This window comes from Vigna unguiculata, chromosome 10, assembly GCF_037176805.1.
Source record: "Vigna unguiculata cultivar grain cowpea cultivar isolate G323 ecotype 2 chromosome 10, ASM3717680v1, whole genome shotgun sequence".
Classification (NCBI taxonomy): domain Eukaryota; kingdom Viridiplantae; phylum Streptophyta; class Magnoliopsida; order Fabales; family Fabaceae; genus Vigna; species Vigna unguiculata.
The window spans coordinates 12,974,496-13,046,584 of record NC_140801.1 but is presented as its reverse complement, the minus strand read 5'-3'; the positions used below and the strand labels follow the sequence as shown (position 1 = coordinate 13,046,584).

The 72,089-nt window shown below is 36.0% G+C and overlaps 1 protein-coding gene across 1 annotated transcript; it reads right to left on the bottom strand.

Moving 5' to 3' along the window:
- Positions 1-35,202: 35,202 nt before the first annotated feature.
- Positions 35,203-50,759, bottom strand: LOC114165677 (disease resistance protein RPV1-like). Its single transcript, XM_085667222.1, has 7 exons — positions 50,061-50,759; positions 44,792-44,868; positions 43,780-44,457; positions 41,143-41,569; positions 40,764-41,039; positions 37,832-38,653; positions 35,203-35,725 (listed from the first exon to the last, which is right to left on the bottom strand). Exons 1-7 carry the CDS (start codon positions 50,757-50,759, stop codon positions 35,324-35,326), a joined length of 3,381 nt encoding a protein of 1,126 aa, XP_085523348.1. The 3' UTR covers positions 35,203-35,323.
- Between the last annotated feature and the right edge of the window lie 21,330 nt (positions 50,760-72,089).

Sequence of the window (72,089 nt, the reverse complement as noted above, 5' to 3'; positions counted from 1 at the left end):
TTTAAGGAGTGGGATCATGTATTCCTCAGGGTTACTCTGACCACGAGCATTGGGGGCGATCATATCTAGAAGGTTGACACCGAAGTTCATAGGGCCATATCAGATTAAAAGGAGGATTAGACATTTAGTATTTTTATTTATTTATTTTGAGGGCTGAAAATTGAGAGGGAGAAGAGGGTGAGGGAGAAAGCATAGAGTCATAAAGTGTGGCAGCAAGGAAAGGCATAGGGAGACGAAATTTACAATTGAGGGAGAGAAAAGGGAGTGTTGGAAAGGAGTTTTTAGAGTGGGAACAAAGGTTGAAGCGTTGGGGACGAGAATGGATTAGTGAGAGTACACTAGGAGTAAGGAAACTAGGTAAGGGGAGCTAACTAGATCTCCTTCTTTTATCTGAGTATGCGTTGTTTAGTGATGTTGATAATATTTGAATATGAATGAATATACAACTAAGAATTTGTATGTAATTTAAGCAATTGAATGATTGTTGTTTTGCTTGTTTATCCCAAAGGTAGTGTTGTGTTTGAATTATAATTTGTAAGGCTGTTAAAGTGTGGGAATTTAGTGTTTAGTGATGCGAAAGTGAAGTAAAGTATTTAGGGTCTCATAAATAATTTTTTTCCTTGAGGCTAGATGCATTTTTCATAGATTGGCATCTACGGAGGTGTTGGTTAGAGAGAAATTGGGTGGGCATGAATTAAAAGTGTCGTGGGTTAAAATTAGGAAATTAGGAAATTATTTGGGAGAATTGGATGCACTGGAAGATAATTAAAAGGATTCGAGAGGTGAAATGAAATTTAGATTTCACAAAACCAAGGATATATTACAAGAATTAAAATAAGATGTAAGTAGTGTGCAATATTACCATTAGTGTATATTTGTTTTATTTAGGAACGTAGAATTTAGATTTATGGTTGAATTGGTTATAGTAATATTGTATTTTCTTTATTTGAATTTATAAAATTCTAAAGATAATTGGATGTGGTTCCTTATTTCACGAAATTCAAATGATTTCTAATAATTTATAAGTCATTAGTTTTTATTTTAGGAAGAAAGGATTATAATATATCATAATAATAAGTGTTCATTTTAGGTAAAATAAAAGTGAAAAATAGTTTAACTTGTCATTGGGAGGAGTGATGAATCTGGCATATGATTATATTGTTAACCGAAATAATTGTGGTTAGATATTTATATAACCAATATGATTGTATAAGCACGTGGTAATCACAATTTTGATTATTGCATTTGGTTGAAACTTTAGTATTATTATAATATAATATAAGAAGTAACTGTGATGTTCATTTTTTTTGGTATTTTATTTTGTAGTATTAATAATTTTATGCATATAAATGGAGTTGTGGGCACTGCAAAAGAATTATTTGAATTGGGGAAATTGTAGCAATGCTTTAAAGTTTACGTGCTTAGTGGTGGCAATGGTGTTTATTTTTTTTATAGGTATATAATGGCAATAGGATGCTTGCAGGTTCGTTTTAAGTCTTGAACAGTCTATAAGTTAAATTATGGAATGTGCGAAAATATTTTTTTTTTTATAAAAGTAAAGTCAGTACAATGTGGTTGCAAAGGAAAAGATTTGGTACTGTTTTGGAGGTATGTTGAATTGTGAAATACACACTTGGTATTCTAGCTGTGTAGAAATGATTGCTTAATGTGTTAGGATCAATTCTACAGTGCCTAAACCAGTAGAATTCATTTTTACTGGTGTGGCGCCTGGCGACGGATATGCTTTCGCCAGGCGATAAGTCACAAATAGAGGGGCCACTAGCTTGTGGCACCTGGTGGCATGGGATTACCACCATGTGGGCTAGAGCAAAATTTCGCTTCGCAACTGTACCACACCTAACCAAACTCAATCAAATAAGTAAACAATGCATCAAGGCAGCCAAGTATTCAACCTAGGCCGAGTCAGCCTAACTTGTACCGGACCTGGTCAACTTAACCATATAAATGATAACCCTCACGTACATGCCAGAGACAACCCAAGTACACGACTTGGGCTGCCATGGACTCAAACTTAACTGAATAAAGGCTAAAGTAACAACAAAGTGGCCAACACGGCCAGTATGCGGCCAAGGATGACATCTGATAAGTTAAGAAGCAAACGAATCAGACCGCTCTTGAAGACTTGGTAAAATGGAAGCCCCCGCGTTCAATAGACCTTAAGGGCCTGGATTAGGACCCAGGCCCACTCACAGCCCAAGCTAGGGCCCAAGCCAAGGCCTGGCCCACTGGATAACCAGACATCATTAATGCTCTATAAATACGCATGGACCCCAGTAATTAAAGGTACGCATTCATTAATCACTGATTTGACTTTCTGAGAGCTTTGACTTACTTGAGCTTCGGAGACTCTTCTGCAGGTAACCCCTCCTGGGTTTAAGCTGACATGTATCAACTGGGGAGAGACCAACTGAGGAGATAACGGACTACATGGTAAGGTGATACTAGTGCCTAACTCATCTTATTTGTTCTCTGCAGGAACAACAACGATTAGGCAATGCCAGGCGATAGTGCAGAGGCAATGATCCATTGCAGATGGATTTGCATGGATGGGTTTGATGGCTTGCGCGAAGGTTAAATCTATTATTTATTTATTTTGTTATTTTCTTTCTCTACTCATCCTTTCTCTTTGTGTTTGGCGATGATCATGTGACTTGTCACGCGGTAGCAGATGTGAACCTAGGTGAGCATGTTGATGCATAGAGATGAAGCGGGGCAGACTATGGGGGATTTTTCACTATGTTTTAGTTCAGGCATTTTCTAATAAATTTTTTATGATGTTTTCTCCACTATGAACTTGTCATAAAGATGGAGTAGTGTAATTGAACTCCAACAAGATAAGTTTTAAATTTTCCCGCACTTGGTCCGCACTTGGGAACTTTATATATTATTTTAAATTCCAAAAGAAATTATATGATACATGCTTTATATAGTAATATCCATCTAGGATGTTACATTTGGTATCAAAGCATATGATTTCAAAATTATTTTTGGGCCTTGGGGATGAGCTTATCGCGATTGTGAAATTAGGATAAATTTATTGAATTATAGAGTTCTTGAAATTTGTGTTATTGTGTGGTGTGTATTTATAATGAATTTTCTGAGATAAATTGTAATGGTGTATGATACCCTATGTTCCAAAACTAGAAAATGGCTAGCGGAAGAGGTAGAAGAATTGGTGCCAATAACTTAGTTGATGAAATTGTCCATGCAATTCACCGATTGGTTGAGGCTATGCAACCACAACAGGTGGTGCTACCACAGTCTACACCACGACCGGTCACCATGGATGATTTCATGAGGCACAAACCAGCCAAGTTCAATGGCAAGGCCACTCCTGATGACACAGATGCGTGGATTAGGGATTGCGAGAAGATATTTCGTGTACTAGTTTGCTCGGATTAGCAGAAACTGGCATATGCTACTTTTCTCTTGGTGAGTGATGCGAAATATTGGTGGGTTGGAATGCAACAACAGATGCAGACCAGGGAAGAAGAGGTGAGCTAGAAAAACTTCAAGAAAAGATTCCTAGAAAAGTATTTTTTGGATAGCATATGAAAAACACCATATTCAAGATAATCGAAGCTCTAGATACCAAATGATGAAAGATTATCTTGTTTCCTTTTAAGATTATGGAATATGGTGAATAATTGTTTAGGAAAACTCAAGGAAATCCCCATTGGACATTAAGATAGCAAGTTATCTAGATGTGAAGGTTCCTTTACAAGAGTTCAATAGAAAAAAGAGATGGACTGTAGTTCTTAACAATTAAAATAAGGATGGAAACACAAAATGAAACTGCAACGAAAGAAGAAGAACAAAGTAAAATGGAAGAGACGAAAGTAATGGTTATGGAAGTGGAGCACGCCACTCATAGAGGGGGCAAAGCCAAACCAAGCTCTAGAGATGAGTGATATGGTGTCGCCACTTGCATAAGCAAGATAAGGCAAGAGTTCTTCCACTTCTAGAAGGAGGGCTTAGCTCACGAAAAAATGGTTGAAACAAGAGTGTTTTGATTCAAAATGTTCAACCCTTTTACACTTGGTAGAGCTCCCTTTAAACAGATAGTCTTAGGGGTCTCTAAGAAAAATACAAAAGTTGTAAAGGGCTAACTAGAAAAGTAAGAGAAACCCAAATTCTAGAAGCATCTTCAAGCTGTTGGTATTGCGTAGCAGAATGTTTGGCGTTTGGACAAAAATCAAGAGGGGGTGAATTGGTTTTAAATAATAAAATTAATACTTTAAATTTTTTCTAAAATTTTACCGATTAATTTAAATATCAATTCCTTCAAAAGAAATAATAGATAAAATAAAGATATAGAGAAAAGGAAATGACACATTTATTTATACCGGTTCAGATCAAAAGATCCTACGTCCAGTTGTTAATTTCTTCAAATAAAAAGATTAACTCAATCACTAACTAGTATCAGATTACAATCATATAACAAAAGAATAAGGAAAGAAAACACCTCTCTTGAAGACACAAGAGATGAACACCTTTCTCTGAATGACATAGAGAACCTTGACCTTAGCTTTCCTAGCAACAACAGAATCACTCAATCTCCAAGAAAACCTCTTAGGAAAAGTTATCGCTCTACCCACACTATGTTTTTCAAAGCTTCTTTTGAGAACACTCAAAGAACTCTCTTTGCAGTCACAACACCAACACTCTAGCTTCTAAAAAAGGTAAGTTTGAAGTAACTCTGATGTTCCTTAAATAGTGGTTCCAAAAATTAGGTCAAAAACTGAACAGTCATGTTCAAACTGACAGGGATAAACGATTATCACTAGTGATAATCGATTATTGCAGTGTATTTTCTGAAAACAAAACTTTGAGCAGATAATCGATTATCAGAGGTGATAATCGATTATTCCAGTGCTTTTCTGAAAAATTGGACTCAACTCAGGATAATTGATTATCCTAAGTGATAATCGATTATCACATTGGTTTTTCGAGAAATACTAGAATTTTAATCTTGTTGTTGATTCTAAACTATTCTAAGTACAATTTACATAATAACTTTAAACATAAAAACACATATTCTTCATATTGACTTCCAGATGGCTTTTAGGCTTTTTTTATCATCATCAAAATCTTGCTTCAGCATTTGACTTGTCTTTTGCTTTTGCCAACAATCTCCCCCTTTTTGATGATGATCAAAACAATATGTTTAAAGTATCTGCAATAAAAAATCTAACAAGTAGATTTGTGAGTAGCACTATTTATTTAAAATTTTTCTCCCCCTGTTTTGATCATTTGAAAAAAAGTTTAACAGATAAGCTCCCCCTCAATTAGACAATGGTAAATAAAATGCACTTTTATTAAAAAATCAAACATTTTACAATAGCAATAAAAAAAATAACAATGATACAAACACCTAAATTATGGACTCATGTCATCATCTTCATCATATTTGTCAAATTTATTTTCTAGATTAGAAATCCTAGAATCTAGTCCTCTAAGTAAGCCAGTGACCTCTTCATGTCGGGTAGTGGGGATGAGAAAGAATTCTTCAAGTCTCTGGTTTAAGTTTAAAATGTGATCCTATAGAGAAGAGGATGAGCCACCAACCCCACTCGATGAGCCAATATTGGTGTCAACAGGATGGATAGAAGTAGTAAGAGGATTTTCTTCTTCTTCATTTTCAGAGGGAGGCAGGTCATCCTTGTGAATATAAGTATTCTCAAAAGGAATAAATTTCATTTGTTTCAAGGAATTTTCTACAATTTTGTTTGCATCAGTGGTTTGATGAGATTGTTCATCAGATACGTTGACGCCTTTGTACTCACAAATGCGAGAGATAAGCAGAGAATATGTGAGTGGATATTAAGGCAGTCGCTTGACTTTGAGCATTATGTTAAGAATAATGCTTAGCCAATGGATAAGAATGTGATTGACCATAGCCTAAATAATCATGAGATCAGCTTCACTGCACTGTGCATGATTTGTACCTCGTGGACATAAAATCCAGACAATGAGATAGTGAAGAAGACGCTCATCAACTTTGAGAGGGCCTACTAGCAATTGTGTGCCTATTTCTTGATCAGGTCTTCTCAAGAATGATCTATAGGCAAATATTATGTTAAATCCTTCAATGTCAGTAGTGAGGATTGGAGAGGTGCCATCATGAATGGGAAATTGAGCAACATTTTCCCAGATATCATCATCCAGAATGATATCTACTCCTTTCACTTTTGTAAAGCCCACTCTGTCTATGAATTTGTAGCTGTAGTAGAAGGCTCGTACCAGATCAGGATAATAGGTACCCTACATTTTTGTGAAGAATTTTACCGTTTGTTTAGCAAGCAATACACAGATTGTAAAACGGCGATTGACAAACCATTGAGATTTGATGAATTTTGAAGTAATAAGAGGCTTGTCTTTCTATAAAGTGATGAATTCAAATATCCTTTCTTCATCTGAAATCCAGCCTTCAATGGATGCAGTCCGAGATGTAGTTGATGGTTGAGTGGCACAAGATGCAGTTCTTCTGCGGGTAGGAATCTTTCTCCGAGATGCTTCAGCCATTGTTCAAGCGGGGGAGAAGAGAAGCTTGAAGGTCTTTGAGAAAATGGGGGGTTCTTAAGTTCTGGATGGGTGAAAAAAGTGTAATAGTGACCAAAATGATTTGTATTTTTAGGGAAGAGTCTCCAACGGCCAAATGCACGTAGTTTAATGCAAATTTAGCCGTTACAATGGCTAGGTTTGGAAATATTTTGGTCCAACGACGTAGAATAATCGATTATCTGAATGTGATAATCGATTATTGTTTCAAAAACTGAGTAACACATGAATCTTGACGATTCGATAATCGATTATCTTAAGTGATAATCGATTATTCCAGAATGATTTTAACACTTTGGTTCAGAAGTAATGATAACCGATTATTACACCCAATAATCTATTGTTCCAGAATGTTTTGGAATTTTTAAGGGAGGCTGATAATCGATTATTGGAAACGATAATCGACGCGCTGATTTTCGGATTTTGGAGGAATTTGAGTTTTGGAAAATTTAAGAGATCTCTAATATGCCTAAGTTTATTAGCTAATTGATGCTTTGTATCTACATATTCTATCTCACAATTGCCCTTACTTATTTGATCCCTTAAGAAATAATGTCGTATTTCAATGTGCTTTGTCCTAAACTGCATGATGGGATTTTTGGTTAAATTAATAGCACTGGTATTATCACATTTCACAGGTATATGATTTAGAAAAGTATTATAATCTTTTAACTGTTGTTTCATCCAAAGAATTTGAGCAAAACAGTTTCCAGTTGCTATGTATTCAGCCTCTGTAGTTGACAGAGTCACACAAGCTTGTTTCTTGGAGTGCCAAGAAACTAATGAACTTCCTAAGAGGTTCCCATAGGAGTACTTGCTTCTTTAGTAGTATCCATTCCAAATTTCTTAAGTACTTCTTTACAGTACTTAGATTGAGAAATGAAGGTTCTATTTTTCATTTGCTTAATTTGTAGACCCAAAAAGAATGTCAATTCTATCATTGAAATTTCAAATTCTTCCTGCATTATACTTGCAAAGCCCTTACATAGAGAATTTTCAGTAGATCCAAATATGATATCATCTACATAAATTTGAACTAGTAAAATATGTTCACCTACTCTTTTAATAAACAGGGTTAAATCAAATTTTCCTCTTTCAAAATTATTTTCTAACAAAAATGTGCTTAATCGTTCATACCAAGATCTAGGTGCTTATTTTAATCCATACAATGTTTTATTCAATTTATAAATGTGATTAGGAAACTTATAATCTTCAAAACCAGGTGGTTGTTCAATATACACATTTTCTTTAATAAATCCATTTAAGAAGCAATTTTAACATCCATCTAATACAGTTTAAATGTCATGAGAGAAGCATAACCAAGAGGTAAACGTATAACTTCTAACCTGGCAACTGGAGCATATGTCTCATCATAATTTATACCTTTTTCTTGTCTATATCCCTTTGCTACAAGTCTGGCTTTGTTCTTAGTGATGTTTCCATCTTCATCCAACTTGTTTCTTAACACCCACTTTGTTCCTATGACTTGGTGTGAATCATCCTTAGGAATGAGTTCCCAAACTTCATTCCTTTCATATTGATTCAGCTCTTCTTGCATTGTAATACACCATTGATCATCTAAAGAGCTTCTTCTACATTTTTGGGTTCTATCTGTGAAATAAAAGCAACAGTCATATAGAAATTTGACATATTTCTAGTTACTACTCCCTTTGATATATCTCCAATTACATTTTCCACAGACAATCCTCTAGGTGATTTCCAACTTTTGGCAAGATCTTCAGATTCAGCCGGTGGATTCTCATTTAAGTACATCTCATCAAGAGCTTCTTTAAGATATTCTTCATCACCTGCATTTGTTTTATTTGACTCAAGAGGATTCTCCTCAAGGTCCACAATTTCATCAAAAACAACATGCATGGATTCTTCTACATTTAAGGTTCTTCTATTAAAAAATCTATAGGCTTTACTTGTCAATGAATATTCTAAGAAAATAGCTTCATCTGCTTTAGAATCTAATTTACCCAAATTTTCTTTTCCATTGTTTAAGACAAAACATTTGCATCCAAATATTTTTAAATGTGCTACATTAGGCTTTCTTCCTTTAAACAATTCATAGGGGGTAATTTTCAAGATAGGTCTAATGAGCATCCTATTTAGTACATAACAAGCCGTGCTAAAAGCATCAGCCCAAAAATATTTAGGCATTTCATATTCATTCAACATTGTGTGAGCTAGTTCCTCTAACAATCTATTTTTCCATTTTGTTGAGGAGTTCTAGGTGCAGAAAAATTATGCATAATTTCGTTTTCTTTAAAAAAAATTTCAAACAATTCATTTTGAATTACTTTTGCAAATTTCTTAAAATCTTTAAAAGCCTCACTTTTTAATGTGAGAAAGAAAGTCCAAGTATATCTTGAGTAATCATCAACAATAACAAGAGCATAGTAATTTCCACCAAAGCTTTTTATCCTTGAAGGACCAAACAAATCCATGTGCAAAAGTTCTAATGGCTTTGATGTAGAAATCACATTTTTTGAATAAAATGATGATTTTACTTGTTTTCCTTTTTGACATGTAGCACATAGTTTATCTTTTTCAAACTTTATTTTTGGCAATCCAATTACTAATTCTATAGAAATCAGTTTGTTTAACTGTTGCATATGAATATGAGCAGCTCGTTTATGCCACAACCATGGATTTTCTTCTTTAACAACCAAACAAGTTATATCACTAGATGATGCATTATCAAGATCAATCAAGTAGATGTTATTATGTCTCATACCTTTCAAGGCTACTTCCTTAGAGTCCTTTTGATGAATGGTGCAGTAGTCACTCTAAAAAATAACTTTGAGGCCTTTATCACACAATTGACTTATGTTGAGAAGGTTGTGCTTTAGTCCTTCCACAAATAGCACATCCTTGATCTCCAATGTATTTCCTCCACCAACATCACCCGTTCCAAGTATTTTTCCTTTGTTGTTATCCCTATATGTAACAAATCCTTGTTCCTTTCTTTTAAAATTCTTAAACTTCGTTTTATCTCCAGTCATGTGCCTTGAACAACCACTGTCAAGATACCACATTGATTTCCTGGATTTAGAAGTCATCAGCAAAATAAGGAAACAATTTATTTAGGTTCCCAACAACTTGTTTGGGTCTTTGGGGTTAGAAGAAAAACATTTATCTATTAACAGGCACCCAATGATATTTCCCTTTGGAACACCAAAATGTTTAATATTGCATTTATTTGAAGTATGACCGTTTTTCATGCAATAAAAACAAGTAGCAGTACATGCATATCCATTCATAGTATAAAAAGTTCCTTTTTCTACCCAGACCCTACGAGTTCTTTTAGTTTTATTTTTCTTATTATGATTAAGAGCATGCTTGGTCTTATTTGGATTTTTCTTAAGATCAAATTTTTTAGAATTTTTATTTTCCAAAGCATATATCAAACGTGTAACTTTTATAGGAAGCATATTCAACATTTTCTTTTTCTTTGTTTTCTAATATAGAAATTTTATTTTTCAAAATTTTTTCTTCTTCAAGAGATTTTTCAAATTTACTTTGCAAATCTTTAAAATCAGATTTTAATTTTCTATGAGCAGTATCTAATTTACTAGATTTAACAAGTAATTGTTGAAATGCATCATAAAGATCATCATAGTCATTTTCATTGCAAGTAGAACTTACCTCACTGTTAGAATCATCATGATTAGCCATCAAATAGAGATTTGCTTCTTCATTATCAGAATCACTAGAATTTGATGTGCTTGAGGCATTATCTTCCCATGCTATGTATGCCTTCTTCTTGAAAAATTTCATGCCCTTCTTTTCTTCACTTTTATTTGAATTTGGGTAATCAACTTTAACATGTCCTGTTTCTCCACATCCATAGCATTTGAAGTTTGAGGATGATCCTTGATTCTCCTTCTTATTGCTCTTAAATTGATTTTTACCTTTGGCCTTCATGAATTTTGTAAACTTCTTGATCATCAGACTCAGATTCTCATCATCATCAGAGTCTTCTTCTTCTTTTTGCTTTTTGCCTTTTATAACTTCAGATTTAAATGCAATATTTTTCTTTTTTCTAAGATCTTCTTCATCATTTAATCTACCCAGTTCTAACTAGTGCTCTCTTAGCTTTCCGAATAAAGCCGGCATAGTCATCGTTACAAGATTTTGTGACTTCGTGATGGCTATCACCTTTGGCTGCCAAGTTCTGTTCAAGGATTTAAGAATTTTTATATTTAATTCACAGTGTCAAAAGTTTTACCTAGACCTGTGAGATGATTGGCGATGTGTGTGAATCGTTTATGCACATCGTAGATAGTTTCTCTCTATTGCATCTGAAACATTTTGTATTCTTGGATTAAGGAGTTCTTTCGTACCTTTTTTACGTCATTTGTTCCTTCATGAGTCACACGCAAAATTTCCCACATATCTCGTGCACTGGTACAGACTGAGATACTTTACATCATACTAAGCACGTATATTTTCGTCTGCAGTCCATTATGAGAATGGCTTTGGTTCCTACACATCATTTACAACATTAACAAGCACAAATGGTCCATTTAACACTGCATGCCAAATACCTCTATCAATAGATTCAAGAAAAATTTGCATCCTGACTTTCCAGAAAGGATAATTTTCACTAGTAAAAAGAGGAGGTCTGTTGATAGACGCACCTATAGCAAAAGTTTGATTTTGTCTAACCATTTTTGAAAAATTTGAATAACTACCAACTGTTGGTATTGCGCAGCCGAATGTTTGGCGTTTGGACAAAAAACCAAGAGGGGGTGAATTGGTTTTAAGTAACAAAATTAATACTTTAAAATTTTTCCAAAATTTTACCGATTAATTTAAATATCAATTCTTTTAAAAGCAATAGTAGATAAAATAAAGAGATAGAGAAGAGGAAATGACACAGTCATTTATACTAGTTCAGATCAAAAGATCCTACGTCCAGTTGTTAATCTCTTCAAATAAATAAATTAACTCAATCACTAACAAGTATCAGATTACAATCAGATAACAAAAGAATAAGGAATGAAAACACCTCTCTTGAAGACACAAGAGATGAACACCTTTCTCTGAATCACACATTGAACCTTGACCTTAGCTTTCCTAGCAACAACAACAACACTCAATCTCCTAGAAAACCTCTCAGGAAAAGATATCGCTCTACCCACACTATGTTTTTCAAAGCTTCTTTTGAGAACACTCAGTGAACTCTCTTTGCAGTCACAACACCGACACTCTAGCTTCTAAAAAAGGTAAGTTCAAAGTAACTCTGATGTTCCTTAAATAGTGGTTCCAAAAATTAGGTCAAAAACTGAACAGTCACGTTCAAATTGACAGGGATAATTGATTATCACTAGTGATAATCGATTATTGCAGTGTATTTTCTGAAAACAAAACTTTGAGCAGATAATCGAAACACTTTGAGAGATTTGCTTCTAGATGGCTTTTTGGCTTCTTTTATCATCATCAAAATCTTGCTTCAACATTTTACTTGTCTTTTGCTTTTGCCAACACAAGCTAGGCACAAAATGACTTGGTGGTATGTCTCCCCATGTGGATTCTCGGCCATGGGAGGAGAAAGGAACAAAAGTAGCCTCCAAATCAAGCAAAAGAGCATAAAGTACAAAAGAGGCAAAAGGTACAATGTCTACTTTTGCTTTATGCTTTTGCTTTACTCTTCCACATCATCCATGCCCTCCAATCATCATGTGCCACCTCTCATGCTTTTCTCTACAAAATTAGCCTACAAAACAACTTAAACAAGGATTACCATGTTGGCTTGAGTTTAATTAATTTTGGTCAATGAGTCAACCCTAGTCAAAGGTCAACAAGTCAACCCAAATTAAGTCAACTAAGTTAACTTAGGGAAATCATAATATTAAGATGGAAAATAAAGAAAGAGACATAGAAGACGGATTCTCCCTTTCAGTTATGCTTCTATTAATTCTCCTTGGAGGAGTCTCCATGGTTCCTTGAGTGGTCAATCCTTCACCAGTGGTCGAGGCTTGTTAACTTTATTTGATTCCTCATATAAGGGCTTTAAAGGTATCTTCATCAAGATACAGGCGCCTGAGCACAATCCTTCTCTCTTGGAAGGATTTCCTCTATATTGGTGCCAATTTCGCAATCTGTAAAGTCTTTCGCAGTTGGAGGACTTGGACCCTTCTGAAAAACGAGACTGCTTATTTTTGGAAAAGTTGGATATCATTTTTTACTCTCTCTCGTAAACTTCTATAGTTGGAATTTCGAGTGGTAGACCTTAAGTTTCACATTGGTACACTCCCTTTCTTTTCCTTCCTTTATATAAAACTTTTGTTCCAATTTTACTAACAAAACACTTTTCCCATGGTCAAAAACACAACTTCTTTCGCCACGATGTTTCCCTATTGCAGAACCGACTAGTCGATATCATCCATGAAGGTTTGGTAGAAGGTCTCCACAGGGCCGAAGCCTCTACTTTCGCCTTGCTACACCATTTTAAAAATCTTTCCCAGAAAGAGGCTCAACAAAAGAAAGAATTAGAGTCTTATGTTGTTGAGATCACTCGTCTTAAGTCCGAGAATGCTTAACTAAATGGCCTCCGAGATCAATTGAAATAAAACGACGAAGAACTACTTTCCTCAGCTGAAAAATTGAAAGACTTGGCGAGTAACCATCTTCTCAACAAGAAAGCTTGGACCACTAAAGAAGAAGAATTGATCTCCAACACTGAGCTTTTAAAAGACCAAATCGATTATTACTTAAATATGGGATTCCAATTGCCTTGGGACCTGGTTCATGTGCTCCATCCTGAGGTCGATCTTTCTCAAGCTGATGTTTCCAAATCTGTGGTGGATAGCCAATTAGTTGATGTCGACATCATTAGAAACTTTAGGCTTTATATGTCATGATCATACTTCTCTTTTGTATCTATGATTTGAAGATCTTCTGTTTTTCCTTTTCGCACTTATAATCATGTAATGGACCTTTTCGCACTTATAATCATGTAATGGACCTTTTCATGTTAAGTTAACTCCATTCGCCTGACTTCAACGATGTTTATTGCCTAAACGCCACCGTTTCTAACATGTTAACTAAAAAACAAACATTCAATTCTTGCAAGTTAATCACAATAGAAAAGTCATCTAAAAATCGAGACCTTTGTTGGCACAAGCAAGCTCGAAGCAAAGAATTGATAAAGTCATTTGCATGAAGATCTTAAATGTTTAATCAAGATTGAGGAAGATTTTTGAAGATTATGCTTTTAGTGTGTTAAATCTAAAAATAAATTGTTAAATGTAATGTCTTAGTGTTATACATTGTTGATAGATTATATGACATAGGTTAGATGTCTTGTGTGCCTTGTGTGTCTCTTTTAATCTGTTAAAATTGGTTTTAACAGGTTAAAAGGCTTACTGTATATAGTTTCTGGTATGAAGGCATTCAGTCAGTTGAATTATTTTTCAATCGACTGATTTCACTTAAGTCAGGTGAAATCAGCTGACTGTATGAAAAATTCAATCGACTGTTTTCACTTAAACCAAACTATATAAGTTGTGTTTTCGCGAGCAGAGGTACTAATATGAGTTTTTCTGAACGAAACCTTGTCATTCATCTCTAGGAAACGTTCTCTCTCTGTAATACACAGCTGAAACTCGTATTTTGAAGATCTTGGTTGATCTTGGAGGCATTTTGGCTTGTGAGTAGCTTGAAGAACATATGTATGGTTGGCTAGGGATAGCCATCATCAGGTTTGGATGTTCTTGTGCCTCTGGATGATTTGCCTGATGTGATTTCAGGTCTACAAGTTTGATTCTTGTAAGTTGTGTGTCTAGATTTTTGTGTGAGTCAAAAATCTTATGCGTTTTGTTGTTCAAAAGTGTAATCTTGGTGTTTGGTTTGTAAAACTTTTGAATATAGTGGAAGCAGGCTCAAGTTGTCCTAGTAAACTGGATGTAGCTCTGTGATTGAGTGAACCAATATAAAAATAGTTGTGCATTTCTCTTTCTCTCATCTCACTCTCTTTAAAACTTTTTAAAAACTCAAGAAAACCAAGCAATTTGATCTTTGATGTGATTTAATGTGTTCTTGTGTAATCTGAGGCTTTATACTTGTTATAAATACTGATTGGAACAAGTCTTGTATGTAAAAGATTGTTGTTTGAGTTGAATTCGCAAATTCGCAAATTCTGCATAATTCTCCAATATTTTAGCTGACTGATTTATCTTTTTAATTGATTATTTCATAGCATCAAGAACAATTTAGTCTGCTATTTTATATTTTAATGAACTGAAATTGTACTGGTCTGCTGTATTTACATCCAAACTTTCCAGTCCATTAGATATTGAAAAGAGGTTTAAGCTTTCAAAAAAGTTTTATAAAGCCAATTCAACCCCCCCCCCCTTTCTTGGCTAAACTCACCATTTCAAAACTAACAATTGGTATCTAGAGCAAGGTTCTTGAAAGGTATTCAAGTTTGATCAAAAATCTTTTGAAATGGCTGAAAGTAAACTCCCTTTTGCTGAAGGTGCCTCTGTTCATAGACCACCTATGTTTTATAGCCTAAACTATCAGTTTTGGAAAATAAGGATGCAAATTTTCATTGAATCTATAGACAAAGAAATTTGGGATGTAATAGTTAATGGACCATATATTCCTAAATGTGTTGTTGAAATTAAATAGGTGGACAAGCCTTGGAGTGAATGGACTGATGAAGAAAGGAGAAGATCTCAATATGATTGTAATGCCAAAAACATCATCACTTCACTTTTGAGTATGGATGAATTTTTTAGGGTCACCAAATGTAAGAATGCAAAGGAAATGTGGGATGTCCAAGAGGTTACACATGAAGAAATAAGTGAAGTGAACAGAGCAAGGAAGCATGCCTTGATTCAAGAGTTTGAGCTTTTCAAGATGGAAAAAGGAGAGTCCATAGCTTAAGTGCAAAATAGGTTCACTCACATAGTCAACAATCTCATGGGTCTAGGCAAAGAATTTGACGAAGAGGAGCTAAACATCAAAGTGCTTAAGTGTCTTGATAGAAATTGGCAACCAAAGGTGCCTACCATATCTGAATCTAAGGATTTATCCATCATCACTACAACTGGACTGTTTGGCAAGCTTAGAAAGCATGAGATTGAAATGCAAAGGCTAAGTGAGCTTGAAACAAGTGAGAAAAAGGTAAGATCCATAGCCTTGAAGGCTAGCTCTAAGAAGAGTGATGAAATTGAGGAAGAGGTTGTTGAATCTAGTGATAATGAGAACTTGAATCTACTAGTCAAGAAGTTTGGGAAGTATCTTAAGAGGGAAGGCAACAAAGGTAATCAAAGGAGGTACAATTCTAAACAAAATGATTTAAGTAATTCTTCTAAATTCTCATGTTATAATTGTGGAAAGCAAGGACATATCAAGATTGAATGTCCTAATGTTAACCAAGAGAAGGAGAAGGTTGATGATAGGAAAAAGGAGAAAAAGGGAAAGGAAAGACGTGCCTACATAGCTTGGGAGGACAATGATGATTCAACAAGCACTTCATCTCAAGAAGGAAGTGAGGAAGCAAACATATGCCTTTTGGCCATATATGAATCATCCCCATCAAGCCAAGTAAGTTCCTTGTCATCCAAAGATATGAATGGCGATTACCAATTGTTGCATGACTTTGAAGAGTTGCATAGTGAGGCAAACAAAATTGTTGTCATGAACAATCGGCTAAAACGATTAAATAACTAGCTAGAAAATAGAGTTAGCCAACTAGAATCAAAAACAGTTGACTTTAAAAATGATTTCGAACATTTGGAAACGATTTACAGTAATTCAGTCGATTGTTCTGAAAAACAACTGCCTATAAAACCTTGTGAAAATTGCACTACTTTGAAACATCAAGTGAAATATCTTTTGAAAACATGTGCAAGGTTCACAAGAGGAAAATCAAACTTGGAAGTTGTTCTTTGCTCTCAAAACTGTGTTTTTGGAAAGGCTGTACTTGGTTATACACCTATCCATGAAAAGAAAGCCAAGAAGTTCTCTAGTTTCTTTTCAAGGAGTGAGCCAAATGTTATGCCCTTCATTTCTTGCAACTACTGTATGAAGAAAGGTCATATTCTTAAGAATTGTCATGTTAGAAAGTATGATGTACCTAATGGAATTATGAAATGGATCCCAAAAGGATCTAGAAAGGCATAACCATGTTGGACCCAAACTATCAAAGGGTACCATGTAATACTATGTTGTTTTGCAGGTCATAAAACAGGAAAAGAAGGATCTATGGTACCTAGATAGTAGCTGCTCAAGGCATATGACATGTGATAAGACCAAATTTGCAAAGTTGGAATTGAAAGGAGAAGGATTTGTAACCTATGGAGACAACAACAAAAGAAGAATCCTTGGAAATGGAGTCATGGGCAATGAATCCTCTTTCAACATCAAGAATGTGTTGCTAGTAGAAGCGCTCAAACATAATTTGATAAGTATAAGTCAATTATGTGACAAAGGCTTTAAAGTGATGTTTGAACCAAATAATTGTTTGATATATGATGTACATGGTAGAATTGTCTTGATAGGAAAAAGAGTCAACAATATATATCTACTTGATCTGTATCATGCATCGTTTAGCATCCATTGTTTGCTTACAAAAGAGGATGACACTTGGTTATGACATAGGAGACTTTGTCACATACACATGCAGCATTTTAATCGGCTAAACAGAAAACATTTGGTTGAAGGACTACCAAAACTCAAGTTTGAGAATGATAGAGTGTGTGAAGCATGTCAAAAAGGAAAACAGACCAAGGTCTCTTTCAAACCCAAAAATGTTGTTTCAACTGAAAGACCTTTAGAGATGCTTCACGTGGATCTATTTGGTCCATCTCGAACCATGCGCCTTGGTGGCAATCTTTATGAATTTGTTATAGTTGATGACTTCTCTAGGTACACATGGAGTTTGTTCTTAGCTGCCAAAAATGACATTTTTCATGCTTTTAAAAGACTTGCCAAGGTGCTAGAAAATGAAAAGAGTTCCAAGATAGTGTCTATTCGAAGTGACCATGGTGGGGAATTTCAAAATGAAAGGTTTGAACACTTTTGTGAAAAGCATGACATTAAACATAACTTTTCTGCACCAAGAACCCCACAACAAAATGGTGTTGTTGAAAGGAAAAACATGTCACTTGATGAACTAGCTAGAACTATGTTAAATGAAAATTCACTACCTAAGTGCTTTTGGGTTGATGCAGTCAACACAACTTGTTATGTTTTAAATAGAGTGTTGATTAGGCCAATTTTGAAGAAAACACCCTATGAACTTTTCAAAGGAAGAATGCCTATTTTAAGTCACCTAAAAGTATTTGGATGTAAGTGTTTCATTTTAAACAATATCAAAGAAAGTCTTGGCAAATTTGATGCAAAAGCGGATGAAGGTCTTTTTCTAGGCTATGCTATACAAAGTCATGCATATAGAGTCTATAATAAGAGATTGATGATTGTTGAAGAGTCTATGCATGTTGTATTTGATGAAACTAACCCAAAATTGCAAGATCATGTGCCTAAGATTGCAGATGAAGAAGAAACAGCACTGGAAAAGAAATCTGCTACAGGAAATCAGTTAGCTGAAAAGGAAGTTCAGTCGACTAAAAAAGCTGTAGAAAGCAACTTACCCAAGGAGTGGATTCAACCCATATGATTATTAAAGGACAACATAATTGGTGACATAGAACAGGGAGTATCCACTAGACGCAAGCTTGCATTCTTTCAACATGTAGCATTTGTTTCTTAAATTGAACCTAAGAATGTGAATGATGCATTATGTGATAGTAATTGGGTTATTGCAATGCAAGATGAACTTAATCAATTCACTAGGAATGATGTGTGGTTTCTTGTTCCTAAAACTGATACAATGAATGTGATCGATACAAAATGGGTGTTTAAGAATAAAATGGATGAAAATTGTAATATAATTAGGAATAAGGCTAGGCTAGTTGCTAAAGGTTATAATCAAGAGGAAGGTATTAATTTTGATGAAACATATGCACCAGTGGCTAGGCTAGAAGCTGTGAGGTTATTGTTAGCATATGCATGCAGGTGTAATTTCAAACTTTCTCAAATGGATGTGAAAAGTGCATTCTTGAATGGTTTCTTAAATGAAGAAGTGTATGTATCACAACCTCCTGGCTTTGAAGATCACCTCTATCCTAATCATGTTTTCAAATTGAAAAAGGCTTTATATGGTTTGAAACAAGTACCACGACAATGGTATAAGAGGTTAAGCAACTTTCTTTTATCTAAAGGATATGCTAGAGGTGTTGTTGATAAAACACTTTTCATTAGAAAGCATGCAAGTGATGTAATACTTGTTCAAGTGTATGTAGATGATATAATCTTTGGATCAAATAATAACTTCATGTGTGAAGAGTTTGTTGCAGCTATGCAGGGAGAATTTGAGATGCCTATGATGGGTGAGCTAACCTACTTCCTAGGACTGCAAGTGAAGCAACTCAGGCATGCATCACTTTTCATTAGAAAGCATGCAAGTGATGTAATACTTGTTCAAGTGTATGTAGATGATATAATCTTTGGATCAAATAATAACTTCATGTGTGAAGAGTTTGTTGCAGCTATGCAGGGAGAATTTGAGATGTCTATGATGGGTGAGCTAACCTACTTCCTAGGACTGCAAGTGAAGCAACTCAGGCATGGGACATTTTTAAGCCAGTCAAAATACTGTTTTGATCTACTGAAAAAGTTCAAAATAGAGGATTGCAAAGAGGCTGCCACTCCAATTGCTCCAAACTGCCTTATGGATGCAGATGAAGCTAGAAACCAAGTTGATTCAACTAAATATAGAGGGTTAATTGGTTCCTTGCTATATCTCACTGCTTGTAAACCGAATATACAGTTTGGTGTTTGCTTGTGTGCACGGTTTCAATCCAATCCAAAGGAATCACACTTCAAAGCTGCAAAACGGATTCTCAAGTATCTGAAAGGGAAAACTAATGTTGGATTATGGTATCCTAATGTATCTAACATTGTTCTTAGTGGTTTTTTCAGATTCTGACTATACAGGGTGCAAATTGGATAGGAAAAGCACAAGTGGCACATGCCATCTACTTGGATCAAGCCTAATCTCATGGAATAACAAGAAGCAAGCATGTGTAGCGCTCTCTACAGTTGAGGCTGAGTACATAGCAGCTGGACATGCATCTGCTCAAAGCATATGGTTGAAGCATCAACTTATGCATTATGGTGTAAAGCTAGAGAAGGTACCTCTTTATTGTGATAATACAAGTGCAATCAACCTAACTAAGAATCCAATTCAGTATTCTAAAACAAAACACATTGAAATCACGCATCATTTCATAAGAGATCATATTCAAAAAGGTGATATTGAAATCATGTTTGTGAAAACTGAAAATCAATTGGCAGATTTATTCAATAAACCACTTACATGTGATAGATTCAATAAGCTTAGAACTGAATTAGGTATTCTTGACATGAAGAATGTATGTTGATATCTGTTTGGCTTGTTAATCTTATTAGATCATGTGTGTGATGCATTTAAAGTGGTGAAATCTGCATAATTTGAAAACTGCCAGTATTTCAGTTAGCTAAATTTGCAATTTCAACACATAGATTTCATTTAAAATGTCACAGTCTGCATAATCTGTGTTCTGGAACTGTTTCAATCTTCTAAATCTCACAAAACAACACATATATTTGATTTAAATTGGTCTGGTGTGAATTTTGTGAAATCTGAAATTTTTAGTCAGCTAAAACTGCAAATTTAACACAAAGATTTCACTTAAAACTGTCATTGCACCAAAAATCAGTTTTCTGGCACAATTTTAGTCGACTAACTCTGTATTTTTATGTGTTAAAATCACTTATGCTGATGTGGAATTGCTTGAATTGATTTTAATTGATTGACCCAGTCAAAGCATGCATCACATGACTATTTTTGGACTGTAGCAGCAGTTGTAACAGCTATTACATCAGCTAAAATCAACTTTTCAGATTGCATTGACCATAAAGTGCTTTAATTACATGAACTGTTTGTGAGTGGATTATTCATAAAACGCATGGGAAACACATCACTGCATCTCTGATACAGATTCCCTCACATTTAATTGTTGTGATTTCTTGTACTGCATTGAAACCAAAAAATATGCACAATTTAATTGACTGATTTTGAAAATCAACATGTTGATTCTATAAATACTTGCATAAGCATCATGCATTGGCATTCTCATTTACTAGTAAGAGCCAAACCTACATTTCACCATGCCTAGAAGATCACAAATTGCCCCTCAGATGATGAAAGTTCTACCCCACCTACTTCATCTTCTCCAAATGCCATGAATCAAGGAAGGCTTGAGATATGGTTTGAAGACCATGAAGACAGAATTCAAACTTTCTTGATTGAGATCAATAGGAAGCAAATCATCCTTCCTAAGGTGATTCACATGTCATGGCTAAGGGCATAAAACTTTAGCAACCTCGAGCAACATCTCAAAGCTCAAAAAGTGAAGACTTTCCTTGAGCTTTCGGGCAAGGTGTATCCGGATTTGGTGAAGGAGTTTCATGCCAACCTCAATTTCAGCAATGGCATTCTCAAATCAAGTGTCAAAGGTGTGGAGATGGAAATCACTAGGCAAACATGGAAGGATGTGGCTGGCCTAAGGCAAAAAGGTGTGCAAGTCCGCAAAGGTGAAACTAGTGCAGTGGATGAATTCAACAAAGTGTAATACTTCAACCAATGTGTGAGAAATCAAGGTTAGCAAACTAGAAATTTCCATGTGGGAAGGTTTCGTGTGGAGGAAAGGGTTCTAGTTATGGTGGTGACCAAAATCATCATGCCTAGGGGAGTAATCATGCAACCTTGAATGAAGGTGATCTAGTGGTGATGTACTGCATTCAAAATGGTGTGATGGTGGATTGGACATACATAATTCGTGACCACATGATGAGGGCAAAGAGGCTCACAGATTTCAAGCTTCCATATATGGTGCTCATCTCCAAGTTCATTGAGCATTTTGGTTTGGATGTGGAAGGAGAGCTTGAGGAGTCAACTAGACTTCTAAATCATGTTTCTACACTGAATATGCACAAGATGGGATTGACCACGGTAGGCAACACTTGGCTAGTTGAAGGAGATCAAGGTGCAAACATTGAAGTTGGAGCAAATGATCATGAAGCGGGGACTAGTGGAGGAAACCAAGAGGAAGATGAACCACAACCTATGGCAATTGAGCTATACAACCCTCCTGAGAATACTGGACTTGCATACTCCCAATTTGAGAGAATGATTCTCAACCAGCTTCAAGACCTCAACATGGCTCAAAATGCACATCATGCATACTACACAACAAGGTTCCAAGACTTAGATGACCAACTCCATAACTTTCATGACCTCCTCTCCAATGTCTACAACAGAGACAACCCTAGGAATGAGTGAAGGGGATGGCTCAAAGGTCATGCATTGCATTTTCATGCTGCATTTTGTGTGTCTGCTGTATGTTCCAATATTTTAATTGGCTATTTTCTCATTTCAGTCGACTGATTATATCAATTTTCATCTTCATGATGTATCTGTCATTTCTATTTCTGTTCTGGTGTGTGTAATTGTGTCAGGTGCCCTGATACACCTCTATGTTACTGGTTTAATGAAAATTTTCATCTTTCTAAAATGATCTATGCATTTACTTTCATTTGATGAATCCAAAGGGAGAGAAAAATATGAAAAATAATGAGTAAAAATGTGTTAGATTTGAAAAACCTGAAATAAATCTGCTGGAATCATATAATACTGCCAACTTAATCTAAAATCTGAAGTTAATTCATGTTATTAATGATACGGGGAGCATATGCATATGTGATATTTATATATGCTTGTGTGCTTTTGCTTGGTCGTATATTTGGAATATTTGTATCTTCTATGCAAAAGCTTTTTCAGGTTTCTCTATGGATTTTAGCTCATCAATTCAACTCGAGGATGTTGGGTTCATCAATTTAGGGGGAGATTGTTGGCACAAGCAAGCTCGAAGCAAAGAATTGATAAAGCCATATGCATGAAGATCTTAAGTATTTAATGAAGATTGATGAAGATCCATTTGAAGATTATGTTTTTAGTGTGTTAAATATGAAAATAACATGTTAAATGTAATGTCTTAGTGTTATACATTGTTGATAGGCTATATGACATAGGTTAGATGTCTTGTGTGCCTTGTGTGTCTCTTTTAATCTGTTAAAATGGGTTTTAAAAGGTTAAATGACTTACTGTATATAGTTTCTGGTATGAATACATTCAGTTACTTGAATTATTTTTCAATCGACTGATTTCCCTTAAATCAGGTGAAATCAGCTAATTGTACGGAAAATTAAATCGACTATTTTCACTTAAACCAGACTATATAAGCTGTATTTTCGCAAGCAGAAGTGCTAATCTGAGTTTTTCTGAATGAAACCTTGTCATTAATCTTTGGGAAGCGTTCTCTCTTTGTAATACACAGTTGGAACTCATATTTTAAAGATCTTGGTTGTTCTTGGAGGCATTTTGGCTTGTGAGTAGCTTGAATAACACATGTATGGTTGGCTAGGGACAACCACCATCAGGTTTGGATGTTGTTGTGCCTTTGGATGGTTTGCCTGATGTGATTTTAGGTCTACAAGTGTGATTCTTGTAGGTTGTGTGTTTAGATTTTTGTGTGAGTCAAAAATCTTGTGTGTTTTATTGTTCAAAAGTGTAATCTTGGTGTTTGGTTTGTAAAACTTTTGAATATAGTGGAAACCAGGCTCAGGTTGTCCTGGTAAACTAGATGTAGCTTTGTGATTGAGTGAACCAGTATAAAAACAATTGTGCATTTCTTTTTCCCTCATCTCACTCTCCTTTAAACTCTTTAAAGACTCAAGAAAACCAAGCAATTTGATCTTTGGTGTGATTTAATGCGTTCTTGTGTAATCTGAGGCTTTATACTTGTTATAAATACTGATTGGAACAAGTCTTGTATGTAAAAGATTGCTATTTGAATTGAATTCGCAAATTCTGCATTCTGCATAATTCTCCAGTATTTTAGCCGATTGATTAGTCTGTTGTTTTATAATCGACTAAAAGTGTACTGGTCTGCTGCATTTACATCCAAACTTTCCAGTCCATTAGATTCAATTGAAAAGAGGTTTAAGCTTTCAAAAATTTTTATAAAGCCAATTCAACCCCTCTTCTTGGCTAAACTCACCATTTCAAAACTAACAACCTTCAACCTGCACACTGAGAATATAATTAAACAACTAAGAATTCTCCGTTTTCACCAATCAACTAAATCATAAGGTGAACTGGAGCTCTCAGTCCTTGTAAATTAATCAAAATAGGGGCGTCGACCAAAATCCGAGATCCTCAACCTGTACACTAACAATATAATTAATCAACTAAGAATTCTCAATTTTCACTAATCAACTGAATCATAAGGTGAACTTGAGCTCTCAGTCGCAAATAAATCACAATAGGGGCGTCAGCTAAAAACCGGGATATTTAACTTCTACACTAACAATATAATTAATCAACTAAGAATTCTTAGTTTTCACCAATCAACTTAATCATAAGTTGAACTCGAGCTCTCAATCCCTGCAAATTAATCACAACTGGGGAGTCGGCTGAAAACTAAGATACTCTACCTGTACGCTAACAATATAATTAATCAACTAAGAATTCTCAGTAGTGCTTACACATCACTCATATATCATTCGGCAGGAAACCGATTTCATAGCACTGTTTACATATTACACATCAATCGGCAGGAAACCAATTTCACAATACTAGCAATGCATCTAGTTCTTATGGTTTTAAGTAGACCATCGAGCATCGGGGCCTGGCATTAAGCATCAGGGCCCGACATCGAGCATCGAGGCCCGTCATCAATCATCGGGGCCTGACATCGAGCATCGAGACATAGCATCGAGCATTGGGGCTCGATTTTATAAATAAAATTCCCATCTTAACCAAATTTATTCAAATTAAATGATAGTTTATGACAAAAAATAACCTGAAACAAATAACCTTTGTCCTTGATCAAAACAAAAACACAACTAAATAACTTTTGACTTACCTGAAAAAATTGCAATCATCTAACTTCTACCTTAATTGAAGTAAAAACGTAAATTCGATGTGTTCCATGTTCGTGGTATCTCCTTACCATCTAGCGTCTCTAGCTTATATATTCTTCCCCCCACTAGTTCTTTAACGCGATAAGGTCCAGTCCATTTGGGTGCCAGCTTATCCATCTGAACTAGCTGCACCTTTATTAGCACCAAGTTCGTTACCTGAAAAATTCTTAGGCTTACTTTGGATTTATACCTTCTTTCTATCCTTCTTTTAACTGCCTCCCCTGAAATTCTAGCTAACTCTCGTACTTCTTCTAGAGTTTCCAAATTAGCGCAAAGCCCCTCCTCAGATGGCGTAGTGGCAAATGACCTTACGCTTTCCACGTTCTCAACAATCTCCACGGGTATAACTACATTCGTTTCGTACACCAGGCTTAATGGAGTCTCATGTGTGGTCGACTAACGTGTGGTATGATACGACCATAATACCCCATGTACTTCATCTGGCCACTCCCCTTTTGTCGTCATCAACCTCAATTTTAGACCTCGAAGTATAACTTTTTTTGCTACCTCAGCTTGCCCATTTGTCTGAGGGTGCTCCACGAAAGAAAAAACCTACCAAGTTCCTACACGACATAGTTGTAGTACTTGTGAACATACAAATTGGGTTCCATTGTCTGAGATGATATACCAGGGAACTCCAAACCTGCATATTATATTTTTCCAAATAAACTCCCTAACCTACTCCCAATAATTATAGCCACAAGCTCCGCCTTAATCCATTTTGTGAAGTACTCCACAACCACTATTAAAAATTTATGTTGCCTGACCACTCTAAAAAATGGCCCTAGTATATCTATCCCTAACGTGTGAAACAACCATGGTGCATTGATTGACTGTAAAATTTCTGGTGGGGCCTTGGCCCAATCCGCATGCTTTTGAAATTGCTCGCACTCTTTCACATACTCTACACAATCATTCCTCATAGTTGGCCAGGAAAATCCCACTCTCATAACCCGCAGCATCAATGATTTTCCACTAACATGACTCCCAAGTATGCCTTTGTGCAACTCAACCATAATTTGTGTTGCTTCTCCCTTATCCACACAAATCAATAAAGGACGAGAATACTCGTATCGATACAAGTTGCCATCAATCAACATGTATCTACTAGAACTCTTCTTGATTCGACTTGTTTCCCCGATGTCTTCAGGCAATTGTCCATCATCCATATACTTCTTTATTGGAGTCATCCAAGTTTCCTCCTCGTGTGCTTGTATTTCCATGACCTGATGACTTCCTCCAATCTCCACTTGAGGAGATACTAGTGTCTCCCTGATCACGAATTTATGTTGTCCCAGCTTCGTACAACAAGCCAATTTTCATAACAGATTTGTCTGACAATTGTGTTCCCTAGGGACGTGTATAAACTCAAAAACAACAAAATTCTTAACAATAGTCTGAACGAATTCCAGGTACCTGACCAACTGTGGATCTCGGGCCTAAAACTCCCCTTTCAACTGTGGAGGTTTGCTCAAATACTCCTTCAATTTCCGAAAAGCTTCTTCACACTCACCGGTCCACTGAAATTTATTATTCTTCCATAAACACTAAATAAGGCAATCCTTTGTCTCCACTCTTTGCAAGAAACCTAGAGAGGGTTGTCATCCTCCTCGTTAATCGCTGCACCTCTTTAATGTTGACCGAACTTCTTATATTTATAATAGCTTAACATTTGATAGCCACGTAGGATATTGAATCTCCTTGATATGTGATGCCTTCAAAAGCTTTTGTACTTCTTCTACAGCGGCTTGAGCTCGCTCTCCAACCAACCGTCTTCGTCTTTGAACCTTCGCCTTGACCTCAGGGTTCACATTGACCCTGTGACATAAAAAGTTGGGATCTATCCTCACCATAGTTGTCATTGTCCAAGCGAATGAAGAAAGGTTCACTTGCAATACCTATAGGATTTGCGCCTCCAGATTTGGACTCAGACCTCCTCCTATCTTGAGCTTTCGCCCATTGAGAACCAATTTTTTCACTTCGCCAACAGGTTGGGGTCTTCTCTCCGAATGTACTACCCGTGGATCCAACTCGGTGTCAATAGATGCTTTAACCGTTGCCATACAGTATGTGATCTTCTATCGAGTTTTAAGGCTATCTTCGTAACATTTTCGGGCCATCTCCTGATTCACCCTCATTATGAATAATCTTCCTTCATTAGTAGGAATCTTCATTTTCAAATGAATGGCTAATATCACAACCCTAACTTATTTATGGATGGCCTACCCAAAAGCAAGTTTATACGAAGATAGAGCATTAACAACTATATATCGTACCATAATACTTTTTGCAGCATCTATGTAACCTCTCACTTCTACCTACACTCCAGAAAATCCCACCAATAGCCCATCAAAAAGGTTGCAAGCGATCAACTGGAATCTGTAATCCCACGAAGGTGTCCCAAAATATAATATCTATTGAACTGCCTTGATCTATCAACACTCTATGCACGTTCCTGTCCATAGTGATGATTGACAGCATTATCAGATCGTCTTCATGCGGCACTACTCCTTTTAAGTCCTCATTGTAAAAGACAATGTTTGGGATCTCCTTAGGTCATTCTATCTTTGCGGCTGTCATGACGCTTCTCACATATCTCTTTCTGGATGAATGCATTAGACCATCTCTTGAAAAACCTCCTACAATTGTGTTAAAATCTCCTAAAAATGAGGTTCGACTACCGATGGTGGCTCTATTTCCTCTTCTTCCTTGGCAATTCCCACATATCTCTTCAACAATCCATTGATCGACAGTGCAACTAGCAGATTTGCCAATTTATGGCAATTGTCTGTATGTCCTGAGGCTTGATGAATTTTACACCAAGCATTCAGCCGCAAATTGAGCACCTTGTTGGTGATGTTGGGATGACGTAGGTGCTTAGATACTTCCTCATCCTCTATTATTTTTGACTGAGCAGTGTTAAAGCTCGCATCATGTGCACCTTCTCTCCTCTGTGGCCTTCTCTTCTCTTTTACGCCACATAGGGAATAAACTTTCGATCTGACCTACCCCTTGCAGGTGTTCTTTTTCGCCTGAATGGTTTGATCTCTCTATCACTCCTTGTACTAGTCATCAATCTTTTGTGTTCAGCTCTCTTATGTCGCAAAGCTTCCTCAATCTCTATTTTTACTACTTCCCTTTCCCTTATCTCCGTTAGAGCTTTAAGAGGTAATCGATGGTGGAGCTCCAAAGGTGCGTGAAGAACTCCATGGCAACGGAAGTTGGATGAAGGAATGGATGCAAGTTTTGAAGGCTCTTGCAAGCTATTGGTGTCATGCGACCGAGCGGCCAGACCAACAATGAAAATAAATTCTTTTTATTTAATTTTTGATTTTTTTTTATCTTTTTAAAAAAAACTACGTAACCCTGATTCTCCATTATAATTGAAGATACGTAGGAGCAAGGATTAATCCTTGTCGGGCCCAAAAAAACTAAAAAATTATTTTTGTTTATTTTATACATCCTTTTGTTGTTACTTTTGGGGAAAATTAAATCTTTTGAAAACCACATCCTTTTTGCACGTTTAATTAAAGGTACCGTCTTAGGATGGGCGTTGTGGGGTGCTAATACCTTCCCCACGCGTAACCGGCTCTCGGACCCAAAATCTGGTTTTTTGGAGACCTTGTCTTATCTTTTATGATTTTCCATAGTTTCCTATAATAACTATGGTGGCGACTCCAAACTCTGTATTTTACAAATTTTATTTTTGGTTCGTCGTCCCGTCACGATTTCGGTTGCGACAGATGGCGACTCCACTAGGGACCCTAGAGAGTCAGACCATTTATTTAGATGTGCAAAATTGATGTGGTTTTTCTTCATATTTTTTCTTTCTCATTTTTGTTTTTGTTTTTAGGTATGTGTATTTTTATCTCTTTTTACATGTAGAATAATTGTATGTGTATATTCTTCTTTATTTTGGTATTTGGAATAATTTTCAGGTGTGAGTTTGGGTATACATTGTATTCTCCCTTCACACACACACATTTTGTTCATTACATGAGTGGGGCCCTATACCCGGGTCTGAGTTGCTTAGAATTAAAGGGGATTGTGTAGCGGTGCCACTGTGGATGTACTTCTCAAGTGGTCATTGTGAGAACCCCAACTAGAGTTTGTTTGCTTCATTGGTACTCTCATTTCTTGTTGTTTACCAATTGTCGTGGGAAATGCCATGAAGTAGGCCACAACTCTAGTGACCTTGATATTTAGGTATTAAGGAACTATCCTTGTGAGCACATATACTTTCCCTTAGAACTTTAAGCGGCAAACCTATATTAAATTAAGGCACTAAAGGAAGAGGTTTGCGTCCTTTACCCTCACCTTTCCTTCTATATAATAATAAATTCATCACAATCACACATTATTAACCATAAACATAGATTTCAAAAAAAAATTGCACTACATTAAGTTCAAATTGTTTCCCACTTTCTTTATCACCAAATTCTTGAAATCTTTCTTATGAAAAATGAGAAAATGATAAAATTTTCTTTGGTCAAATCAGTGGATTGAGTAAAGAAATAAAATTTTGTTTGTTTTCATTTTCTTTGAAATACCCATCTAATCTTGCATGCATGAAATTGCTCAAATCTATCTTCCTTTCCATCTCTCTTCCACCATAAACCTTGTTTTCTTTTCCACGGAGAATTATCATAAAGGGGACACATACCTTAAAAATGATTACAAGAAACTTTCTGAACACAAAAAAAATGAATAATAATTAGCTAGGCTGAAAACTCTGATGGACAGTCAAGGCAAAAATAAGACAAAAAAAAGTGAAAAAAAAAGAACAAAACAAGGGACATCTTATCATATGAACTAAATTATTTTCCTCTAAATTAAAGTTTTTGTTAAGAAAAAATAACCATGATTTAAAATGATGTGTGGCCATGTTTCTTTATCCAAAAACAAAAAAAAAAAAACAAAAGTAATATCCTTTACTACCCATTTTGAGCCTTCCAAAAAAATTTCTTTCCAATTACCCTAAACAAGGGTCAACCTCACACTAAGGGTTGACATAATGTTTGCTTTTAATAGAAAAAAAATGGTTATATCAAGAAAAGAAAAGAAAAAGCGAAGCAAAAGGTGAACAAGAAGAAGTCAAACAAATTCTGAATAAAACATTATTCAAAGATACTTGTTTAAAACAACCCACACATCACTTTTTGGGCCTTTACTATCATTTACATCTATACCCCTAGCCTTGGCCACGATACAAGCCTAATAAAGTCCACACAAATGAAAGATTGGTTGTTATCTTTCGAAGGTTTTAATTTAAGAGGAAAATTTTTATTTGCTAACAGGTTTGTTCTAAAAAAAATAAAAAAAAAAGGATTGAAAAAATGTGTTCAAAGATTTTCTTTTAAACACTGGGGCAATTTATGTTTGGTTGACATGTTTTCAAAACTCCAAAATCAGCACGGGCAATCAAGCAATCTGGTTAATTTTGGGTTGTCAACTTTCAATTTATTCTTCATGAAATTCCATTTTTCCCATCATTCATTATGAATTGGGCATTTATTTATATCGAAGACTCTTATCACATTATGGGAAATTTGTGAAGACTCTAGTTTTTTAATCTCCTCAATTGGGGAAAGTCGAACACGTTTTTGCACCATAAGACCATCCTAAGCTTTCATACTAGGGGTAAATTATTGAAGTCCCCATCATTTTCTTCATACCATCAATAACTTGGGAAAGCTCAAACACATTTTGTGCCCCAAGACTAATTCAAATTGGGGCAACTCCCTAGTTAATCTTCATCACCTCATCCAAACCTTTTCAAACCCTTGGCAATTTCATGCATGTCATTCAAATAGTATTTCAAAAGAAATGATTAAAAAAATGATTCGTTAGTAGCAGATTAAATCAAAGAAATGATTTGGAAAAGTAAAAAACAAAATCAAAGTAGAATGATTCCATGAATTAGAAATAACAATGAAATGAGAATCAATTCGAATTTGTTTTCAAAAAATGCAAAAGAAAAATTCATACATCATACCAAGTCATGCATACATGATAATTCATCTTTTGGAATAAAGCAAATTCCACTCATGGATCCACGCATCCATGCATGCATCATCGTCTAGGTTTAAAAAGAAAATCATAGCATGTCATACATCATCAATGATTCATAATGTGTGCAAATGCATAACTCCTCCAACATTTCTTAGATTTATGAAAAAAGGAAAAATGAAAAAAAAGCAAATAAGAGTCTCATGAGTCCCACCCATGCATCCACACATTCATGCATGCATCATCAACTAGGTTTAAAAAGAAAATCATAGCATGTCATACATCATCAATGATTCATAACGTGTGCATATGCATAACTCTTCCAACATTTCTTAGATTTATGAAAAAAGGAAAAAAATTAAAGATACAAAAAGAGTCTTCTCAATCTGTTTCATCATACCATACAATGTACACACATTCAGATCATGTCATCCATCATACTCCACAAAATCATTGAAAATCATTTCCAAAAAAAATAAAATACAGAAATTTGAAAAAAAGTCAGCAATGACATTTTTTTTAAGTCGCACAAATGTTAGGCATTCATGCGGTGTTTGTCCATACTTCAAGGAAACATTCAGGTTCTCCTTTTATACATCAGGACCCTTTGTGAGGCAATGGTCATTGATTCCCTTATGTTTACATCATGACCCTTTGTAAGACAATGGTCATTGATTTCCTTATGTTTACATCAAGACCCTCTGCGAAACAATAGTTATTGATTTCTTTATGTTTACATGAAGACCCTCTATGAGGCAATGGTCATTGGTTTCTTATGTCACGTTGAGGCCCTCTACGAGGCAATGGTCATCGATTTCTTATGTCACATCGAGGCCCTCTGAGAGGCAATGGTCATCGATCTCTTTACATCAAGACCCTCTACGAGCCAATGGTCATTGTTTTCTTATGTCACATCGAGGCCCTTTGCGACGCAATGGTCATCGATCTCTTTACATCAAGACCCTCTGCGAGGCAATGGTCATTGATTTCTTATGTCACATCGAGGCCCTAGGCGAGGCAATGGTCATCAATCTCTTTACATCAAGACCTTATGCACGACAATGGTCATTGATTTCTTTGTCAGATTGGGACTCTCTACGTGGTAATGGTCACCGAATCTTTAGATATAGACCCTCTCTTCAGGATTGGTCTAATCTCTTTTTCAAAAAGTCAAAGTTATAAATAGATTTTTTTTTTCGAATCGAGACCCTCTATATAGTAATGGTCATCGAATCCTTTAGATATAGACCATCTCCTCGGGATTGGTCTAATCTTTTTTTTTTCAAAACGTTAAAGTACAACAAGAATATGTTTCTAGGATTGGGGCCCTCTACATGGTAATGGTCGTCGAATTCTTTGGATCTAGACCCTCTCCTCGGGATTAGTCTAATTTGGTTTTTTCAAAAAACAAAAAAAAAAAAAAAAGAATCGAGACTCTCTACTTGGTATGGTCAAGTTTGTCTTCAATTTTGTCTTTTTTTGAAACCGGAACGAAATTAGTGTTTTTATCTTTACTTATCTTTTATTACGATAATATGAAAAAGTCAAATTTTCATATTATCTAGTAAAATCTAAGTAAAGATGAGCAGTTGTCAACACCTAATTTTGTTCAGGTGAATAAATCTATTTCAAAAAAAAAAGTTGTTTAGTTAATGGAAAATAAAAATAAATGTGAAACAAAATTTTCTTCAAAGATTTTCAAACTTTAATTATAGAAGAAAAAAAAGAAAAAAAGAGAGATGAAAAAAAGAAAAAAAGAAAAAAAAAGAATAGCCTAATTTATTATCACACTCCTCTTCATGAGTCCAACAACTCAACATATCTTCTACCTATGTTCTGATAGAGAAATTAGTCATATGATTCTAATAATTAAAAGCAATATCTCTTCATATAATTAGAATCAATATTATTGATCTTGATTGATGTGCTCTGATTTGCTATGATTTGATCTCCATAATGTGCTGCTATCATGACCAATTCCTTCCTTACACTGTTCATTACAATTAAGGTTGAGATTGCATTGATATTGTAAAATGTGAGTATAAATACGCACTTTTTCATGACCGAAAAAGTATATTCTCTACACTTCTCTAATTCTTTCCCATCACCACTCCCACATTTTAATATACGTCATTGTTAGTTTCTTTTTCTTTTGATTTGTTTTTTTTAATTTTCAATATTTTGTTTAAATCATAAAAAAAAAATTCCTATTCCTTTGGTGTCTGCTTGATCGCTCGTGTTGCATAACACCCATTGTAGACTTTCATTCTTCTTTTTTTATAAAAAATATATACCAATCTAAGAATAAAAAGATAGATTTCTTTGTTTACTTTTTAATATCTACCTGGTTGCTCACGTCACAGTGACATCCACATCCACTTTTAAATAACTTTAAAAAAATATGATAATTATAAAAGATTAAAAAGATTAAAAAATCAAAGATTAAAAAAAAAAGAATTTATTTTCATTGTCGATCCGGCCGCTCGCGTCGCATGACACCAATAATAAAATAATACTAAAAATTTGAATGAAAAAGTTTTCAAAATTATTAAAAAAAATTAAATCATTTTTCAAATATTTTTCCAAACACAAGGGCGGAGTGGCACAAAATTACTTAGTACGACTCTAGTCAGGTCTCGAAGCAACTGAGCTAAACAAGAAGGTGTGGGATGAGATGCAACTTACATGGAACGAAACTGGCTCGAACAAGAGTGACAGAGCTTCAAGACTGAACCCTAGCGGAGTGACGGGTGTGGCTTTAAGCACCAAGGGAGTAGGTTCTGAAAGTGCACAATGAAACAATTAGGGCAGACTTAGGGTGGCTTTATCCTTTGGGCCAGCCCCTAGGCCCAACAACTTAAAGGCAACCCTTAAAACTTTAGGGCAGAAAATTGGGCTTTACATCATTTCTTATTTAGTTATCAAATCAAGATTGAATCCATTTCTAATTTGAATTATAATTTCAGAAACACAAATTTATATCGTAAAAATCAAAACCAAAACTGAAGAGAACAAAAACTCAAGCAAAAAATAATCGATTTAAAAACTTAAATAGTCTTGTTTGATCTTGATCTTGGAGATTTAGTTTTTATTATTTAATACAAAAAACATAGCATAAGAATAATAAAGACTATAAAAGATGAAAACTAAAATAAAGTGAGCAGAGAGAAAGTGAACAAAACTAAAGCAATTCTATGCCTAATCATGGCACAAGGTTTATAAACCCAATTACCAAACTTTAAGCTAATAAAGTATAACCTAATCCACAACGTTCCTTTACAAAATTTCATTAAATCTACCTTAAATTCAAAAGGTAATAGAAAATAGGATATTGTTGATCTTGGAGGCTTATGTACACAGGCGTACCTGAGACCTAATATATTTGGAGATGTAATAGTTCCATGGCTAGAAAAATATTTAATTATATCAAAATATCTCAGATATGTCCAAGCAATACATATATGCAATTAATAACTATGACTATTTATTCATAACTAACAACTAACAAATACTAGATAGAAAATATGCAATATTATTCAAGTTTTTATATAACGAACTATATCCTTTTGTTATTAAGCCCGTACTTTAGGGGGCGAATCACAATACATGCATCACAAAAATTACACTATTTTTTCTACGCTCAATAGAATGATACACTAAGATTTTCATAAAGATTAAATATGTTTTTGATATTTTAACTTTCAGATGAAATTGAAATTAATCTATCTTTCGATCTTTGACTCAATTTAGTTCTTCATCTTTTAGAAATGCATACATTTAATTCTTTTAACCAAATTTTGTTAAGTTTAGTTGACGTTTGAAACATGTTTAACGATAACACTTGAGTTGTTTACACCGTTTCACACATTTTCACCTCAATATTAATTGAAATGATATCATGAAACGCATTTGAAACGTCAAATAAATTTAATAAAATATGATTAAAATGACTAAAATCATGCATTTTTAAAGTTGAGAACTAAATTGGTCCAAAATCTCAAAGAATAACTAATTTTAATTTTGACCGAAAGTTAGAAACTAAAAACATATTTAACCCTTCTCATAAAACTCTTACAATGTCCTATAAATATATCTCTACTCGGTCTTATACAACAAACTTGGTCTTCATTTCTCCAGAAAAAAAAGATTAACTCAATTCCTTAGAGACGTCATTGCTTCCACCTTGAAAGTACAACACTTCATTCCAGTAAAACCACATGTTAACTTATTAATTTTAATTTAATGTAAAACTTCGACTTACCTCGAATTTCTCACATTCATCATAATACAAAGAGATGGTTGGTCCACCTGTAAATCTTGTTTAAGCATTATATTCATTTGATGGATCAACTTTCAAGTATGTGAATTAAAATCAGGGTTTCAAGATCAAGTTCAAGTAGAACTACTCAGAAACCACGATCCAGAGCCAAGTGGACTTTTCATAGCTCCCAATGATTTAAACATTTATTGGCCATTAATCACAATTCACAGCAGAAAATGGCTCCAATTACAAGGTCTTTTGTGGTCACCAGAGATCCATTAAATCATCTTTTCCATTTGTCATATGAGGATTCCACTTGAGCATAGATTGACCTGATCATCACTAAAACCTTTGACATTCTTACGTGGTGCATGGTACTTCACTTTTATTATCATTTGGCTCATATGTGACATAAATTTTAGTTTGGTTCACAATTAATCTGTTTCCAAAAATAACAACAACTTCCACTTTGTTACCAGGCTCTATATTTGATATGACCCTCTCCCAGTCCTCATCTTCAAACACGGCTAATGCATTTCTTTTATGAAGCTGAATGGTGTCCTTTGTGTGATTTATCACCAACAAGTTTTTAAGACCATCAGAAGTTATATTAGCAGGAGAAGAATAATGGACATGACACATTATTGTCTTCATCTTATAACCATTCACTTGAGGGATTTCAAAAGTCACAGAAGAACCGTTGCTGTCAAAGGCTAGCCAATGTGGATAACAATTATCTGAGACCAAACAATCTTGATTATTCTGTCAAAAAATATATATGCTACAAGTATTAATACCATCTTATAGTCAATCAATAATTAAAAATATAACTCATTTTGTCATCAATAAAAATTAGGATTTTCTTAAATCATGATATTGATAGGATTATTCATCATCGAAGCAACTATAGGGGACTAGGATCTTTGAGTAGTGAAAACTATTTCAAGATAGTAACTGTCAATAATAACAAAAAGTACAAATAAATGATGCTAGTGGGACAACATTTGGATAATGAAAAATTCATTGTTCTTAAATGGGTTATGGATGACCTAATAACAATTTCCTGATAGGAGTTAATGAGTCTATATACAAGAATGGTCAGTCAACATGTTTTATTTTTATTTGTACATTTTGATGAAAAATAAAAAGTTGTAAATCATATATTCAACTAGTATGTAATATATTACATACGTGGATGTATTCCTTGTTATTACTAACTAAATGCATGAGTCAGTAGTATGTATTATTAATTTGAAAAGAAAATTTATATAAATATCATTTAGAAATTAAAATATTGATAAGTTCTTTTTAAATATAATATTAAATGTCCTTTTCTTAAAAAGATGATCTATTTCACATGACCAGGATATGTTTTATTCTTAGTGTTAAAAGTCTCACATCGACTAGAAATAGGATTAATTTACAATATATAAGTGGATGCAAATCTCACTTTCCAAACCAGTTTTGTGGGGTCGAGTTAAATTTAATGTTTACTCCTTGACATGGTATCAGAGTCATGGTGTAGTTCCTGTTCTAGAAAAATTTGATGTTTGTTGGGTCTATTGTTTCACCCGCTATCGGACCATCCTTAATGTTTAGTGCGATGGTCGAGATGTTATACCTCGACATGAGAAGGTGTGTTAGAAGTTTCACATTGACTAAAGATAAGGCAAATTTAGAGTATATATATAGGTATAAACCTCACCTTAAAAACTAATTTTGTGAGGTTGAAGTAAGCTTAAAATTCATTTCTTAACACACTTACAAAGGTTGATATAGTTTCACAAAAGACCATGACATGTCTTTCTTCTTGTGTTTGAGATGTATTATCTATGACACTTGAACTATCATCTATTGATTATACATTCTTCTTGACTTTCTTCTTGAAGATAATTTGACATTCAAATCAAGAATGAAGTAAATGTATAATCAATATGTTCATTATACCTTATGATGATAACTTATTTATATTTTTCTTAATGGACTTTAATATGTATGGGCCTTAGTGAACCCATATTGACCCTAAACTAATAGTTGTCAAACAATCAGATTATTTATTTAAGTGATTATTATTACATAATCAAGTTGTTAGAGGAAATTCCAACACTCATTGTCTTGATTAAGTGCTAAAAATAACAAACCATAAAACATGGCTATGCTTTGTTTGTAAGATGCAAGTGTTTGTTTAACAAAAGGTCAAATAAAATGCAAGTGTTTCATATACAATAATGTGCAGTCTTGCTTTTATTTTTGATAAACACTATGATGTCGAGACGATATGCACATAGTCTTAAGCAAACATTGCACATATGCACATAGTTTGCTTAATCCAATGTTTGTCCCATGCGTCTGACAAAGATCCATACACAAAGCATATATCATATCAAAGGACTCTTGGAAATTAAGGTAAAACTATTTTTATTTCAACATCTTTCACATGGAAAAGACAACCTAATTCACCTTAGCACTACTCTTCACACCCTTTTCTCTCTCTCATACACACCCTCCAAACCATGGGCTTACTACTAGTGTCTAAGCCCACATTCCTTGTCCTATCAGCTATGTATGTTAGAGCATTGACCTAGTTATGAACTTTTAGCCATCTACAATTGACATTGTTTACCTTTTTAAAATTTTTAGGGATTTATAGTAAAAAATCATGTCAATGTTTGGTGTATGGACACTTTCATATTTTTCAATATTTTATACCGACATAATAGTACACACTCCCAAACAACCACATGTAATTGATATATAAAAAAAATTCAACTGTCGAAAGATGAGGCAATACTAAAACGTAATAGGATATAATGATACTACATATATTTTTTAAAAGTATAAGATAATGTAAGAGAGAAAGAGGAAAACCTGTAAAATGCTCTCTTTTAAATTGTAGGAGACCTCATAACTCCTTCCCATTTGAATTAAAAGAGATCTATTTGATCTTGATACGTGAACTTGACTGTTGCATTTAATTAATGTAAAAACATTGATATTTGACATTTGTGATGTAGTTCCAGTTGTTTCTGATTTCCCTGAATTTGTATCATTTAAAGCATCTAAAATAATTTTCGTATCGTGAGATAATTGAAGTTTTGAGCCACACTCTACCCAGAGACTTTGAAGTTTCGGAAGGTCCTTGGAAATAGATGCCAGATGATGGGAACTTTTATTTGACACATCTAAAGATGCAAGAAATGAAATGCCTGCAAACCTTTGCATATGGGATGAAAGACTATTCATTGGAGACATCCAAGACCAGATGATAGAAGGAAAAACATCTCGTAAGAACCCTTCATAACCACACAATGAAATAAATGAAATGCTTTTTGATCTTACAATAGAAAAGGGAATTTTTGTGATTGCCGTCTTATCAGCAACAAGAGTTGTCAAAGACTCCATCTGTTCTATATCCTCTTCCAACTTATCGATCATTAGACAACCTGAAAGAATGAGTGTTTTGAGAGATTTCAACTTATAGATACTTCTTGGAAGGTTACGAAGACTAATACAATCTTGCAAATTTATGTGAAGAACTTTATTGAGATGTCCAATCGTCCAGGAAACCTTTAACAACCTTGGACAATCTAAGAGTACTAGCTTTTCAAGATTAGGCATATTGGAAAAGTCTGGACTATGAGTTAAATAATGAGAATGACTTAAATTGAGAATTTTCAGATTCTCCATCACCTGCAAGAAATGAAATACCATAAACAAAAATTAGAAATAAATCCTTAATAATGGAAGCCTTTAATGGGAGAAACACAACAACAAAAAATATTTAAGTATGCAGCATAAATAATTCTCCCAAACTTGTAAGAATATGTGAAGAGCAACAACAATAGAAACAATAATAGAATATGGTAACAATAATCACAAAAGGAGAACACATATTTTTAACATGGAAAAACCTTCTCAAGGTGTGAGGGAAAAACCCACAGGCACAATCCAGTCAATCAAGCTCCACTAAGATCAAACATGGATACAAGATAGTCAAATGAAAAGCATAAACAAGTGTCTACATGATGTGAATCTAGAAGGGTGGATTCATTTTATAGATCTATCTAGGTTTGAATGCTAATAATAAGCAAGAAATTTGAGAAATTTTTAAAACGAGAAAATGGAAATAGATAAGAAGATGGAGCTGAAATTGATGACGTCACACTTCCAAGAATGAAAGATAAGCCTAAGAGTTTAAACATACAAAGGAGTGAAGAACCTTTAATAAAACTCAGGGATTCTTGAATCACTTAAGAACTTAAGAGAATCACTCTCACTAAGATAGAAGAGATAAAACACTAATATTTTCTGAATAAAACTCAACTTGATTTCATTGATAAAAATGGTTCAGCTTATATAGGAGCTTTAACCATCAGAATTACAAAAGACACATAATTTTCAATTACAGCCCACTTAAAGCTATTAATGATCCACTCAAGATAATAATGAACCACTACTAAATTGTTGATTGTAACTGAATTTAAGGCAATCAAAAGTCATCCACAAGCATTCAGCAAAGGTCCTCTTAGTCTTCCAAAGGCTGGTTCTTAAGTTGGCAAATGGGCCCTTATTTAACTTGAAAATAAAGAAAAACAATAGCCCATTAATTGGTTAACCTAAAACACAATTTGGACATCCAAGTTTATAAAGCATTGAGCCCTTATTTAAATAAAAGAAATTGCATCAATGTGGCACGTTAATTATCCTCCATTTGGGTCATATGCAATTCACATCACTAAAACAAGTCAATACATCAAAGTAATAATTCTCTCAAATATTAAAAACAAAGAAAGAGAAACCTAAAATAGAACAACAGTGTGAGATTGATATCTCTAACCACATATGTCCAATTGACATTCCAACAATTAAAATAAAGAACTATATGCCACCAGACCTAGGGACAAAAGTTCAATCGATAAATAAGCCAACAAATTTTTCTCTTCTTTTTCTCTCCCAAAGGCTGCAAAATTTACACTCCTTTTTAACTTAGAAGATCCCTTCTCCACTTAAATTAAGTCAGAAAAAATGAGTTTGACTAATTTCGACTTTTTAGACACATAGTTGGAAGTGCAACCAAATTTATTTTAACGTACCACAAGCAAACCTCGTTAGTAGCAAGTGAAATATTTATTTGTGTAAATTTCACTAACACTAACATATTCTTTTTTTAAAGATATACCAAGATTCCAAGTTTTTAAAAAAATTTCTCAAATCTTCATATAATTTTAAAAGCAGTATCTCATGATCATTTTACATTAAATATACATTTTTTTTCTAAACTTTAAACATATTAAAGTTATATCTTTGAAGACCTTTGTAATGGTGATGATGAGAATATCTAAAGGACATTTAAGCAAATGGCCACAACAAATATCCTTCTAACAAAGTGAGGGAAAATGGGTAAGAATCTGGCTGAACACTAGAATCATGGGGTGGTTTTCTTGTTTATTAGGGTTGTCAAAACTTTAAGAAAGTCTTACTTTAATAATAGCAACTAAAGATGAAGTGGAGCATTATACACCATTGAGCAATAATTGTATAATTAGCAAAGTTTGTATCAATACTAAAATTAGGTAAGGCTAAGCTTGTACGCTACAAATTTTTGAAAAAAGAAAGATCTTAATGTTCCATAATAACAAATAAATATGCTCGATAATTTGACTATTTGGTAAACTTTTACTCAAGTTTAAAAGTACTTTGCAATCTAAGAGAGCAAGTGAAACTTAGATGAAGACTGTGTCTGAAAACACCAAATTACGAAATAGTTCATGAAATGAAATGTATAAAACTAAACTCATACCTGGGCTTCTTTCCAAACATGTGTAACATTACTATTTTCTAACTCAACAGAGACAAGACTTCCTTGATAGAAATTTGCTGGAAAGGATGTTAAAGGAAATTCACGCCAACAAATCCATCTCAGATCTTTGGAAAGATATTTATAATCCCCAATAAGATCTACACCAGCAAGTTGCAGTAACCTAAGTTTCTTCATCTTCTTAAAAGATTTAGTATTCAAACATTTTGTATTTGTTCTTGGTAACATCAAAGCCAATCCCTCAATAGCTTTTGTTCCCTATGAAATGAAATGGTCAAAAGGGTAAAACAATGCATGGCTTAAAGGTATTTGGTACAAAAAGTCGTACAAATGAATTTTAACAATAGATGAAGGTTCTTACAGTTTCTTTTGATAATACATCAAGCACGTCCTCGTGAAACCACAATCTGCTACGTTCTTCAGGTTCCTTCGGTGATTTTCCACGAATGATTTCTCTTCCCATGTCTTGTAACAAATCATGCGTACCAAGCGTGTTGTTATGATCTATAGTTACAAGGCTTCGCTCTGTTAGGACACGTATTCCATTTTCTGCACAAAGTCCACAACCATTTAATATATGTATGACATCATTTCTGTCCATTCCAATAAAGAAGCAAGCTATATCAAGAAATATTTCTTTTTCAGTATTATCACTTAGACCATCATAGCTTATTTTTAACTTCTCCTGCACTTCATCATTTGGAATTTTATGGAGTTTCTCCAGTACACTCTTCCACTCTGTTACCTCCAAATCAAACAAATAGGACCCAAGAACTTCAAGAGCCACACTACAACATTTTGTAGTTTAGACCACACTAAATTAGATAATGACTAAATAAATGTGGCATAAACATATAATAAACAACATTCACCAGTGCAGGAAGGGCCTTTGGCAGCGGTTGTTTTTAATATTCTGCACCGGTTCGAGAACCGAGGCATATCAGGGCGAGGCCAAAAGGTCATAGCTTTTGGCCTCGGTTAAGAACCGAAGCCATAGAGGGCGCTTCTGCCTCGGTTTTCAATGCACCCGAGGCCATATACCCTGCCTTTTGCCTCGGTTTTTTCTGTACCCGAGGCCATATGGGTTTTTTTTTTTTTTTTTAAATTCGATAACCCTTTTTGGCCTCGGTTTTTGCTGCACCCGAGGCCATATGGACTGTTTTTGGCCTCGGTTTTTGTTGCACCCGAGGCCATATGGTGTTTTTTCTAAAATTCTGAACAGCGATTAAGAAGAGCTTTTTCTAATTTTCCACGGAATATAATGGTGTCAAACTCCAAAACAACCAAGTACTGATGAATATACAGTAACATTGAACCATGGCCAAAGTTGACGGCTTAGTCTTAATCTTCTCAAGGAAATAAAATAAAAGGAAGATATTTTCTTAAGTACTTAATAATTCTATGGTTAGTATTGTATACTGCTGTTTTAATTATCTGTTATTATCATAATAAAAAGCAAAAAAAAAAATAAACATAAACATTTATCTTCTCCCACGCGCATGAACTAACCCCTAAATGGAATCTCTGCCGGCACACTTTAGAGCAAACCACAGCCATTGACGGCCAAAAAAAGGGCCTGGAAAATCAAATTGCCGCTTGCAAAGCCGCCGTCCCGAACCAGATCGCCGCCGTCGCGAGCCACCTACGCGAACACAACCAGATCGGTGTTGCGAGCCACCTCCGCTGCGACGAAACCAGAGCCAGCAGATGTCTCGCGAAACCAGCCTGCCACGACGAACCACCACACGTTGACGAAGCCACGCGTTGCAGAACCACTGCGAATCAGATCGACGACGAGGGCACTTTCTGACGCGAAATCCCCATCACTGCGGCGCCGGCCACCACGCAGCCACCTGCGACGAAAAAAGCTGCCCGGAGAAGACGCGAAACCAGACGCGAACACACCTACATTGCGAGAATCCTCCACCTCCGTTCCAAACAGAACCGCAGGCCACCGTGACAGAAATCAATGTCGATTGCGCCAATGCGACAGCCACCACGGTACCTGCAAAAAACCAGACCAGACAGACCCCCGCGAAGCAACCCACCGTCGAACTCGCGGAGAGAGCGCGAGACAGCGGCGGCTGGCGTGGATTTCTCGCCGGAAGTCGCGGAGAGAGAACGCGACGTGCTCGCGTGGTTTTCTCGACGGGGTGGCAGTGGTGGAGGAGCGAAATGGAGGAGGAGCAGCGCGAGATGGTGGCCGGCCGGAAATGCAGAGAGAAATGGAGAGAAATTGCAGAGAGAGCTGCGCGCGCGAGGAAGAAAGGGGCTGCTGTTTTTGAACCCTAATTAAACCTTTTGGCCTCGGTTCAATTTAGAACCGAGGCATATAACAACTTTTGGCCTCGGGTCCCTAGCACCCGAAGCCTAAAACTACTTTTGGCACCGGTTATTGGCTCAACCGAGGCCTATCAGTCAAAACGAGAATGGCATTTTTGAAATTCTAGGCATCCTTTTTGGCTTCGGGCCTTCTTAACCGAAGCCTAATAGGGCTTTTGGCTTCGGGTTTTGTACAACCGAGGCCTATAACAGGTTTTGGCAGCGGGTGATTGGTGAACCGAGGCATAAAAGTTGCCTATAATTGCAAAATTGCCACCGCGCCATTATAGGCTTCGGTTCCTGGCCAACCGAGGCCTATAAGGCGAGGTAAAAATCCAATTTTGCACTAGTGATTTTTATAAATGTTGTATAAATATCATGAAAGCCCATGATTATACAACTGTTGTTTTAAACTATGTGGACAAAACCAGTAAAAATGTGGTCTAAAAATATAAGTGAGGTCTAAAATCAACCTGAAAAATTGTTGTCTATTGTAAGGATTTTAAGCAACGGTTTCAAAAACATTGTCGTACTAAAAACCGTTGTCTATTACCTATAACCACACTCACCTATACCATACCTAAAAAAATGTGGTCTAATCTTTAGACCATGGTTTTTATAATTTAGATCATAATTTTATATTGTTGTCTAAAGTGATTTTTGTTGTAGTGCCAGTGGCAATCCCCCAGAATATGCAACTACACTTCTTGAAAGTTTTGCAAAATCTTTTCTAGGACTTGCTTGTTTGAATGCATGCGAACTAAAAAGCTCAATAGATTCACTTTCATCCATCCTTTCCATCGTGTACAATTTGTCAACTCTACTCCCTCTCAGTATATGCATATCTCTAGTTGTGATGATGATTCTACTTCCTAAACCGAACCATTCACGATTTCCACATAGAGCATTTAATTGGTGCAAGTTATTCACATCATCAAGTATAACAAGTACCCTTTTATGGTGAAGGCTTTGCATTAATATATTTTTTCCAAATTCAATGTTGTGTATCTTTGTTTTTGTTTCTTTGTTGATATCAAACAAAAGTTGTTCTTGTAAGCAGACTTGGCCACCGTCTTTCCCCCAAACTTCCCTGATTTGTGCAAGGAAGCTCCTTCCCTCAAAGTTACGGCCAATCTTGTTATAAATGGCTTTTGCAATGGTTGTTTTACCAATGCCTCCCATTCCCCACATTCCTAGCAATAGAACATCGTTTGATCTTTCTAGATCCCACAGCTGAATCGTGTCATGCACCCGAGATTCTACTCCGACTGGATTATCAGCAATGAACAGCTCTGTCTTGTCTAACAAACGTGTAACATTTTCGATAATGCTTTTGATAGCCTCACTCTCATTCCTGTAAGATAAAAATGAACCACAAAATGGTGTATACATATATGCATCAAACTTGGACGGAATTTGCAAAGAGAAAAAATAGTTAGGCAAGTGTGTTCCTCCATTAAGTTTATACAGTGGATTATACATGCTTTCATTTATCAACACTAGAGAAAGATACATATATTAGGATTTCATGTTTATTAAAATTGATCTTCACTTGATATCAAATTTATTATTTCCTATATCTTTACATATTTAGCTAGTCAATTGAATTCGTTAGTGGAAGATTTAAGTATTATGGAATGTTCAATATTTGATGAAAAAATTTGAGAACATAGAAAGCTTGAAAATACCTGGAATTTAGGACTACAATCCCTGAGATGCTAGCAGCTTCGTGAAGTGTCTCCATCCAACGCATCTTCTCACTTTCCTGTTGTTGTTAATAAATTAGGTAGTTTTCCTATAGTGAGATTTATAAAAAGTAAAAAAAAATACCAAAATTATTACATACAAAATTGATAAAAAGTTCAGCTAGCTAATTATACTTATATCTCCAAGTTGTTGTAGAGGTATTTAAAAAATAGTTCACTCAAAACATAATCCATTGTTATCCAGAAAATATAAATTATACTTTCTCTGATTAAGTGATATCTCTCTTACTATTTTTCTCATTTTTGTAATTACCTTGATAATAGTTATAACTATCATATTTTCCCTCATTAAGTGTTATACCTCTTTATTCTATTGTCTTTTCTTCTTTTTTTATCAATAGCAGAATATTAATCCCTTCATTATTTTAGTTGTATGATCAAGTCCAACAATCTCCCATTTAAAGGCTTGTTGCAAGTTGTCTTCATGTTAAATATATTGCATTTTATGTTAATTAGGGAAATATTCATATTGTTTGATATTGGTAGATATATTGATATGTAACTGATAAGAACAATGTAACACTAAGATAAAGAACAGAAGATAGTGTATTATTCAAATATCAAAAAACTAAGCGGCTTGAGAAACCTCCTTTCTAACAAAACCCAGACTATCCTCTAGTTTGTCGCTACCAAAAACCTTTCCCAATGCCCCCTTCTCAAGATTGACCCTTCCTCCTATATTCCCCTCCTCTCTACTCTTTTGACACGTCGTTGATTCTGTTACAAACACAATCATGGTGCGTTTGTGTGTGGCCCCAAGCAATAGGTTTTCACTTTCTCCTCTCACAAACATTTTGGACATTCCTAAATTGCCCTGCCTTTCTTTTATTGTAAATACACATCCTTCCTCAAATTTCACCTTGCCCTCAAGGTGAAGATCAAGAATTACTTCTATCATCCTACTCATGGATTCCCAGGAATTCTGACACTCTGCCATACCTTTCCACTTCAGTGGCACTTCTAATGATTGATTATCCTCTCCTCTCATAGGTAACACCTTTTTCGGATGAACCCATTACTCAAACTCATTTGTGATATAAGGAGGCAATGGTTGGACAATAACATCAACTTTCAAGGTGGGTTTCAACAATGACACATGATAGATTGGGTGCACTCGGCTATCTTCCATCATTTTCAATCTATATGCCACTTCTCCACTCTTCTCAAGAATTTCATAAGGTTCATATATAGTATCTGGGGCTAAGTTTCTGATTGACTCTCCTAGCCAAATTTTTTAACCTGTAGGGTTGGCTTTTCAAATACACAACATCTCCAACCTTGTAATCCACCTCCCTTCTACCTTTGTTGTCATGTTGCTTCATCTGATTCTGAGCTTGCACCAAGTGATCTTTCAACATATCTAAGACTTCATTTCTCTCTTTGAGCATCACAGCCACTTCATCTACATGTGCCGACGAAACATCCCCTTCTTTCATGAACTTTTCAATTTCATTCTTTTGGTAGTAGGGATATCTATAAGGTCGAATATTGGGAGGATCAACTCCCTCTTTTAGGGTAATGGCATGATCACAATTTCTTTAGGGGGGGTAAATCCATATGTGCTCTAAATAAATCCTCAAATTCAACCCGCACAAACAATAATTCTTTATTGGTAAATTGATCATTCTCTATTACCTGAACCCTTAAAGCTTGGTATGTTAACATATACCTCTCCCCTTCATTATTGAGAGCTTTCCTTAGTGCCTTCCAGGTTGCTTGAGATCTACAAAGTGTAGGATCTCTTTTAATGATCTTATTTTCTCCTTTCCTTCCCCAACTTAGCATCAAATTTTGAAAATTAGCCTCCACATTTCCCAAGCTATCTAACCACTCCATCCCCAACACCACATCAGATCCCCCTAACTCCATCACAAAAACACTTTGCATAATTGAAATACTTTGAACCACTACTTCACATGTTCACATCTGCCCCTGTTCCACACCTTATCCCCTATCCCTACTTCAACTTCATACTCCTTTGTATCACTTACCTCCAATTTGAGATGTTGAACTAATTTTTTGGAAATAAAATTAGGCAAAGCACCACAATCCATTAAAATTAACACCTCCATTCCGTCAATGTACCCTCATTACCTTGAAGGATTGGTAAGAAGTCAATCCTTCCTTGCTCTTCAAGGAAATTTGCATGGATTTTATAGTAAGGGGTTCTACTTGCTCTTCCTCCTCTTCACTTGTTATCACCTCCTCATCTTGAGACCCCTCCATTAAAATAATTTTGTAATGCTTCATTTTACATGTATGATCCTTTCCCCACATTTCTCCACATTTAAAGCACAACCCCTTTCTACTTCTTTCCCGTAATTCATTTTGGCATAGTTTACCTCCCCCCATTACCTTCTTCTCCTCATATTCATTTTCATTATTTTTAATGCTTGCCCCCTCTTTATTTTCTCCCTTCTCCCATCGAATGAAACCTTTTGGATGTTTCAAAAAGTCTTTCTCACTCATCTTTCTCTCTATGCTCATCAACCCCACCCTGCATAAAGCTTTATTCTTCTATTCTAACAATAATGCCTTGTCCATCAATTCCTCCAAAGTGCTCGTGGTATGTAGTTTCAGTTCAGCTTGAATTTCTTCCTTTAATCCATTAATAAAGATCCTTTAAGCATAATTCCCTTTTGAACAACTCTCTGTATTTCGTCACAAAGCTTGTTTGTCAAATGCTCAATAACGGCCCAAACAAGTTTTTTACCAACCTCAGTTGGAAATGTCAAATCAAAGCCCTTTTAAACTCCTCCCATGACATTTATTTAATTTGTTCTTCCCACCACTAATACCAACTCAGAGCCTTGTCTTCTAGTGTGATCATGACCGCATCGAGCTTCTCTTCCTTGTGCACCATATTTAGCTTAAAAAAGCGTTCCGCTCGAACTATCCAACTGTACATGTCATCCCCCCTAAATATGGGAATCGTGAGTTTTCGTCCTCCGAAATTGACGGACGATTCATGACTATTGGTCCTCGTAGTGGAACGTGAGCTGTCACCACTGTGTATTTCCCTTTCACCATCATCACTCTCTCTTCGCCGCTAATACACCTTACGTTTGTGAGACTACCCTCGTCGAGACAGACTGCGTGAAATGATAAACATTTTTAAATCTTCCAATTGTTGTTCGATGCCATTGATACATTTCTCCATTGTATTGCACGTCAAAACCATGCATTCCCTAGAACATAATGCTCTAGATACCACTTGATAAGAACAATGTAACACTTAGACAAAGAATAGAAGATAATGTATTATTCAAATATTAGAAAACTATGTGGCTTGAGAAAACCTCCTTTCTAACAAAATCCACATTATCCTCTAGTTTGTCCCTGCCCAAAACCTTTCCCAATCCCCCTTCTCACGATTGACCCTTCCTCCTATATTCCCCTCCTCTCTCCTCTACAGACACGTCTATGATTCTGTTACAACAGAATCATGGTGCGTTTGTGTATGGGCTCCAAGCAATGGGTTTCTGCTTTCTCCTCTCATAAACATTTTTGGACATTCCTAAATTTCCCTGCCCTTTCTTTTATTGTATCAGTAACAATATCTAATATTAACAATATTTATATTTGGGTGCCATATATACTTGTATCATTTTTCATTATAAATATATTACTCTATATGTATTTTAGGCACAAGGGAGATTAATCTTATACCTAGTTTTACTATATTCAATATGGTATCTAGAGCCTAAAGCCTTTGATAGTCAATATTTGAATTTTGAATTCATTGAGAGAGGATTCTCTTTGGTTCTTGTAATAGAACATTGGTTCTTATCAAATATTGAGATCTTTGTGGCGAATCTTTATTGACTCATCAATTTGCTAGATTATGGCGTCTCCATCTTTGTCTTATTTCCACTTTCTTCTTTGATTTCCTTTGTTTATGCTCTGGGAGGAATCAAATTTTGAAATGATCATACTCTTCCTGGATAGGATCGTATCATCTAAGCTGAGGTTGCCTTTTTCTCTTCTTTCAACATCTATGCTTGTTACCTTGATTAGAGAACCTTGGTTTTTTCTTGATTATGTTATTTTTTTTTACCAAAAATTTTGTTTGTTTATAGGACCGGAGTTCGGGACAAATAATTAGCACTGGTTATGAGTCTCATGGCCTTTATCATCTCTTCCCTTCTACACATGTTAACGCAGTTGTGGAGTCTCCCTCTCTTCTTCATGCTCTATTATGTCATCCTAGTTCGGCCAAATTGTAGCAGCTTGTTCCCACTTTGTCCAATTTATCTAATTTGTTTTGTCAGTCATGTCAATTAGGGAAGTATAGTCGTAGTTCCTTTCGTCATAGTGTCTCACAACATGTTTCGTCACCTTTTGCATTAGTTCACTCTCACATTTGGGGACCTAGACGTTTTAAGTCTAATTTAGGTTTCAGTATTTTGTTACTTCTATTAGTGATTATTCTAGATGCACTTGGAGTTATTTTCTATATTTTAATCCTTTCTAACGAAATTAAAATTCAGTTTGGGATTTGTATTCAAACTTTGAGAAGCGATAATGGTTGTGATAATGGTTGTGAATACCTATTCCATTCGTAAACATTTTATGGCTTCTCATGGCATTTTTCATCAAACTTCATGTGCTTATGCACCTCGACAAAATAAGGTGGCTAAGCGCAAGAATAAACATCTTGTTGAAACAACTTGCATGCTTTTAATTCATGGTGAGGTTTCTCAACATCTTGTCTAACCCGTTTTGTTCATAATTTTAGTCTTGGTCTTGATAAAATATCAACCTAACTAAAATGTTAAAATTCATAATAATACTTAAATATAAATTTAAAAAAATTAAACATAGAATAATCACATAAATCAATATCAGATTTAAGTCAATTAGCTCATATTTGCATACTATTACAAACCTTTATTTTCAAAGAAAAATAATAAAATAAGTAGTTATAAAACATTTAATTCACAACACAATCTAATTACGCTCATCAAATATAAATATTATTTTCTTTCACTAAGTTATTTCTCAGTCCATTTTCTTGACATGAAATTATTTTTATAGGAGTAGTTGTAGTATTTTTATATAGTATATACACAAATAAATTTGTTTTACTCGTAATTTTCTTTCTTTTTTTATGTAAACTTTTTCTTTAGTCTATTGACTTTTCTTTTTCTTATGGTTTTTCTCAATAAAATAAAGGTTCGAAGAGCAATACCACTGTAAAAATTCTGTTCGAAAGCCTTTGAAATGCTCTTCCAAACTCGCCTGTTTGATTTCGAACTTCGGAGGGATCAACACCATAGAACACTGGAAGTACCACCTGCCCTATGGTTCTGTGACACTGCATTATTCTCACCAACTCATTCAGACACCATGGTGACTGTGAATAGTTCCTTGAGAAGACAACAATCGAAATTCGAGACTGTTCAATTGCTTGGAATAGAGAGTATGAGATTTGATCTCCCCTTGGAAGTGACTCATCATCCTTGAAGACAATGATTCCAGCGTTTTGAAGAGAGGCATGGAGATGTGAAACGAAAGAAGCACGCGTATCTTCCCCTCTAAAACTCAAAAACACATCATAAAATCTTATGCTCGAAATCCTAGACCTCAACTCACTTATTTGAGCTTCCAGAACTTTCTCAGCTTCAGCATTCATGTAATTTTTGCTAGTGATATTGATTGATTGGAGAATACGCTGATTCTCATTCTTAAGCATAGCCACCGTTGCAACCAGATCTTCCAAGTGCTTCTGGTTCCTCATTCGATACTTGCTCGATGATTCCTGGTTCGATGTCATTCTCTTCCTCTTCCTCTCCCTCTCATCCATCTGCGCCTCTGAATCCTCCTCCCAACCAGAATTTTGAATCGAGAACGATCCTGAAGACGTTTCTCTTTCACTCGAAGAAGCCATGTGTATCCGAGAGAGCCAAACTAACTGTTCAAAAGTCGAAAAACAGGAAGATGGACCTGAAGTTCAGAGGGCCCAAAAAGTAAACAAAAATCAGAAAAGAAAAGAAGGAAGAAAAGGGTTTTATAGAAAAATGATTAATTTTATATGTGAATTAAGATATTTATTATAATATATTTAAACGTTATAGAATTATTAAAAAGTTTTGAAACTTTTATAATCATTATTAATTTTATGATAATATAAAAAGTTAATTATAACTTAATTATAGTGAAGATATATGTCATTTTAAATTTGCATTTTCAGTATCATAATATTTTAGATATACCACTGTAATATTTTATAATTATAGATTGAAATATAAACGAATAATATTTAATTAGTATATATAATTTGAGTGATATACATCTTTAATCACACTTGAATATATTATTCTTAAAAAGGTTGAGGCTTTCTTTTTCAACGTTTTCCAAATTTTTTACTGTCTGTCATTTTTCACTTTATGAAACCAAACGTGGATTGGTGAGTTGGATTAGCACATCGCCCATAACCTCTGTAGAAAGTAATCACCATTTTGAAAAGGTAAAAGAGAATTTGTTTTAGAAAGTATCATTCGAAGCGAAGTTATAACTCAACCAGTGACCCTACTTAGGAATTTATTTAGAAGTGGATTAACTTTATGTAACTATTGATTAAAATTTCAACCATATTCGTATAACTTTTACAACTATGAAGTTTCTGGGAAGAGATGGCAAGAAAAACTTAAACATTACTAAATGTAAACAAATTCATACAAAAATTAAGATATTATTTTTAATCTAAAATTTTAAAAAACTATTTTATTCATATATTAATTATTTTATTCATATACTTCTAAGTTACTTTAGCCTGTGTTTGGAATTAAGTTAAAAAGAAAAATATTATAATTTGAATATAATTTTTAGATTTAATTGTTAAATAGAAAATAATTATTTAAATATTATTACAATATAATTATTAGATGTTCTAGAAAAATATACTAAAATTTCTGAAATTAACATTTAAATCTAAAACAATTAATATTTTCTACTATGTTTTAGATATTAAAATCTAAAATATTTTATACTTAAATTTTCATTTGAAAAATATTAGTATTTTAGAATATATCACTACAAAAATAATGATTTTTAGTTAGGGTTATTTTTGGCACTTTTGGGGTTTTTAATGGTTTTACCAAGGGTTTGGAATTCTTCTGGAACAACCAGCGTGGCTAACAGATTACCGGAGATTTCTGGCAACTCCTAAAACTCGAACAACTTACTAGGGGTTTAGAAAAACCCATGTGTTGCCTAGGGTTTCAAAGCCCATAATTACCTGCAGTTTTAAATCCTAAGCACTGGTTGGAGTTTCAGAAATCCCTGTTAATACATGAGGTTTCAAAACCCCAGTTAACACCAGCGTTCAAAACATGTGTTGTTACTCGTGCTTATTACGACATTGTTGTATCAGAGTTTATTTCATTTTTATTGTAATGAGTACTACAATGTTTTATTTTAGGACTTTCAATCTATATGTAGTTCTTAATCTGCCTTTCTCCCCTCCCATCTTCTCTTTTTTTCTCTCACTCACTCTTTTTCTCTTTGCTCCTCAAATACTCGCTCAATTTTCTTTTATTTATTTAAATATATTTCAGATATTTGTGTTGTGTGATAGATGAATCAACCAAATTAGAATCACAATTATGATAGTTCTATTACCTTATTTTTTTTCCATAGCTACACTAATAAATTTCATGATCAAAGATCATGGCTAAAAAAAAATGTAAAGATATAGTGACCACACATATCACAAGTCTTTAAAATACAAGCGATATTTTCCTTATACCATATTCTAAAACAATTGAATCACTCAATCACTCACTACTTGTAATTACATTATTCTCATCTACAAAAGTCCCTTTCTTCAACTTGTTCCTCAGCCAAGTTGACCAAGTTAAGCATGTGAGAGTTTCTTCAAAGTTTGTAAAAATCTAAAACTTACAAAAAATGTGCTTGTACATTTTTTTCTTGCAAGGATTATAATAGAATATTGTGGCCTACTTATATGTCTACACCAAACCGGCCAATAAATAACAACTCTTTAATCTGCAAATTGAGAGAAAATAAATCAAGTTGTCGTCATTGACAATCAATTTGGTAATGCTCAACAAGATCTCCTATAATAAGTTAATTAGAATCTTACTAATTTTCAGGCTCAAGTATGAAAAATATTCCCAAAAAAATTAGAAAGACTAAGAAAAGAAATTAAAAAAAAAATCATAAAAAATGTCAAAACTTATAATAATACCAGTTTAACATAACAGACAACACTTAATAACAAAATAGAAATTAAATTAAAGAATGAGATTGAATTAAACCCACAAATGTTAAAACTAAAATGCTGATTAAAACAAACTTTTAATATCTCTGTTATTGTTTTTTATTATCATAGTGTGGGTTGTGTTTCATGGAAGCTTACTTTCTTTGACCACCATCTTTACTGAGGGGTTGTCTTACACTAATGCAGGGAAGGCAAACGTTGTCTTACACTAATGCAGGGAAGGCAAATGACAGCGGTTATTTTGCACTTTTGGTTTCGGGTTCGCACCCGAGGCATATACTCCTAAGGTAAAAAGACTCTCGTTTATGCCTCGGTTATTAACCTGAGGCAGAAAAAGTAGTTACTGCCTCGGTTTCCTCCAATCGAGGCCTAATTGTGTATCAGAAATAAAAAAAATTACTGTCGACGATGTCGGAACAACCTCCTCGACAGTGCAATGGCGGTACAGCGGCGGTGCAGGCGGAATGAAGGGTTGCGTGCAATAGAACCTTCGTGATGTTTGCTTGGAGAAGACGAAGAAGGAGCGACGCCGGAACAATCTCGTCGACGGTGATGTGGTAGCGCAACGGTGCAGGCGGAATACTGCGATGTAAAAACTCTAAAATGCACTAGTGTTACTTTTATGGCCTGATATAGGAGGAGAAAAGAAATATTTTTGCTGCTAAGAACCTTCGATTTCCCACTATACTGAAAAAAGAACAAATCAAACCAAAAAGCTTTTAATTCCACATTGGGAAAACAAAAAAGTAACTATGTATATTCATACACCAACATTTATTTTCCATATCCAAGGTATTTTGGAAGATTCGCTTTTGGAATTCGAAGGAAACCGAGAAAAAAGATAATAATTTATGCACGAAGATCCTTAGCAACTAATTCTTGAGTTGGGGTTGATTTCGACATATCCTGAGATGAAAAAAATATGGTTAGAGCATAGCCTTTGTAGACATCACAAGGCAATCGAGAATTGGTGATGGAACCAAAATAAGATCAATAAAAAGTTAAACCAAAGATAATGGTATTACCAATGCTAGAAGACATTCAGTGGCATGCTTCCCTACAACCAAGATTCAACTGTAACAAATTTACTTAAGATTCAAATGAAATAACTACATATGAAGCAGTAAAGTTCTTAATGCATGAAGACAACAAATAGAACATGTGAGTGAAACAGAATTTGGTTGACACAAATGTAAGCAAACAATTGTGATTGATTCATGGTGTTGACATGCAAGAATGTTTGTGCAAGTTAGGCAATGGATTTTACCTTATCTTGATCAAAGAGATGACAATCCATTACAAGGCAAATAGTAGGTAGGCAAAAGATGAGGTAGGAAGTGAGTGTAAAAGTAAGTTATGAGAAGAAAGAAAGTGACAGAAATGTATATGAATAAAGGAATGAATGATTGAACTGAGAGAGGTATTTAATAATGGTTGAAAGGAAACAGATGGAGGACACTAGAGTGATTATGTTTATGGACCCTACATTAGTGTCTTAAACAGCAGAGGAAAATGATCTCACATAGTGCTCTTCACTACCAATTCTTTTAGACGGCTTATTATTGTTCATTTCGTCATATGGTTGATTCCAACTCTTTTCATCTTTGCATTATTTTACTATTTTATTACAAATAGCAGGGGGAATGTTGGGGTGACATGGACACCCCAATTCTATCACTCACATAGAGCCACCGTGTAAGTTATAGTTTTGGTCCATAATTCAATAAACTAATGGATGAGTCAAATTCAGCACACAACAACACTTCAATTAGGAGTCAAATACACACTTTAGCATAGTTTTACACTTATGCACCAATTAAAAAACTATTTAGTAGATGTAAAATATTATTATATTTGGAGTCAAATGCTCTGGTTTAATCTGGCGTGCTTGATGTTAAATGAATCCTTGAAAGGAACATACTTGGTCATCCCATGCATGGTCCTTATTGTAGATAATGGTTGCTCCAAGACTCGTAGCAGGGTTAATGCAAGTTGTAACATCCCGTTCGGATATTACGAATTTAAATAATAAAAATAAAGAAATAATAAATAAGAATTATTTATTGAAACATCATTTCTAAAAAAACGAGGGAAATTAAAACTTTATTACATCTTTATGAGATACCTCAAATCCATAATTATATAAAAACTCCATTACAATTCTAAAGTCTCATAAAATAAAAGTTTACAACTCAATTAAAACCCACAAACTTAAAAACATCGGATAAATCTTTTCTCCCATATAGCTCACGCTCCGGCTTTATGCCTCATCAGATCCATCTGCAACATCATATGCTCATGTGTACCACGTACATAATCATCGCCAAACACAAACAAATAGGGTGAACTAACAATTAAACAACAAATATATAAAACATATATACAAGCACACCAAAGGAATTTCATCCTTTGATTCAATATCACATGGCAGCACTCGCCAACCCGAGCCACAACTCAAGAGTTCCTCGTGTTTATCTGTCATCCCGAGCCACAACTCAAGAGATGTCATTCCGAGCCACAACTCAAGGAATGTCACGTGCTTAACCCTTATCCTGAGCCACAACTCAAAGGATACGTTCCGAGTCACAACTCAAAGAACACCAGCAAGCCGACCTTCGAGAGTTCACCCAAGCCTTGTAGACCACGAACATCCAAAGCAATCAAAACCCTAATATGGCCTCTGCATTATCACCTGGCGCTTCTCCTGAGCCGACAGGCAAAATTCGCTTCCAGACCACCTGGCGGGGGACACGTATCGCTAGGCGCCAAGTGCCTCTGATGTCTTTGTCATGCAGATATCGCCTGACGGGACAAAACTCACCACCAGGTGCCTCACGTCATAGGGCCTTCATGAAAATGTAACTATCACTTGGCGGTCCAATCCTTGCCACCAAGTGCTACACCAGTATATGAGGTTGCTGGTTTTGTACACTTATGAATGTTGTTTAAGGCACTAACCCATTCCAATTAATACCCAAGTTACAGTCTGCATTATCAGGTGTTTTCAGCCACTTACCAATTCATCCTACTTAATTTACATACCTCAGTTCGCTAGTATATAGATTTAAGCATGTGAGCTCATGTTGTTCAACATCATTAACTTATGGTAAAACTACGCACTCTCAATGAAATCCTTTATCATTATGTCATAGCCCTTCCTAGTCCAGTTTCTTTCGTGCCTATAGGTATAACTCTATGTGTCTCCTTTAACTACTACAGTAACTCATTTTTTTTTCAATCGTGTTCAAGCCAAATAATACTCAACAACCCATCCACTTCTTTTACCCACATATTCACTCTTCATGCATAATTCCCACCATGACACCCCCCTATTATAGTCCTCTCATTTCATTTACTTTACTTATAAACTATTATACCCACTCATGGAAGCCCAACCCTACGAAGCAGCACCATAGAAAACTCCATTACTATCACTACTGCGGTGTCGACTGGCGGAAGCCTAGGAGCCGCTAGGCGGTGCATTACTTTCTAGAAAATTTCTAGAAATTGTATTGCATCTATATGAACCCCAAAAATCCCCATCACCCAGATTTGACCAATTCATCGAATCTTAACACACTTATCTGTACTCGAGTGGTAAAATAACATGTAACAATACAATCCTAGTCCAATTCAAGGTGCAATTGTTTCCTAACCCACGAATTCCTAAATTTTCAAACCCTAGAACGAGAGTATGCCACAATCCTCCAATTTTCCCTTATCACCTTATGAATTTCACAATTTTTCACTTCCATTTGATCAATTAATGATTTTAACACCCTTTCTACCGATCAAAAATAGCCCAGAACCTAGAAAACCCAGGATTCGAGCCAAAACAGCATGTGTCGTCTGGCGGGTGTTCATCACCGCCAGGCCCTTCAAACAAAACCCAACAACTTGGGTTGCAGACACGCGTCGCCTGGCGGCCAGGACCATGCCGCCAGGTGGTTCCTCTTCATGAACCCAGAAACAACACAACAGGGATGAGTCGCCTGGCGGCAGTTCATCAACCGCCAGGCGGTTTCTGAAAAATTCCAGAAACACGAATTTGAATTTTATACAGTTTGGACAAAGGATATGCACCCAATAATCATACATTTAATATAGTTAAACAATAATAATTAAAAGAACGGTTTTGGCAAAAATAAAGTTTAATTTAGTTCTACCAAGGTTTGAACCCTTAACCATGTCAATGTCAAATCAATGCAAAACCATTTAACCAATTCATGTTTCATGATAATTCCTATAATTCTAGGATTATCTCATCACTCATCATGATCAAGCATATTATTAAAATAAAAATCAATTAAATATAACACATAGTTAACATACATAAGACTCGAACCCAAGTCCTCTCAACCACTTGATCTAGTACTTTTCCACATCATATCATTCAACATTTAATGTCATAAAGGCTCGCACTACCCGCATTTATTAATTAATTAATTAATTAAATTTCGTGGATCTTACACTAGTTGTTGTGATGGGAATGGTGGCCAAGTGGACCAAGAACACAACAAATCCAATGGAAAGTGGAGCCAAAACCTGCAATTATATCACCATAAATTAGCCACATTGGTGACAAATTTAGAACACACCCATTTACAAACCAAGTTAATTAAATGAATGTAGTGTAAAGAGCACACATACAGGAACACGAGAGTCTCTAGCGCTTCTCTTGGCATTAGTTGTAGAGAAAACGATGCAGACAAGAACAAAAGTGCCAATAATCTTAGCTCCAAATCCATCGCCCTTCGTGTATCCAGAGTTCACAAAATTTGCTCCACCTTGCTATGTACTTACGAAAACGATCACAATTGTTATTTCCTAAATCCAAGCAAATGTTCAATAAAAAAATCACAAAGCTAAATCCCAACGGTGAGCGAACAAGATTGAAGACCTAGAGTGTGTGAGCGTCCAACCGCAGAAGAAGACCTAAACGAGGGCAAACACTCAATACTTTGAACTTGTGGTGAGGTGCAACAAGGAGGTGCTCGCGAAGGCTTGTTATGAGGAGGAATGGACAACGGCTGAGGCGAATAACGAACCTGGACAGGGGCAAGGTCAGTGGCGACGATGACGACAACGAAACTTGTGAATGGGTAGTGAGACTATGGCTAAGAGAAAAATGGTCAAAGAAGGATTTAGGAATGAAAATAATGGTCGAAGAAAATGGAAGAAGAATCGTGAATCATCACAGGGAAGATGAAACCTATTCGAAGAGAAGAAAGGTAGAAGGAAAAATATGAATAAAGGTAAAAAGTCTGAAAAGATAAAAGGGATAAGCAGAAAATCAAAATTCTACGCATTTTAATTGGAGTTTAATAAAAAAAACCTAGATAGTTACCTGGGGGCTTACAAAAACCTTTGACACAAATATTTTTTTCTTAGAGGTTACTATAACCTCTCTTAAAAAACATGGTAAAATTAAGATTTGTTGTAGTGTAATTATTAGAAAAAACATTTAATAATTATATTGTAATAATATTTTAAATAATTTTATTCTATAAAAATCATATTCAATTTATAATTAAATTTAATAATTTATAATTAAATTTAAAAATAATTAATAAAAATGTCAATTCTAGAAAAAAATATTAATTATCTATAAAAAATTAAATTTGGTCTCAATTTGAAGGGACAAAATTATTTCATTCTAACAAAAATATGGATAAAATTGAACAAAAATACATAATGATCAAATTGAACAAAAATAAAGAATATAGGGAGTAAATTGAACAAAAGAAAATAATACAACCATAAACTGACATGTAACACTAACATTTATATGTGGCACAATGGTAACTTGATACATGTCAATTTAAAAAAAAATAAAAAAAATAAAGTAAAATAAAAAATAAATAAAAATAGGAGTTGACACGTGGGATGTATTGTTCACTAATATTAACTCTTTAAACATTGTTAGCAAAAAGGACCAAATTGACCAAAAATGACGAAAATTAAGACCAAATTGAACACTGAACCAAAATGAGGATTAAATTGAATAAAAGCGACAAAAATAGGAACCAAATGTATATTTAAGCTTAGATAATATTAATGAAAAGTACTTTCATATGTATAACTACTTAAATGAGTATGATTTTTATAATAATATTAATATTTGAATTGATGCATTTTTTTACTTTGTAGTTTAATATTAATACTATTAGTGAAGCTTATTTTTAATAATTTTTTTGCTATTAAAAAATTAAATGAAAACAAATATGTAATTGAATTAAGAACAATAATATATAAGGAAAAATATAACAACTGATTGATCGGAGGAAAATGGAATACATATAACTTATAATTTTATCTCTAATTAGGTGTCAAACAAGATTCATCTTCGTTGAGGAGGTAACGGTTAAATGTAATGATTGTTCTTCTCCGATATGATCATCATTCTCATGCTCATCTATATTTTCATCTTCATAACGCTTAAATTCAAAATCAGTTTCAGATTTTCTCCTGATAAAGTTATGTATAGTCATTATTGCACTAACTATTTGAACTTGTGTTTCAAATTTGAATTTATGCATATGACAGTAAAATTGCAGACCTTCTTTTCCATACTCCAAATGTTCTTTCTATTGTGCATCTTAAACTTAAATTATAGTAATTGAACATATACATGTAATATAATTATAAATATAAATTAGTAATAATTATAGGAAACATATACCTGAAGGTGGATATGGGAAATTCATCATTGGAGTTGTGAGGGCATTCTCAAATACTCGTGCATCATGTCCGGTGCTTTCCCATTCTAGTAATGCAAATATAAAGCACATGTTCCAATCACAAACTACCAATACATTTTGTGTTGGATATCTTTTTCTTCCAATAAATTTAGGTTATTCACTAGAACTAACTACACATGGGATTTGAGTATCATCAATGGCTCCTATAGCATGTTTTAAAATGGCCAATATCGTTGATCTTTTTTAATTTTTGTATGGAAATGATGAAATTGTAGTTGGAAGAAGCTACAAATGAATCAAGAGATAAAAAATGCTTAGAAATTCAAAATCATCAGGAAATCAAAACTTAGAAAATTAGAGAGTCCACATGCAGATAAATCAAAAGAATGAAAAAAAAATAAAAACTAAAGAACTTAGATGTAGATGACTTTGGAACAAGAAGAAGAAGAGAAATTGTCTATCTCCAAACAAAGAGTATCAAACCCAAGAAAGAAGAGAAGGAGGAGAAATTGAGTAAGTTGTATTTATTGTGGGTATGTGACAATAATACCTATAGTATTAGTAATGATGTTTACTGTGGGTAGTTGAAACTTGAGAAGAGAAAAAAACAAAAACTTCATTCAAGAGAAAAACATTTGGATGTAGCTTTGAATGCAACCACCAATAGGGTATATTTGACATTCAAGGAAACATAGAAAAAAATTATCAAACAAATATGTGTGATTTTTAATAACTCTTCAAGAGGCCTTTGGGTACTCAAAACGGTGAAATAAACATATCTTAATAAAATTCCAATCGAATGAATAAACTAAGGGCTCCGGAATGGTTAGATTTACACGGTTACCCTATGAATTGTTTGTACCTACCTGGCGTTACCATTGCATAATGTGCCTAAAGAACCTGCGGTGTTTCAGATGATAATGGCTAATAAAATACATAATAAATAATATTTATGTGAAATAGATAATAGTGAGATTTTTTCATAATATGTAAAATAAAAAAGAAGAAAAGGATATATTTTTTTCCTCAAATACCATTGTTCTACTCTAATTTGTAGTGATAGCTATTGATCTTACTAGAAGGTCTGAATGTGGGTAGCAAGTTTGGTCAGAGCCCAAAACGACACTTTGGCAAGTCATTTTTGGTAAGGGATCTTTTATGGTTAAGTTAAAGACTCTTCTATGGTTAAGTTAGTAAGGGAATTTGTATTTTTGGTATTAGATAGAGAGTAGGAGTATTAGTGTATATTGAGATACCTTGGTTTAATGAAATGTTCATATTTATTGTGACGCTACCTGTTTCGCCAAGAGTTAAAGCCTTACAGTGACATTTAGATGGGACGTGATATTTTACGGGACGTGCGGAATAGTTATGATCATACTAGCAAGATTTGTGGGTATGGGAGAGTCTTGGCCAATAGGAGTGCACTAGGTCGTATTGGGATGCACCCTCTACTAGGCCGGTTAAGTACAACTGTATATATCCAACTACAACCATTTGAAACAAGTTTGGAATTAGGTTCTATAAGCCCAAAAGGTGAGGGTTAGGAATTGGTTAGAGAGAGGGAGAGGGTGGTTTGTGAGTGCCAATTCGTGGGGACGGCTAGGGAGGTTTTTCAGAGCATGAAAATGTGATCAAAGGAGATTGTGCAAAGACTGAGTTTTTGTGATGAACCTGACTCCACCAGACCACGTGAACACTGTTCAAAAACGCTATTTTTGTACTTTTCGCGCAGCAGGAACCGCTGGGCACAGGTTTTATACCGCCAGGCGCCAAGCTCTTAATTTCTGGGCGCTAGGCGCCACAGATTTTTCTGGTTTGCGCAGTTTTCGTAAAACTGCGTTTCCCGATTCGTTAACCATCTAATTTAGGTTAAATTTTGACATGCGATTCATAACATGTTATTATTCACTTTGAATAGTGGATATTTGCATTGGATGTCTACAACTAGAGATATACATCACTCATTATTTGTTGTTTTAATTCCCTAATAGTATGATTATTAATGGATGATTAAGTGTGCTTAAATTCTGGTATGGCTTGATTGGTAAATGTATATATATAATATATAGATGTGTGATTGATGAGTATGTTTTTAGTAGTGCTTCCTAAGCCATGTTGAATATATGAACCTATATATGTTAGCTTGAATGTATGATGTTATAAGTGTGTGAAAAAGGTCACTATTGATGATATCACTATGACTGAGTATTGCATGATCATGACGGGTTTTTGGCAAATATGAGAACATGATAATCATACTTTAAATGTAATGAAATTGTGAGGGCATGCGGAATAAGTATATAGCTTTGATTGTGTCTTATGTGAATTGTAAGCATGCAAAGGGTTAGGAAAATAAGAAGGGGAAAATAACGTGTGTGTTGGAACCGATTTAAGATGTGAGTATATATGAATTTTGTGATTGATTGGATTCTCTGGAATTGTTTATGTGTACAATGTAAAAGTATGAGAGGTGTTATATCACGAATGTTTACCTGTGTGTATGAATCTTGGGGATTGAATGGGAAGCATTGGATTACGGTAACATGGTTAGGGTTTGGGGAATGATTCATTGAATTGACTTCTATAGTGTAATAAGAACGAAATTGTGATTCTATGATTTTACTGGAAGAGAATGAAGAAGGTGAGTCTTATGTGGTCTAGTGTTATGTAATTAACTGATTGGAATGCAAATTGGGGTTTTGGGATGGTCATTGCCGTGAGAAAAATCTGGATTTTTACCCAGAAAATGATGTGCCGCTTGGCGGCAAGAATGCGTCACCAGGCGAGAGGCAATGCAGTAGCAACGATTGCGGCTTTTGACAGTTGGTGCACGTTTTGGGTTATGTGTGGGTTAAGTGAAAATCCTATCATTTATAATTATGCGAAGGTGAAATCAGAGGCTAAAAGAGGGGGGTTAGAATAGGATTGAAAGTGAAACCTTGGGTTAGGTGTAGTATATATTAAGTGAATGGGGTATTGGGAACCACTGTATTGGTAAATGAAGTCGTCAGGTATATATGAGGTATTGAGAATAATTACACATAAGAAAGGTGATTGGAATTGGTTGTTGGAAGTGGATTCATGAAGAAAATAGGCGTTGGGAAATTCTAAAGCATTGGCATGAGTGAAGATGAATATACACTTGTGGTTTTAAATTATTGAATTACATATTGCCCTAGTTGAAACCTTAAGTAAGTTGTGGGATAAGACCTATCATTAATTAAGGTAATACAAATCGCTACGCTGCTAAGTACCTCAAAAAGGTTGAGATGCTAAACTAGTAACTGGCACATTACTGGTATAGCGCCTTGTGGCACGGGCAAGGTCACCAAGCAACACGAGGGTAAGAGGAGTTCCTGGACTGAGTGGCGCCTGGCAATGGGTAGTGAACCGTCAGGCGATAGCCGTGAAACAGAGGCTCTGGAGTGGGCCTGGCGCATGGCGATGAGGCTGTTCCGCTAGGTGGGTCTGTGTAGTAATTTCGCCTAGCGGCGCTTAGGCAGCGCCAAGCGATAACGCTGCAGGTAGTGGTTTGCGTGTGTGGCTTGTACGTAGTAAATGCGAGACTTGGATCAGGAGATTGTGTGTGTGACTTGTACGGGCGGGTAGGTCCGTAGAGTAGGACTACGAGCGGGGAGGTTCATAGAGCAGGACTACAAGCAGGGAGGTTCGTAGAGGAAAGACCACTAACGGGCAGGTTCGTGTGAGCATCATAAATCCTGAGTCCATGGCTAACTATTTGTGTGATTTGAAGGTTGAAAAGCCTTGTGGTATTAAGGTCTTGGCCAAGAACTAACTAGACTAAATTAGTTGGGTAATTGATATTATTAATGTATGGTTATTTTCATTATGAGTTCACCCTTTCTGTTTGTTTTTGGCGATGATCGTGTGATTCATTACACGGGAGCAGATGATATTACAGGTGATGCTGGCGATGCATAGAAACAGAGAGAGGGCTAGCTTGGGGACTTGATCTAGGAAATAAATTATGTTTTCTTCTATTTTGTCGGCTTTTGTAAATTGTAATAAGATTATTTCTTTAGCTTTAATCGAATTTTTGCGCATTGAATAATGTTTTAAATTTTCCCATGTTTGGGAATAATAAAATTTTGTCGTTTGATCTTCATTTCTTATTTATTTATTTTAATTAAGTAATTTTCAGTAGGGACGTTACACCTCAAGTAATGGGCTTGATGAACCAATAAAGATAAATCCAAAAGACCTAATCGTTATTGGACCTAACACCACAAAACACCTAGTCTTTAATATGTTAGAATAATATGCTATAAAAGATGCATAATTATATAAAGCTTGTCATATCCATGGTGACATCATCACTTATTTAGAAGATTTGGAACCTGCCTTTAGTATGTAAGACTAATAGACTATAAAAGATGCATAATTAATATAATTTATCCTATCAATATGCGGCTTAATAGGGATGGCAAAAATACATGTGCCCGCAAGTATTCGTGGATAAAATCTATAGCGGATAGTTGGTACTCGCGAATATTTGCTACCGCGGATAACGGGTAACAGGTATATTAATACCCATTTATAAACGAGTCGGGTACGGATATCATACTATCTGTACCCGATTTGACCCGTTATCATCCATGCACCTTAAGTAATGGCCTTGATGATCTAATTAGGATAAATCCTAAAGACCCAATAACAATTTTACCTAACATCACAAACCCTATATAAGACCAATAAGTTACAAAAGATGAATAATTATATAAAGCTTGTCAAATTATTTTATTTTTACAAGTGTACAAAATTTTAAGTGTGAAAATTTAAGAAATAAAATAATATTAGTATTTAGGAAGTGATTTGATGTATAAATGATAAAAAATTATTTTAACATGAATATATAAGTTGTAATTAAGCTTAATTACTAATTTGGTCTCAAATTGGAGAGGATAAAATTGTGTTAGTTTAAAAAATAAGGGGACTCAATGGAATCAAAATTGTAAACAGGGGGACTAAATTAAAAATAGCCACTGTTATTCTGACACGTGGTACAACCATGACCTGACACGTGGTAGTTTTTGTTTTAAAATAAATTTTAAAAATTTAAAAAAATTGAAAATTCATGAATTGATGCATGGTAGGATCATGTCCTGACACATGGTCATTTATGTTTTTTTCTAAAAAAAATAATAAATAAAATAAAATCAAAATCAAAAATAAAAAATATTGGGAAAAATGAAAAAAATGAAGATTCGTGATTTAAAGTAAAATTAATGTAAAAGATCAATCAAGACAGCTTCCAATGATGTCAAAACACTCAAGAATGTCAAAAAGATAGTTTAGATCACAATTCTTTAAACTTTAAATGATAATGCAAGAGAGAAGGTTAGAGAAAAGAGTAATGCACAAGATTTGTATACTGGTTCACTCAAAACTAAGCTACACTAGTTTGTCAAGGCAACCCGAGCCTGACTTTGCACTATTTCAAAAGATTTAAAAATTTCACACCCTTACGCTTTCAAAATATGCAAAAACACACATAAAAGACTCTTGAATCACACAAGAATTAAACTAGCACAACAAGACACCCCTTGCAGACCTGGAAAACCACCAAGGGCACACACAAAGCTTGAGATAGATCAAACCTCAGTGGTAGTGCAACCCTGCCTACCATAATCACCTTCTCCAAGCTTTAAACACCAAGCAAAATGCTATAAGAATTGATCCAAGATCAATCTTCACCAGCTGCAATCTGTAAGACCCGTAGAATTTAATTAATTAAATAAATAATTAATTAATAAATACGGGAGGGATAATAATTATGACATTAAATTATGATTGGTATGACGTGGAAAAGTGCTAGCTCATGTGGTTGAGAGCACTTTGATTGTGCGAGAGGACTTGGGTTCGAGTCCTATGTATGCTAACTTTTGATGTTATAGTTTTGTTATTTGAAATTATGAAAACATGTTCTTGTATGTTATGATGCTTGAATTGTAGTTCCTAGCATGAAATATGGATTGGATAAATGGTGTGATATTGATTGGGCAATTGCATGGTTATGGGTTCAAGTCTTGGAGGAATTACATTAAACTTTATATTTTTTGGCATTTTTGGTTTTGATGTGAATATGGAAAGGTGGGGAGGAGACCTAATTGAGTGGGCAGCCAAAGGAGGCTGGAAGGGCAGCCAAGGGAGGGAGTGAATGGCACATTACGTATCATTCAATGCTATTTTCGTTTTAGAAGTTAATTCCTTAGTTTAGGCACACTTTAAAAGGGAAAATTAGGTTAATGACTAAGGTTTGATAAGCTGATACACTATACCTAAAAGAGAGCGAAAATCTGAGAGAGGGTGAGAGGTCCTGGGTGAATTCACGTGGCTGAATAGAGAGGAAGCAAGGAAGGTGGGTGATCAAAGGGGATCCTACAAATTGTCAAAGCTTAAGCGAAGGAGAACCAGGTTAGGGGAGCTTCCCACGTTAATATTGATTGTTGGTCTGGATTGTATGAAATACCATGTAATTTGAATATATGCTGTGACTGGATCATGTTTTTGTTGATTTCTGGAAATTTTCCAGAAACCGCCTGGCGGGCTATACATAGCCGCCAGGCGGCTCATCCAATTGTGTGTACTTCGCTGTGTTTTGGGATGCAGCGCCTGGCGGTGATTCCCTGTGCCGCCAGGCGACTCATAGTCTGGGCCATTCTGGAGGTTTTGGGATGAACTGCCTGGCGGGATTGGTTATGATCGCCAGGCGGCGCGGGTGAACTACTCGTTTTAAGCTTTTCTTGAGTGTTTGGCGTGAATTGTTCGGGAGGAAAGCAAGGGGTGAGACTTATGAGTGGATCTGGTAGGGAGGTGCATGGGTTTCGAGTGAAATTGACAAGGAACTTTAATGGAACAGTGACCAAGCAGTTAGGGTTGAACAATTGGGGTTTGATGTTGTGAGAGTGGGCTGTGATTGGAATGCTGGAATAATTTGAATAGGTGTGAGTGTAAGTAGCGAGGAAGACGATATATAAGAAGATGGCGAGCTATGAAGGAGTTGAATCGGGAATGAAAAGCAAGGGAAAGTGAGACTGCTAAGGGGTGGGAATTCTGGAAATTCTACCAGAATTCTGATGCACCGCCTGGCGGCATGAGACTAGCCGCCAGGCGCTAGTTCAGTGGCGTAGATGATTGGGGTTATTCTGGTCTGGGAGGGTGCTGATGGGATAATTGATGTTTGGGCTCTTGGTAAATTGAAGTGTAGAGGTTTTATTACGGTAATGATAATTTACCCTTACTAAACAAGCGAACTTGAGGAGTGTATAAACTGATTGAGATGGTGGTAATAGGGAGCTTGGGGAGTATGTTAGGACACGGAATATTCTAGTACTGCTAGAGTTTTTAATAAAACTGCGTGGCTGTATGATATTGGGAAAAATAAGGATGACACCTAATTATGAGTGAGTTTCTTAGTTGGTAATTATTTTAGAGAGAGTTGTAGTAGAGTGGGGGAGTGGTACAATTTCGTCTAAATGTACCATACCATGCACTGAGTTAGGAGTATGATGGATTAAGGATGGGGGTGAGGGCAAGATGCGAAGGGAAATTGACCAAAAACCAGTACTGCATAAGTACTGACACGGCGCCTGGCGACAGAGTTAGGTCCGCCAGGCGGTAGAGAAGCAACAGTGGGGTTCTGGTGCAGGAGGCGCCTGGCGGCAAGGGGGTTCCGCCAGGCGATGGCGAAGAATTACGTGATCCCTGGAACAGCGTCCGCCTGGCGGTGTATACTGTCCCGCCAGGCGGTGGTTGCAGACTTTGTGTGTCGAGGCGCTTGGCGCCTGGCGGTACGTGTCCCCCGCCAGGCGGTCTGGAAGCTGTGGCGCCTAGCGGTACGTGTCCCCCGCTAGGCGGTTTAGCTGCTGTAAGTCCCAGTTGTTGGACTTCATAGGGTGTTCTACAAGGCTTCTGGTAGTGCTTTAGAGGTGAGGTTGCTGGAGTTCCTTGAGTTGTGGCTCGGAACGTATCCCTTGAGTTGTGGCTCGGGATAGGGGTTAAGCACGTGGTATTCCTTGAGTTGTGGCTCGGAATAGCATCTCTTGAGTTGTGGCTCGGGATGGCGGACGAACACGAGGAACCCTTGAGTTGTGGCTCGGGTTGGCGAGTGTGGCCGGTATGAGTGTGCTGGTTGTGGCCAGTACGGATGGGTCCAGATAGATTGCCCTCCTCAGTTGTTGGCTGACGAGTTTGGTAGTCTTGGGACGATACGAACTTTGTTCGTATGTGGGAACTCTACCTGGCGTTGCGGTGTATGATCCGTAGCATGTATTCCCGCACGTGCTCTATCGGTTGTGGCCGATAGGTATGGCAGCAAGTCACCTTGAAGTAATTATCAGACGAAGTAGAACACGAATAACCGTATCGGGAATCAGATTGCGAAATGAAACGTTGTAGGGCAATGTGGAAAGTTAAGTTAAGTGATGTGATGTGTATGAATACGGATTTATATATATATATGTGTTTATAGCTTTGTATGTATATATGTGTTTTATCTGCTAAGCTCACCCTATCTGCGTGTGTGTGGCGATGATCGTGTACGCGGTACACGGGAGCAGATGCTGGTGATGCAGGTGGCTCAGGTGCAGCTTAGGCGCGGAGAGGGGATTGATCTGGGGAAACTTTTTATTTGTATTGCTTTGTTTTGGAAATATTTGTAAACCCGAATGGGTGACTTAATAACATTGGATTTTAATTATGTGATGTTCGTTCTAAATTTTTATCAGTAATTAATAAAGTTTTAAATTTTCCCGCGTTTTGGGAAAATGAGGTATTATTAATTATGTTGTCTTATTTATTCTAATTATTTATTTATAAATTAGTAATATCCTGACGGGATGTTACATTTGGTATCAGAGCAATGGTTTTCAAAATGATTTTTGGGGTCTATGGGGAGTGAGCATGCCGTGTTACGTTGCGTGACTAATTGTTTGTGTTATTAGCTTATTTTTGGATATGAAATCCTAATATGGGCTGTGTGTGTGTGAACCAGCTATAATATGTGGCGTGCACGAGCTATGGCTAACAGGAGGAGGAGGAACACCGCTGGAGCTGATGACATAGCTCAGGCGATCCATCGTATGGTGGACCCGATGCAGCCCATAGCGGCGCCACCCAGAGCTGTAGTGGCACCTACTCGGCCAGTAGCTATGGAGGATTTCATGAAACACCGGCCGGCCAAGTTCTCTGGCAAGGCCACTCCTGACGAGGCAGATGCTTGGATGCGGGAGTGTGAGAAGATCTGTAGGGTGCTGGGATGCACAAATTAGCAGAGGCTGTTGTTTGTCACGTTTCTTCTGGTGGCAGACGCAGAGTATTGGTGGCAGGGGATGCAGCAGTTGATGCAGACCCGTGGGGAGCAGGTGACGTGGACTGCCTTCAGGACGAGGTTCCTGGAGAAGTACTTTCCCGACAGTGCGAGGCACGAACGGGAGGCAGAGTTCCTTACTCTTCAGCAGGGGACTATGACTGTGGCGGCTTATATCGAGAGGTTCGAATACCTGGCGCGTTTCTACACTCCAGTGGTTACTGAGGAGTGGAGGTGTAGGAGGTTCGAGGGCGGATTGAAACATGAGATACGCCGCTTCATTGTGCCACTCCGGATTAGAGAGTTTCCAGTTTTGGTCGAGCAGGCCAAAACTGTGGAGCAGCTGGAGACTGGATCGAGTAGTGGGGGAAAACAGCAGAGGACTACCTCAGATGTCAGATCCTAGAGGAAACCTTATAGCAGACCGCCGACTATCGGGGGAAGATTACGGTGTTTTAACTGCGGCGGGGAACACTTGAGGAGGGATTGTACTAAACCTGCCAGCAGTACAGGTGGAGGCAGTAGTATTGGTAGGTGCTATGCATGCCAGCAGACAGGGCACTTTGCACGTCAGTGTCCTAACAGGAGACAAGCTGGTGGTGCGCCAGCTACGAGGCCAGTAGGAGACCGACCCAGAGCACCGGGGCGTGTGTTCGCTTTGACGACCACAGAAGCGAAACAGTCAGGTAATCTTTTGCAGTTTCTGTGTTTGTTGTATGACCACGAGGTAGTGGTGTTATTCGACTCAGGAGCCACTCATTCATTTGTGTCTAATGAATGTGTGAGGAGGCTCGGGCTCACGATGCGAGAGCTGGGGTGCGAGCTTTTAGTTGCGACGCCAGCGTCTGGAGAGGTATCCACCACTTCTATGTGCGTGGGGTGTCCTATGGAGGTGGCAGGCCGTAGGTTCAGGTTGAACCTTATTTGTTTGCCGATGGAGGGTTTAGACGTGATTCTGGGCATGGATTGGTTGTCAAGTAACCATGTCGTCATTGACTGCGGGCAGCGCAAGATAGTGTTTCCAGATACGGTGGGGTTAGAACTTATCTCGTCGAATCAGGCAGTGAGGGAGATTGAGGCTGGAGCTACATGTTACATGATTGTGGCTCAGGCAGAGAAGATGAGCACGGCTGAGAAGATCAGCAGAATCCCGGTAGTAGATGAATATCCAGACGTGTTTCCGGATGAGATTCCAGAACTACCGCCTAGCAGGGATGTGGATTTCTCCATTGATCTCATCCCTGGCGCTGGGCCAGTTTCTATGGCACCGTACAGAATGGCGCCTGCCGAGTTAGCTGAACTGAAGAAACAGATTGAGGATCTGCTTGAGAAGAAGTTCATTCGACCGAGTGCATCACCGTGGGGAGCACCAGTTCTGTTAGTGAAAAAGAAAGATGGTAGCTCCCGGTTGTGTGTTGATTACCGGCAGCTGAATAAGCTAACGATAAAGAATAAGTACCCGTTGCCGAGGATTGATGATCTGTTAGATCAGTTGAGGGGAGCTGCAGTGTTCTCAAAAATAGACCTGAGATCGGGGTATCATCAGATCCTTGTCAGGCCGGAAGATGTCCAGAAGACAGCTTTTCGATCACGGTATGGTCACTACGAGTATGTAGTGATGCCATTTGGGGTGACCAATGCGTCGGCTATATTCATGGATTACATGAATAGGATTTTCAGGCCATATCTGGATCAGTTCATAGTAGTGTTTATCGATGACATACTGATCTACTCCGAGAGCAGGGAAGAACACGCAGAACATCTGAGAGTAGTATTGGGGATTCTCAGAGAGCACCAGCTTTATGGGAAATTGTCGAAATGTGAATTCTGGTTGGAAGAGGTACAATTCCTGGGCCATGTGATCTCAGCCCAAGGAATAGCCGTTGATCCGGCGAAGATAGAGACTGTGGTGAAGTGGGAGAGACCTCAAAAAGTTTCCGAGGTGCGGAGTTTTCTGGGTTTGGCAGGTTATTACCGACGGTTTGTGGAGGGTTTCTCCAAGATGGTGAGTCCTCTTACACAGCTTACAAGAAAGGACCAGCCTTTCTCGTGGACAGCCGAGTGTGAAGCTTGCTTCGAGGATATGAAGAGGAGACTGACCACCGCACCGATATTGACAATCCCTGACACGACTAAAACGTTTGAGGTGTACTGTGATGCCTCGTATCAGGGGCTAGGCTGTGTGCTGATGCAGGATAAACGGCCTGTAGCTTATGCATCGAGACAGTTGAAGATGCATGAGAAGAATTACCCGACACACGACTTGGAGTTGGCGGCAGTCGTGTTTGCCCTCAAGACATGGAGACACTACCTATATGGAGCGCAGTTCCAGGTATTCAGCGATCATAAAAGCTTGAAATACTTGTTTGATCAGAAAGAGCTTAATATGAGACAGAGGCGTTGGATGGAGTACTTAAAGGACTACGACTTTGAGCTATTGTACCACCCTGGTAAAGCTAATGTCGTAGCGGATGCCTTGAGTAGGAAGAGAATTCATGTATCGGCTATGATGATTAGGGAGTTGGAGCTGATAGAACAGTTGAGGGACATGAATTTGGGGTTGGATATGGGGCCTGGACAGATACGATGCAGCATGTTGAGGATCACGAATGAGTTCCTAGATGAGCTCCGGGTGGAACAGGGGAAGGATCAGGAACTGCAGATGATAATTGGTAAGTTGGGTACTGAGAAGAGGAAGGATTTCCGAATGGGCAGAGACGGGATACTACGGTTCAGGGAGAGGGTGTGTGTTCCTAACAGCAGGGTTCTGAGGAAGATGCTCCTAGATGAGGGGCATAAGAGTCGTCTTAGCATACATCCGGGTATGACTAAGATGTACAAAGATTTGAAAGCCTCTTTCTGGTGGACGGGTATGAAGACGAATGTGGCTGATTATGTCGCTTCTTGCTTGGTATGTCAGAAAGCGAAGATAGAACACCAGCG

Bases quoted from the DNA above. Each gene is read 5' to 3' on its own strand.
- LOC114165677 (XM_085667222.1), bottom strand. From the start codon at position 50,759: ATGGCTTCTTCGAGTGAAAGAGAAACGTCTTCAGGATCGTTCTCGATT. The intron at 44,869-50,060 runs GTATTGCTCTTC...TAACAACAACAG, and splicing joins CGAACAGAATTTTTACAGTG to GAAAGTGAGAAGATGCGTTG. The intron at 35,726-37,831 runs GTTTTCCTCTTT...ATTTTTTGACAG, and splicing joins TAAAAGAGAGCATTTTACAG to AATAATCAAGATTGTTTGGT.